The sequence below is a fragment of the Anomaloglossus baeobatrachus genome, chromosome 2 (genome assembly GCF_048569485.1).
Source record: "Anomaloglossus baeobatrachus isolate aAnoBae1 chromosome 2, aAnoBae1.hap1, whole genome shotgun sequence".
In the NCBI taxonomy this organism is placed as follows: domain Eukaryota; kingdom Metazoa; phylum Chordata; class Amphibia; order Anura; family Aromobatidae; genus Anomaloglossus; species Anomaloglossus baeobatrachus.
Genome location: NC_134354.1, coordinates 183,920,077 through 183,992,165, shown reverse-complemented (window position 1 = coordinate 183,992,165; position 72,089 = coordinate 183,920,077).

Below are 72,089 nucleotides of genomic sequence, written 5' to 3'. Positions count from 1 at the left end.
TTAACAAACCCACGGAACTGACTTCGATCCCCACTGAAACGAAATGGGGGTAACCTAGGCATACCGGCAGCTGATACGGATGTAGTGGGGGCGGCTTCCTGAGCCTTCATTCTGGTTTGCAAATCCTGAATAGCCGGACCCAGTACCTGGTGATCATGGCCCAGGTGTACCTCCACATCTCTAAGCTTAGTTTGCACCGCCTCCATCTCCTGCTGCAAGGAGTTAATCATGGAGAAAAGCTGATCTACTCGTGTCTCAGTCATTGCCCCAGCGAAATCCTCTTATTGGCCTGAGTATAATGTAATACTATTGTATGTACTGAGGATTTCGATTGTGTTAGGGCAATGACAACCAGAGATGAATTCTTGGTGCAAAAGACGTTTTATAATATGTAACCACAATATGTGCACAGAACAGAATATACACAATAATATGTAACCGCAATATGTAAACAGAACAAAATATACACAGTAATATGTAACCGCAATATGTACACAGAACAGAATATACACAGTGGAACATACACACAGTAAATACCTGCCGAGTTCAGAGCAAAGGGGAATTCCCGGGGCCGCGCACTGGACTCCCCCAGGGAGACCGCCAGAAGCGAACCCCTATACAGGGGCTGTCCGGCAATCACCCCAGAAGGCCCAAATGTACAGCAGCCGGGACACAAAAGGGGCAACAGATATAGTCCAAAAAATGTTCGTACGTGATGTGAGTCCTAGGGTGAATATGAACGGAAGGGACCGGGCAGAAGTGCCGACCAGAGACGGCAGACAGAGTCCGAGCACAGTTGGATGAGAGGTGAAGTCCAGAGCTGGTGTCAGGTGTTTAAACCGGATCCAAACAGCAATCAGGAGATGAGAGCAGCAGGGCAGGAGTACACAGGAAGCAGTATACTCAGGCAACTAGACTAAGCTTAGGGGCGGGCTTTTAAACAGATGAACAGGAAGTAGGGCAACAGAACAGAAAACTCCATGTTAACAAAGGGCAAGATCCTTCAAAAGAAAGCTGGAAATCCCGGAACTCTGACAGTACTCCCCCCCCCAGAAATGGCCTCAGGAAGGATCAGGGCCAGGCTTGTCCGGGTACCTCCGATGAAACTGAGCAACCTTCCGGGGCGCTCGGATGTTACCCACAGGTTCCCAGGAATCGTCCTCGGGGGAGTACCCCTGCCAACGTACCAGATACTGAAGCCGATGCCAATGGAGCCGGGAGTCAATAATGTGCTCAACCACGAACTGCTCCTGGCCATCAACCATCACCGGCGGAGGAGGAGGCACGATACGACCATGAAACGTATTAAGGGAAACTGGTTTTAGCAGAGAAACGTGAAAGACCGGGTGTACCTTTAAATTGTGCGGCAACCTCAGCCGACAGGCCAGTGGGGGACCAGAGTACACCCGGCCATGGCGGCCGACCACCAGCACCTTGGTTAACCACTGGACTTGTCTGATTTATTTAACCGTGAGTAAGCTGAGACTCCCTGGTCTGACCAGGCGCGCCGGCCCCTGCCATCACCGTCCCCTGCACCAAGTCACCGGGTCCCGAGTAGAGTTGAGCAATGTTCGAGTCGAACGGTTCGCCAATTTCATGTTCAAGTGATTTTGGGCGGTGATCGAGTCGTTCGACAAACTCAAACGATTTGCTTAAAGTTCGGCAGTTCGAGTTACGTTCGAGAATGGTTCGATCACCAAAAGTGTGGCTTTTCACAGTAAGACTATGTGTGCACGTTGCTTATCTGCATGCGTCCTGCATCCCCAGCACAATTCCTCTCTCTTTCCTACTCATCGATCACGGGCACCTCGCTGCACGGCTGTCACAAATCTCCGACAGCTTTTCCTCTTTTGAAAATGGCTGCCGCTTCATTATTCAATCCGGTATTCCCTGCCTTCCCTGCCCACCAGCGCCCAAGATTAGTTGCAGTCAGACACGCCCCCACGATGAGTGACAGCTGTCTCACTACAAGCAATCACAGCCGCCGGTGGGCGGGTCTATATTGTGCAGTAAAATAAATAAATAAATAAATAATAATAAAAAAAATGCAGTTCCCCCAATTTTGATACCAGCCAGGATAAAGCCACACGGCTGGAGGCTGGTATTGTCAGGATGTGGAGCGCCACGTTATGGGGAGCCCATCACCCTAACAATATCACCTAGCAGCCGCCCAGAATTGCCGCATCCATTAGATGCGACAGTCCCGGGACTCTACCCAGCTCATCCCGAATTGCCCTGGTGTGGTGGCAATCGGGGTAATAATGGGGTTAATCATGACAAGCGTCTCCCCAAGACACCTTCCATGATTAACCTGTAAGTGAAAGTAAAGAAACACACAGCGAAAAATCCTTTATTTGGAATAAAAGACAAAAAAACACCTCATTTATTTCTTTATTAATCCCCAAACAACAATCCAGTTCCGAAGTAATCCACACGACACTGTCAGCTCTGTTACATGAAGATGACAGGGCTCTGTGTCCTCAGCGCTTTGTGTCCTCTCCACACAGCACCTGAAGTGAGCTGCGCTGTAACTGGAGACTTCACCCTGCAATGCAGAGGTCAAGATAACCAAATCTTCCTATGTTTCTCATTAGAGGCAGTGGCTCAATGGTTAGAGCTACTGCCTAGGGAGCATTATTTCATGAGTTCAAGTCCCGGCTGCCCCGGTAAAGAATTTAAATTATAATTATTATTTATTTATAATTTAATTTAATTTAATTATGCACAGAGGGGAGGAGCCGGACATCAGCTGTGAGCCGCGGACCACACCTCTAAAATCAGAGCAGTTCACGGAATGAGGCTGCATTGCTCTCTCCTCTCTCTCTCCTCTCTCTTCTCGCTCTCTCATCTCTCTCTCTCTTTTCTCTCTTTTTCTCTCTCTCTCTCATCTCTCTCTCTGTCTCTCTTTTTCTCTCTTTCTCTCTCTCTCTTTTTTTCTCTTTCTCCCTCTCTCTCCTCTCTCTTCTCTCTCTCTCCTCTCTCTCTCTTCTCTCTTCTGTCCTCCTCTCTCTCTTCTCTCTCCTCTCTCTTATCTCTCTCTTCTCTCCTCTTCTTTCCTCTTCTCTCTCTCTTCTCTCCTCTTCTCTCTCTCCTCTCTTCTCTCTCTCTCTCTTCTCTCCCTCTCTCTCTTTTCTCTCTCTTTTCTCTCTCTCAGACCTGGCGATGATCAACTGATGCGGTCACCTGACGGAATCAACTGACACTATAAGTCGAGCGGTGAGGCCGGCTTTTTACTGCCGGCCGGCTAAACTATCAGCTGATGCTGTCGGACAAGAGTCTGCACAGAAGTGTGTAGTTTTTTGGGTTTTTTTGCACTGATGCATCAGCTGACTGTATAAAAACCGTTTATACAATCAGCTGCTTTGTCATGTGATTAAGGTCCTTGAACCTGACACATCATCTGATCGCTTTGCCTTCCAGCAAACCGATCAGAGGATATTGGATCCGGATTGGACGGCGCGGGACCCTTGACCCACGATTACTGCGGAGGGGGGTTCTTTATTTCAATAAAGATGGAGTCGCTAATTGTGTTGTGTTTTATTTCTAATAAAAATATTTTTCTGTGTGTTGTTTTTTTTTATCTGTACTAGAAATTCATGGTGGCCATGTCTAATATTGGCGTGACACCATGAATTTCGGGCTTAAGGCCAGTTGATAATATACAGCTAGCCCTAACCCCATTATTACCCAGCGAGCCACCCGTCACCAGGGCAGCTGCAAGAGTTGTATACAGCGCCAGAAGATGGCGCTTCTATGAAAGTGCCATTTTTTGGGGCAGCTGCACACTGCAATTCGCAGCAGGGGTGCCCAGAAAGCTTGGGCACCCTGCGCTGAAGATTCCAATCCCCAGCTGCCTAGTTGTACCTGAAATTCATGAAATAATTTAAAAAAAAGGGCTTCCCTATATTCTTGGTTCCCAGCCGGGTACAAATAGGCAGCTGGGGGTTCGGGGCAGCCTGTAGCTGCCTGCTGTACCTGTCTAGCATACAAAAGCATGGCAAAGCATGGGGGGGGGGAAAAAAACTCCTGCATACAGTCCTGGATGGAGTATGCTGAGCCTTGTAGTTCTGCAGCTGCTGTCTGTCTGTATGCAGGAGAGCAGACATCAGCTGCAGAACTACAAGGCTCAGCATGCTGCATCCAGGACTGTACGCTGGAGGGAGAGACAGGGGGAGCAGAACTACAAGGCTCAGCATGCTCCATTCACTAGTGTATGCAGGAGAGCAGACAGCAGCTGCAGACGACAAGGCTCAGCATGCTCCATCCAGGACTGTGTGCAGGAGTTTTTTGCCCCCAAAAAAATGACATGGGCTTCGGGCTTCACCATATTTTTGTATGCTAGCCAGGTACAGCAGGCAGGTATGGCTGCCCCCAACCACCAGCTGCCTATTTGTACCCGGCTGGGAACCAAAAATATAGGGAAACCCCTTTTTTTTAACTATTTCACAAATTTGATGAAATAATTAAAAAAAAAAATGACGTGGGCTTCGTCAAATTTTTGTGTCCAGCCAGATACAACTAGGCAGCTGGGAATTAGAATCCGCAGCACAGGTTGGCCCGAACTTTCTGGGCCCCTCTGCTGCGAAGTGCAGTCCGCAGCCGCCCCAGAAAATGACGCTTTCATAGAAGCGCCATCATCTGGCGCTGTATCCAACTCTTCCAGCAGCTCTGAAGCCGGGTGCCTTGCTGGGTAATAATGGGTTAATACTAGCTTTGTTTTACTAGCTAGTATTAAGCCAGAGATTCTTAATGTCAGGTAAGTTTGACGCGGCCATTAAGAATCTCCAATAAAGGGATAAAAAAAAAGACACCACACAGAGAAAAAATACTTTAACAGAAATAAATACACAGACACATTAGAGACTCCATGTTTATTACTCCCTCTCACCCCTCCACAATCCTGGTCTTCTGTCTTCTTTCTCCTTCAACCCATGCAGCTCTGCTACATCAGACAGTACTGCATGGGAGGAAGAAGCTGCTGCTCCCGTGCAGTCCAATGAGTGAGTGAGCAGAGGCTGTGGGCTGTAAGCGGTGACGTCACCGCTACCACCATTACTATAGCAACGGCAGTCTCCGATCACGTGATTCCTGGTGCCGCTATTTACCGGCTGTGGCAGCCAGTCCCTGCATGTGGGCTGACTCTGTAAAGAGTGCTCACATGCAGGAACATGGAAGCCGACCATGTGACAGAGCATCTCGCCGGTACATGGAGATGCTGGAACGAGCACCGCATACTGGAGAGATGCACTGACAGGACCTAGCATGACGTCTAGCCATGTGACCAGTCTGTAGCCAATGAGATCATAGACACGTGACTGGTCACATGCTATTTTGACGTCACGGAAGGTCCTATCATCAGTGCTGGTTACCGGGAGGACGCAGCGATTATCGTAAGGAAAAGCGGCGGGAAACCGAGTGCAGGACATGTCGCGGGGACCTGTAAGTGTAATGGCAATGTTTATTAACTGTATGTGTACATGTATAATGTGTTTTTATTAGTGATGAGCGAGTACTAAAAAGCTCGGGTGCTCGAAGCTCGGGCCGAGCCTCCCAAGATACTCGTGTACTCGGCCCGAGCACCGAGCCCAATGTTATCCTATGGGAGACCCGAGTATTTTTGTGAAATGACCCCCCGGCAGCATGTAGAAACCCTAAAAATGTCACAAAAGTCTCAGAAGAGTGCTCAAATGACATGGCATCAGCATGGGGAAGACCCCTTGAAGCATTTATCACTCAAAAGTCACAGCTGTGAACAATTTTGTCCAAGTTTTACGCCATTTTTACGGACTCACCAGAAAACCTTCCAAAATGACACCAAAATGAATTTTCATGGCGGAAATGTTAAGGGCACATACCCAATAGTGAGATAGAGCTGGTGTATGTTACTTTTTGAGATTAATACATGAAAGATTTTACGTGAAAACCTTGTGTGGCACTCCGATGTCCAAAACGCACGTTTTGTGCTTTTTACTAACGATGTCGGTCATTTTTTTTTTCATTCTATCTCCCGTCGGTCTGTCTCTCTCTGTCTTGTCTGTCCCCCTCTCACAGTCTGTCGGTCAGTTCCCCCCCCTCTCTCTTACTTACCGTTCCCCGATCACTGCCGCGGCGCTGCACGGCTGTTCAAACTCCGGTGGCTTTTCCTCTTTTGAAAAAGCCGGCCGCTCATTAATCAATCTCGTATTCTCTGCTTTCCTGCTTTTCGGCGCCTATGATTGGTTGCAGTGAGACACGCTCCCACACTGTGAGTGACAGCTGTCTCACTGCACCCAATCACAGCAGCCGGTGTGTGTGTATACTGTGCAGTGAAATAAATAATTAAATAATTAAAAAAAACGGCGTGCGGTCCCCCCCAATTTTAATACCAGCCAGATAAAGCCATACGGCTGAAGGCTGGTATTCTCAGGATGGGGAGCTCCACGTTATGGGGAGCCCCCCACCCTAACAATATCAGTCAGCAGCCGCCCAGAATTGCCGCATACATTATATGCGACAGTTCTGGGACTGTACCCGGCTCTTCCCGATTTACCCTAGTGCGTTGGCAAATCGGGGTAATAAGGAGTTAATGGCAGCCCATAACTGCCACTAAATCCTAGATTAATCATGTCAGGTGTCTCCCCGAGATTCCTTCCATGATTAATCTGTAAATTACAGTTAAAAAACACACACACCCGAAAAATCCTTTATTAGAAATAAAAAACACTAACAAAGTCCCTCATTACCAATTTATTAACCCCGACAAACCCTCCATGTCCGGCGTACTCCACAGTCCTCCAGCATCGCATCCAGCTGTGCTGCATGGAAGTGACAGGAGCTGCAGAATACACCGCCGCTCCGGTCACCTCCACGCAGCTAATGAGATGAGTATAGCGATCAGCTGAGCTGTCACTGAGGTTACCTGGATCCAGCGGTGGATGCAGCGGTGGATGCAGCGGTGGCCGCGGGTAACCTCAGTGACAGCTCAGCTGATCGCGCTACTCACCGCCGCTCCGGTCAGCTCCATGCACCAACTGAGGTGAGTATAGCGATCAGCTGCTGTCACTGAGGTTAATCGCGGCCACCGCTGGATTCAGCGGTGGCCGGGAGTTACCTGACTGACAGCAGCTGATCGCGCTATTCCCTTCATTAGCTGCATGGAGGTGACCGGAGCGGCGGTGTCTTCTGCAGCTCCTGTCACTTCCATGCAGCAGAGCTGGACGCGACGCCGGAGTCCGTGGAGTACGCCGGACATGGAGGGTTTGTCGGGGTTAATAAATTGGTAATGAGGGACTTTGTTAGTGTTTTTTATTTCTAATAAAGGATTTTTCGGGTGTGTGTGTTTTTTAACTGTAATTTACAGATTAATCATGGAAGGAATCTCGGGGAGACGCCTGACATGATTAATCTAGGACTTATTGGCAGCTATGGGCTGCCATTAACTCCTTATTACCCCGATTTGCCAACACACTAGGGTAAATCGGGAAGAGCCGGGTACAGTCCCAGAACTGTCGCATCTAATGTATGTGGCAATTCTGGGCGGCTGCTGACTGATATTGTTAGGGTGGGGGGCTCCCCATAACGTGGAGCTCCCCATCCTGAGAATACCAGCCTTCAGCTGTATGGCTTTATCTGGCTGGTATTAAAATTGGGGGGACCGCACGCCGTTTTTTTTAATTATTTATTTATTTATTTTACTGCACAGTATAGACCCGCCCACCGGCTGCTGTGATTGGGTGCAGTGTGACACCTGTCACTCAGCGTGGGGGCGTGTCTCACTGCAACCAATCATAGGCGCCTGTGGGCGTGGAAAGCAGGGAATATGAGATGGCTGTGTACAGAGCACAGCGCGCCCGCCGGTATAAAGGCTCGGTCACGCTGTGCGGGCCGGCCAATCACTGCAATTCCACAACTAACAGGGCTGTGGCATTGCAGTGGTCTGCCAGCCAATCCCTGCATGAGGGCTGGCTCTCAAAAGAGCGCCAACATGCAGGGATGAAGACCACGAGTAAAGCACGAGTATTGCAAAATTACTCGGTACCCGCCGAGTAGCCCGAGTACAGTGATACTCGTGCGAGTACCGAGTAGTGACAAGCATACTCGCTCATCACTAGTTTTTATGTGTTTGTGTTTGCCTGCCATTGTTTTCAATGGGGTTCGAAGGAGTTCGTCGAAAGTTCGTTGAACGTTCGTCGAACGGAGCCTCCGTTCGACGAATCGAACCGAACTCAAACGCTAGGGGGGTGGCTCATCTCTAGTCCCGGGGCAACCATTCCTACCCATGGAGGGTTTAACAACCAGCTGCCATCCCATCGCCCCTGGGTGCCCCACAGCAGCAGCTGTGGTGCCACACTTCACCACACACTGTAGGTGGCATCACAGACTGATTACGGAAAATCCCGTACAAATATGTCCCCCTTTTATTTGGAGTGTCCGCGTGACCCCCGGGTCCGGAGAATCACTCGAGCCACACTGCGGATCCGGATCCGAGCAGCTCGGCTGCTATTGACGTGGGGGCGGCACATCTCCTTCCCTCAGGAAGTGTCACAGCAGAAAATAAAGGCTATACCAGCCATAAAGAACAACACAAAGGAAGGGGGAAGAAATTCCTTATTGCTAGAGAAAAGGGGCAGTGGTAACCCCTGAAAACAAGCTGCAGCTCATCCTCACTGGTTCTATACAGGTTCTGCACCTGTAGCCGAGCTAGATACCTGGGTCCCTGTCTTCCCCTGGTAAAAGGGCCTTAAGTATGGATGGAGGGTGTGAGTGCTAGTCAACACCACTAACACTAAAGGGAGACAAAAGAAAACAATACAGGGGAAACAAAAATGTTATTAACTGAGCCCAGGTAGATAGCAAAAGTCAAACACTTATCTGAAGAGCAGCAACCACAGAAGTCTCTGTAGCAGCCCGGCTGCTACTGACGTGGGGGCAGCACACCCCAAAAACTGGCGTCACGAACAGGATTGTAGCCCATCCACCTACTTGGTGGACGTGCGCCTTGTTCTGGACTGTCAGCGGTGCTCCGCTGCAAAATTTTGGAAAGCCGCCATTTTTAGGCACGAAAAACGACAGCCCAGCGTCTTCTTCCTTGAGAAATTGCGCGAAGCTGAAACCCCACCCCCTGGGAACACGGCCAGAAAAAAGTAACACCCTGAGGCCGAAAACGAAACTAAGGAGCCGTGCAAAGAGAGTGCTCACAAAAGACCAAGGGGGAGAAGCGGGAAGATGCCTGCGCCCAATGTTGATGGCGGGGCCACGCCTGCCGCTGGAGTGGCGGCGCTCAGAAGTGGCAGAGGAGGAGTGCTGCTTCCTGTTGAGGAGCAAGAATCGGACCACTTACCACAGGAGACCGCTGCCTGGCTGGAGCGAGAACTAGCGAGGTTCTGTGTCCAGGTGCGAGCTCAGTCGTTGCAACAAGTGCTGGATTGAAAAGCGGAGGTCCGGAGAATGGTGGCTGTGGTGTGGGCCCGCGAGAGTCGAGCTGCCCATACAGCGCCACGTCGGGAGAGAGAAACACAGACCCTCCCGGCCTCGCTGACCTGCCCGGAGCCAGAGCTCGTTCCCCATATGGCCGGGCAACGCCGGTCAACACAGCTACCAAAGGTGACAGCGCCGCCAGCTATACCACCTCCATTCCCGATAGAAGTCCAGAGTTCAGGGATGTATTGCGGCTGGACCAGGGATGCAGTTCCCAGAGTGCCGAGTGAGCCATACGGCCCTATGCAGCAGTGGTAGCAGATTCCCGGCTACCCCAGTTACAGTTAGGTCCAGAAATATTTGGACAGTGACACAATTTTCGCGAGTTGGGCTCTGCATGCCACCACATTGGATTTGAAATGAAACCTCTACAACAGAATTCAAGTGCAGATTGTAACGTTTAATTTGAAGGTTTGAACAAAAATATCTGATAGAAATTGTAGGAATTGTACACATTTCTTTACAAACACTCCACATTTTAGGAGGTAAAAAGTAATTGGACAAATAAACCAAACCCCAAAAAAAATTTTTTATTTTCAATATTTTGTTGCGAATCCTTTGGAGGCAATCACTGCCTTAAGTCTGGAACCCATGGACATCACCAAACGCTGGGTTTCCTCTTTCTTAATGCTTTGCCAGGCCTTTACAGCCGCAGCCTTCAGGTCTTGCTTGTTTGTGGGTCTTTCCGTCTTAAGTCTGGATTTGAGCAAGTGAAATGCATGCTCAATTGGGTTAAGATCTGGTGATTGACTTGGCCATTGCAGAATGTTCCACTTTTTTGCACTCATGAACTCCTGGGTATCTTTGGCTTTATGCTTGGGGTCATTGTCCATCTGTACTATGAAGCGCCGTCCGATCAACTTTGCGGCATTTGGCTGAATCTGGGCTGAAAGTATATCCCGGTACACTTCAGAATTCATCCGGGTTCTCTTGTCTGCTGTTATGTCATCAATAAACACAAGTGACCCAGTGCCATTGAAAGCCATGCATGCCCATGCCATCACGTTGCCTCCACCATGTTTTACAGAGGATGTGGTGTGCCTTGGATCATGTGCCGTTCCCTTTCTTCTCCAAACTTTTTTCTTCCCATCATTCTGGTACAGGTTGATCTTTGTCTCATCTGTCCATAGAATACTTTTCCAGAACTGAGCTGGCTTCATGAGGTGTTTTTCAGCAAATTTAACTCTGGCCTGTCTATTTTTGGAATTGATGAATGCTTTGCATCTAGATGTGAACCCTTTGTATTTACTTTCATGGAGTCTTCTCTTTACTGTTGACTTAGAGACAGATACACCTACTTCACTGAGAGTGTTCTGGACTTCAGTTGATGTTGTGAACGGGTTCTTCTTCACCAAAGAAAGTATGCGGCGATCATCCACCACTGTTGTCATCCGTGGACGCCCAGGCCTTTTTGAGTTCCCAAGCTCACCAGTCAATTCCTTTTTTCTCAGAATGTACCCGACTGTTGATTTTGCTACTCCAAGCATGTCTGCTATCTCTCTGATGGATTTTTTCTTTTTTTTCAGCCTCAGGATGTTCTGCTTCACCTCAATTGAGAGTTCCTTAGACCGCATGTTGTCTGGTCACAGCAACAGCTTCCAAATGCAAAACCACACACCTGTAATCAACCCCAGACCTTTTAACTACTTCATTGATTACAGGTTAACGAGGGAGACGCCTTCAGAGTTAATTGCAGCCCTTAGAGTCCCTTGTCCAATTACTTTTGGTCCCTTGAAAAAGAGGAGGCTATGCATTACAGAGCTATGATTCCTAAACCCTTTCTCCGATTTGGATGTGAAAACTCTCATATTGCAGCTGGGAGTGTGCACTTTCAGCCCATATTATATATATAATTGTATTTCTGAACATGTTTTTGTAAACAGCTAAAATAACAAAACTTGTGTCACTGTACAAATATTTCTGGACCTAACTGTATGTGTCCTTGTTGGATCAGTTCCACTGTTCCACAGTTCTGCAGTTTTAAAAATGGACCACGGCCGAGAACTGGCAGGCCAACCAAGAACTTTTGGGTATTTTAAATAATTCCTGACTACCTTCTTGTGACACTAACCCGGTCTCCGGAGAGGCAGATTGGAGGAAGGGCCTGCGGTAAAGTCGGCCGAGGCCCGTCACCATTGGCCCCTGGACGAAGGCGTTGCCGAAACGCGCGTAGGGCGTTCTGGATTGTGGTTGATCATTACCTAGCGCAGGTAAAGTGTATATTGCATATTGGCTCAATCTTTGGGAAATCGGGTAGTGTGTTATACTGACACCTGGTGGTTTAATCTGTCACATATACACCGCTACTACTGGGATAGGATGGCCGATATTTATTATGGTTTTGGATCATACAATAATATATGCGCTTTGCTGAGTCTTCCAGCATTATAATGTTATATGCAATCTCCTTGTAGCCACACTATTTTGTAGCTTGTGATGAATTTATATCAATTTGCCTGGTGATCACAGTATAATTATACGAGTGGATACCATATTGTGTGGCTGATGTCTATGCTGGCTTTGGATTATACATTAACATATGTGCTTGGTTGGGATTTGTATACTATACTATATAGAGTGATAGTCGGATGGTTTTTCCTCCCAGCAATATAAGGTTATATGTAATCCCCGTGCAGCCACATCAACTATAACTATTTGTAGCATGTGATGAATTTACATTAATTGCCAGGCGATCACAGTATAATTCGATTAGTGGATACCATATTGTGTGGCCTTACTTGTGAGTGCTGGATGGATTTTTGGTGCGGACACCTTGAGTTTATTATTTAATGTGGATTATGACTATTTATCTACATATGAGCATTGCCAGGTGTTCGCATTATATGATCTGCCTTGATTACGTGTAGGTCCAACACAACTAGATTGGTTGATACCCAGTCTCAATATGACCCGATGATGTATAATGAGGTTATAACTATTGCCTGCCAATGACGTGAATTTGTCTATATAGTTATTATATGTATGGTCAATCACAGTCCTTTTCATTTGTTTTTAATCGAACACTGTGGTGTCTATCTTCTGTCTCTTGTCAATAAATAAAATTGTGTTTGCAATAAATAGGACTTTGGTCGTTCTTCTCTCCCTCTCCTTTTGTACGTATTTATTACGACTGTCCTAAGACTGTCCATTGATATCCACATATACATTATTATAGGTATTAACCTAGGATAACATGAATTAAATAGCAATCATGTGGGTAAATCAATTGCCAATTATATATATACGGTGACTACCCTCCAGACCGTGGGACCCGTAACAAGGACTGCTGGGTAAGGAACTTTTTACCCGGCCCCTGTGGGCGTCACCCAGACCCGTTCCTGGACTTGGGCAAAGGGGTGCGCACCAGTGCTTAGCGGTGGCACCAGGGAACAGGTTGTTTGGGTGGTGGGGATGAACAGAAGGTGGTCCGGTCCGTTTAGTTATGTAACGTTTAAGATCTGTGCCTCGCGTCAAGGGAAGAAATGTTCTAAAACATTTGAAATGTTTTTCATGTTGAAAATATATCTTTTTCATCCAAACAGATGCAGTTCAATAAATGTTGGTGGTCGGACAGCCCGCAGACGGTCTGTATTAAACCAACGGGGAATGTGACGCCCTGGCGCCGCCAGGTGGTCACACAGTATAGGCCCCGCACAACACCATCCCTCACAGGGTTACATACAGCTGACCTGAAACCCTAGTCCCCCCCTCAGGGCAAGACAGGCACACCAGTGGGCGGGACCAGGCGGATGGAGAACGCCCACCTAGGGTCTGGAGAGCCCGGGGCGGGAAAACAGTCAGTGAAGTTTGGGAGTTCAAGTGGAGTAGTAGTGGAGGAGGAGTGTGAAGGTGAAGCTCAAGTACAGAGAGCAGAGGCGCCGGGGTTGGAGCCTTGGTGTATTGGCTAGGTGGCAGACAGTGGTCCGTGTCTAAGAGGAGATAGGAAGACGGCAGCCAGAATTCCGAGATGGACCGGGGCAGGGTTGTAGCCCGCTGGTACCGACACCGGAGAACCGACCCGGAAACCGTGCACAGAGGGGGTACTTGGACCCTGAAGCCAGGACTGGAACCAACGGCTTAGCTAATTAACCAATTGAGGGCAGGATTATAGGTCCTGTCCCAACCAAAGTCCCAAAAGCAAATAACCACCCACAGAAAGGGATAGGGCATCCGCCAGGGCCCGGTAGATCCCTCGGGTCAGCGTCAGCGGGCACGGCTCCCAACAGAAGTACCGGAAGCGGACTCCCGTGTTCCACCACATCACAACACAGTGCAGAGGAAAGTGACACAGACCACCAGCCCGGGTGGGGGATCAGAGTACACCCGGCCACGGCGGCCGGCCAACAGCACCTTGGTTAACCACTGGACTTGTCTGATTTATTTAACCGTGAGTAAGCTGAGACTCCCTGCTCTGACCAGGCGCGCTGGCCTCTGCCATCACCGTCCCCTGCACTGAGTCACCGGGTCCTGGGGCAACCATCCCTACCCATGGAGGGTTTAACAACCAGCTGCCATCCTATTGCCCCCGGGTACCCCACAGCAGCAGTGGTGGTGCCACACTTCACCACACACCGTGGGTGGCGTCACAGACTGATTACGGCAAATCCCGTACAAATATGTCTCCCTTTTATTTGGAGTGTCCGCGTGACCCCCGGGTCCGGAGAATCCCTCGAGCAACACTGCGGATTCGGATCCGAGCAGCTCGGCTGCTATTGACGTGGGGGCGGCACATCTCCTTCCCTCAGGAAGTGTCACAGCAGAAAATAAAGGCTATACCAGCCATAAAGAACAACACAAAGGAAGGGGGAAGAAATTCCTTATTGCTAGAGAAAAGGGGCAGTGGTAACCCCTGAAAACAAGCTGCAGCTCATCCTCACTGGCTCTATACAGGTTCTGCACCTGTAGCCGAGCTAGATACCTGGGGCCCTGGCTTCCCCTGGTAAAAGGGCCTTAAGTATGGATGGAGGGTGTGAGCGCTAGTCAACACCACTAACACTAAAGGGAGACAAAAGAAAACAATACAGGGGAAACAAAAATGTTATTAATTGAGCCCAGGTAGATAGCAAAAGTCAAACACTTATCTGAAGAGCAACAACAACAGAAGTCTCTGTAGCAATAGGAAAAAAACACTGCAGACCACACTAAGGAGCAAACTATAAACCACACCCAAACCACCCCAGGTTGGGAAAGTAAGAGAAAGCAACTGAAAAGAAAAACTGACAGTTTCCCAGGGTCATAGAGTCTGCTGGTTGCAGAAATAGGGAACTGTTGGATAACAACACGTGCCGCCTATCTCTGTGATCTTCTAGCACTCAATGCCACTGGATTGTCAGGTGACCATGATACTTCCGTGACAGGCTGTGACACTATGATACTCCGTGACAGTAAAAGCATTGCAGATAGGTCATGGCTGGGTCTTTCAGTATGACAATTACCCGAATCACACAGCCAGGGCAAGTAATGGGTGAGTCTGTAAGAAGCATTTCAAGGTCCTTGAGTGGTCCAGCCAGCCTTAAGACCTGAACCCAATAGAAAATCTTTGGAGGGAGCTGAAACTCAATGTTGCCCATTGACAGCCCTCAAACCTGAAAGATTTGGAGAATATCTGTATGGAGGAGTGCACCAAAATCCATGCTGCAGTGTGTGCAAGCTTGCTCATGAACTCCAGGAAACGTGTGACCTCTAATTCTGTACCAAATACTAATTTTTGTTTTTCTATTGCATCAAATACTTATTTTATGCAATAAAATTAAAATGTATTATTTAAAAATCATACAATGTGATTTTGTGGGGTTTTCTTGGGGATTCTGTCTGTCATAGGTGAATTATGCCTATGATAAAAATTACATACGTCTCCATTCTTTGTAGGTGAGAAAACTTCCAGAAATGGTAGTGTGTCAAATACTTATTTTCCCCACTATATACAAATCAATATGAAATGCATATACTAAATTATACCCAATTAGAATACATTAAAACACCAAAAATACTAGCTTCACTAATACACTATTAATCCCACAATTACCAAATAATGTACCGCCCACATTAGCTAAAACACACACACACACACACACACACACACACAGACAATTACAACCCAACACTAACACTATCCCTATATGGAGTTAACATAAAGTAAAATGGTGGGGGTTGATAGTCATGTGCTGACCATGCCTCATGCTGATCCATGAGAGAGAGAGTAAAGAGCCAAGAGGCTAGAGACCTTACAAGAAGTGTGGTTGGATTATACAGGGGGTCTGTGCTAAGATTCATTCCCCCTATCATAGATTAAAACTGTGATGTAACGGGGGCGTGTGCATTGCCAGGTGTTGGAGAAAACTTCTCCCATTCTGGTTGAAGCCTACGAGTAAATACTGGATTTCCAGCACATGGCTTCTCTTTGTCTACCTCCACTCCACCACTTATGTGCCTACACTTCCTGTTTTACAATCCCTCTGTTGTGGAAAACACGACAATGAATTTTGAGGGAAGTGTTATGTCTGGCCATACCTAGCATAACTGCTAATAGTTCAAGATGGAATGAAGTATAATTCTGTACTTAAATATGTAAACATCACTGATTGTGGTACCTCCTCCCTGCTGTACCGTAACCCAAGGTCTCCATCCACAGAATATACTGTCTTCATCTGTCTGACGTCCTGATGTGATGGGACTGCCTGGTGTCACAACCTCTAACTGGGCCTAGCTCAGTGGTTCCTTTGAGACTCTCCTTCGTTTTCGTGTACCATCAATTATGGCCTGTCTACACCCATCACCCTGCCAGTCTTTCTGTCCTAATTTAATGGGGTACCAATAACATTGTTGCCAATCTTATGGTATCTGCCTACCCAAAGTCTGTTTTTACTGGGTAGACCTGCACTGACACCTAAATTGTCTATATGCACACTTATAAAATTTCAGTAGGGGTGGTATACCCAAAAATTTACAACAAATACAACATTTTTATATATTTATATACAATATATACAGTTGAAACCAGAAGTTTACATGCACTATCTAAAAATTCTGGGTTTTGTACTATCTAAAAAGTGTATGCATGTTTTTCTCACTAATTGACATGAAATCAGAAAAAATATTTCCCATTTCAGGTTAATTATGATTACTAAAATTATTTATATTTACCAAATGCCAAAATATTAAAGGAGAGAGAATGTTTTGGTTTTTTTTTAAATTCTTTTATTTATAAATGTAATCCTTGAACAGTACACGTAACAGTTCTTAAGATCAAATGGACCTTGGTAAGATACATTCAACACACCAAAAAATAGGACATAAGGCACACTTTACATTTTTACATTGTGACAGAAAATGTTCCCGCAAATGCCCCCCTTCAGGTGTATAGACATTCAAGGTTCCATCTAGCTTTTTCAAAGAATAAATTCACATTTAACAGGTAACATACGTAACTCACCAAGAATAGTCAGAAGCGAAAGAGGAAAAGACCAGAAAGAAAGCAAGAGAAATAAAACAAAGAATAGAAAAGAGTGAGAAACTGGGGAAAAGGAGGAGGGGGGGGGCTGGGAGGTGGAGGGACCAGGTGAAGGTAAGAAGGGGTGGGGGGGGCTGGGAGGTGGAGGGGCCAGGTGAGGGTAACAAGGGGTAGGGGGGGTCTGGGGATCCGCTTATGTATTACCTTCTGTGGTTCCCTCAGCCGCCTCAACACTGCCCACCAGAGCACCATAGTCCTCCGTAATCCACTCCCTTCACGTGGCCCAAAATTTCTCATATGAGTTGTGTAATGATGAAGTTAGATCCTCCATATACATGAGGTCATTGACCTTATTGATCCATTGAACCAGCGAGGGGGGTGCCGTGCTCCTCCATCTCTCTGGGATGCACACTCTCGCCGCCATGATGAGGAATTTCCTCAAAGATTTTTTGTATATTTTTTCAGAAGTCCCGCAGTGATGTAACAGGGCGGCAGCAGGTCCCAATTCCTCCTCTCCACCCGTCAACTGTGAAATGATATCAGACACTCCCCTCCAGAAGGGCTGGATCGCCTCACATTCCCAGAACACGTGTAGAATGTTGCCCTCTGCTGTGCCCCACCGCCAGCACATGGGATCAACCGTTGGGAACATCGCTTGTAACCTCGAAGGTACTCTGTACCATCTGGTTAGCAGCTTGTAGCTAGCCTCTTGAAACCTGGAGCTGATGGAGGATGTGTGCGCCAATCTGAAGACCCTTTCCCACTGTGTTGGTGTCAGCTGGATTCCCAGATCCCGTTCCCACTGTGAAGCAAAAGGGGGCATTTGTTGGTCCGGGGGCGAAGATAGGAGCGAATATACTGCCGAAAGAGAATGCAGTATCGTGCCTGGTCCCATACATATTTGTTCAAACTGTGTCTTGGGTCGCTGAAAGAGGGATCTGGCTGGAAGGCTACTGAAAAAGTGTGCCAGTTGCAAGCATCTCCAATGACCAAGTGAGCTGGGATCCTGTTTAGCTGCCAATCCCTCTACCGACGGCCAGGTGTCCCGGTTTCCAAAGTCCTCTACCCGATCCACCCCGCCCCGAACCCAAGACTGAAAAACTGGATCCGCTCTGCCTGGCTCAAAGGCAGGATGGCTCAGGATTGGCGTCAAGCTCGATTGCCTGGGTAACATTTTTGATTGCACCTTCCCCGTATTACAGTATATCACAGTTGACCCGATAGTTGGATGTGTTTTCAAGCTTGCAGGGACCTCCGAGAGCACCCATGGCAATTTGTTGAGGGGAATTGGGGAAAAGGACTGCTCAATTTGTATCCAAGCCTTTTGAGACCCGTTCCTGCACCAATCAATCATTCTAGTTAGATGACCTGCTAAATGATACCTTCTCATGTCTGGCAGCCCAATCCCCCCACTACACTTGATCCTGTGCAAAATAGCTCTTTTTATTCGTACCGATTTACCTGCCCAAATAAAGGATGACTGAATGGACTCCAGAAATTTGAAAAAACCTGAGGGTATTTTGATTGGGAGCGCCTGCAGTAGATATAGAATTCTAGGTAAGATATTCATTTTGTAAATCTGGCTTCTGCCAAACCAAGAGAATAATGATTTCCCCCATCTGTCACAGTCCAGCCTAATGGAAGACAGCAGAGACGGGAAATTCTGAGAGTAGAGCAGACCGAGATCCCCAGTCAGCCGTATCCCCAGGTAATTTAGAGATTGGGATGCCCATCGGAAATTAAACGATCCCTTCAACTCTTCCACCTCTTTGGATGAGAGATTTATGTTAAGGGCCTCAGATTTCATGAAATTTATCTTCAAATTTGATAAACTGGAGTATCTCCGGAATTCCCTCATTAAGTTGGGCAGGGAGATCCTGGGGGCTGACACGAAAAACAGGAGATCGTCCGCATATGCAGCTACTTTGTGCAAAACATGGCCCACCCCAATACCCGCAATATCTGAGTTGGCTCGTACGTGTCTGAGGAAGGGTTCTAGCGTCAAGATGAAGATTAAGGGAGACAGCGGACATCCCTGACGGGTGCCATTAGATATTTTAAATGGGTCCGACAGAATACCATTCACTCGGACTCTCGCCGAGGGTAACGAGTATAAAGACATGATCCAACCCATCATTCCACTTCCCAACCCCAGACACCCGAGCGTGGCTTCCATAAAGTTCCAATCCACTCTATCAAAAGCCTTTTCGGCATCAGTTGACAGCAGGATAGAGGGTAGACCCCCAATTTTAGCTTTATATATCAAATTAATGGCCTTAACTGTGTTATCATGTGCCTCACGACCTGCCATAAACCCCGCCTGATCTGGGTGGATTATTTGAGAGATCAGAGGTGCCAGCCTGCTTGCAAGGATTTTAGCAAATAATTTTGCATCCACATTCAACAGGGATATCGGGCGATAGCTAGCACATTGTGTTGGGTCTTTCCCCATCTTAGGTATTACCGTGATGTGTGCTCTCAATGAATCTGCATTGGGAGTTGAGCCCTCTGAAGCCCTAGAATTAAAGGCTGACAGGAGGTGTGGGGATATAATCTCCTTAAGTTTTTTGTAATATACGAGGGGGAGTCCATCAGGCCCAGGTGCCTTTCCTGATTTGGATGACCCTATTGCGTCCACCAGCTCTTGATTTGAAATTGGAGTTTCCAATGCGGCTATCTCGGAGTCTGTCAACCGCAGAATTTTTGCTTCTCTGATGTACTCTGAAATTTTACTTTTAATAGATGATTTTGACAAAGTGGGGTCATGTGTCTCGAAGAATGTAATATTGAGCCCTGAGGGTGTGTAGGGGAAATTTTTGATATAAAGGTTGTCGCCTGTTGTTGTCTGAGTGCTCTCGCTAATGTCTTGCTACACTTGTTCCCGTATTCATAAAAATGTCTACGGCATCTATTAAGGACCCCTTTTGCCTTGCTGTTAAGTAATTTCCGTATCTCGTCCCGGACTTTGAATAAGGCTCCTCCCACCTCTGCCGAGGGCATCTGCTTATGTTGTGTCTCCAGATCTCTCAGCTGTGTTAGCAGTCTGTTGACCTCTAGTTCCCTTTCCCTCTTTCTTCTTGCCCCTTGCTGTATGAGAACCCCTCGAATAACACATTTGTGGGCCTCCCAGACCGTCGTTGGTGATGTATCCCCACCCGCGTTCAACATAAAGTATTCAGGCAGAGAGTTCTGTACTGACTGAAGGCTTTCAGGGTCCTCCAGTAGGGAAGTGTTCAGTCTCCATTGCCACTGCTGTGGAAACGGAGACTGTAGCACCCTAGACACAGTGCAAAGTGCATGGTCAGAGAATGTTATGCTATTTATCTGGGCTTTGGAGATCCTTTCGAGGTCTTTATGTTTTACAAAAAAGTAGTCCAATCTTGAGTATACACCATGTGCATTTGAATAGAAAGAGTAGTCCCTGTCAGTCGGGTGCAACAATCTCCATGTGTCCACAAGCTGCTGCTCATGTAATAAGCATCGCAGCCTGCGGAGGGCTGATGTAGGATGTGCAGAGGCCCCCGAGGAGGTGTCCTGAGCTGGGTTTAGAGCGATATTGAAATCCCCCCATAATGAGTGTCCCCTCCACGAAATCCTCCATAGTTTCAACAAATCCGGCCAGGGTATCAATTTGCCCCACATTGGGGACGTATATAGAAGCTAATGTGTAAATATGCGTAGAAATCCTGCCCTTCACCAACAATAGCCGTCCCCTGTCATCACTGCGAGAGTCCATGAATTCCCAAGGGATGGAGCGCGAGACAAGAATACTAGTACCTCGGGACTTCGGGTCTGGCGAGAAGCTATGATACGCCTCAGGGAACCAGCGTGATGTCAATTTAAACGGTTTATGTTTGCACAGATGCGTTTCTTGCAGGAAAGCAATTTGGACCCCCGTTTTTTTTAACGTATTTGCCAGGATAGACCTCTTACCCGGGCTATGTAAACCTTTCACATTCAATGTCCCACATTTCACCTCTGAGTTCCCTGGTTTATGCATGTTGGGTCAGAAACAGTGTTGAACCCCCTACAAAACACTGACCGGATACGGGAAAGTGGGGTAAGGATCGGGTGGGAGGGGGGGGAATCAAGAATCAGGTAGAAAAAAGAACTAGCAGCAGAGAAGAAAGAGCAGAGAGAGAGAGAAAAAAAAAAGTGATAAGTATTAGCAGACAGAAAATATGTACAGTAACAGCTGGCCTAAAGGAATGGCCAGTAAGTTTCACACAATAAAACTATGCAGTCTCTGAAGAACTTAGAGACCTGGTGCTCTCCAGATGGGAGAACCACCCTTGGGGTGCGTGGAAGACCAAGGGCAAAAGCTAAACAAGCTCGAAGCAGAAATAACAATATTATAGTGAACTGAAAACTCACGTCTCACCTCCCCGTTACACGACAGGGCAGTGAGAGGCACATTTCTTAGAAGAACAACACGTTTATCAGACTATCCATCAACATTATCAATTGAAGGGTCCATGTGAGACCCCCTCATGGGGAGAGGGAGGGGGAGAGGGAGAGGGGGAGAGAGAGACAAAGAGAGGGGGTGTGAAAGGGAGAGCGAAAGAGATAGAAAAGGGGAAGAAAGGGGAGAAAAAGATAAAGAAGAGAGAGAGTGGAGGAAGAGAGAAAAAGGGGCGAAAGAGAAACGACGGAGCACAGAGAGAGAGAAGAAAGAGAGAAAGGGATGAGAGAGAAAAGGAGGAGCAAGAAGAGAGAGGAGAGAGAGAGGGAAGAGAGAGAGAAGAGAGAGAAAAAGAGAGAAAAGGGAGGAACACAAACGGATAAAAGAGAGCATAGAGGGGGAATAATAATCTCTCCACCTCTCTCCCTCCCACCCAAGAAAAGAGAGACAAATACATTTCAAGTAGCAATTAACCCAATATTTATGATCGCGTCCGGCCTATAAGGGGCCATCCTCCCACGTCTCCCGCTCCCCCCACCACAAGATAGAAAACCGCAATCAGATCCAAGTCTTCAATCTGGCTCCTCCTGGGAAGATTCTCCGGCCGGCTTGGGATCCCTGGAGCTCTTCTGAGGTCTTGCACGGCAGCGTCCACCTTCTCTTCTTCTTTGGGGTAACCCGGCGGGTCTGTCCATATGTAGCCAGTTAGGGATCTCTACTGCCGGTGTATCAAGAAATTGGAAGAGACCCTCCACCTCCTCCGGCCGCTTCAGCAGATATTGGTCTCCATTGTGGCGTACTATTAGGTGAAATGGATGTCCCCATCTGTAAGATGCTCCTTTCTCTTTAATTTTTTGTAGAATAGGGAGGAGATGACGCCTCATATACAGGGTTCTGGCTGATATGTCAGGAAAAAGCTTGATTTCAGACCCTTCGTAAGAGACGGTTCCATGGACCCATGCCTTCCTCAGTATGGCTTCTTTATCCATGTAGTAATGCAGTCTGCACAGAACATCTCTCGGCTGTGCTGTGTCACCCGGCCCCTGGCGGAACACTCTGTGGACTCTGTCGATCACATAAGTGGAGTCCTCTGCAGCTCCCATCACTTTGTTGAAAATAAAGTTACAGACTTAGGGAGGGCAGCTGCTGCTATCTCTTCTGGGATGCCTTTCAAACAAATATTTTTTCGCCTCCCCGTTTTCTTGATCATCTAACAAGATGGCGACATTTTGCAGGTGTGTACTGGATTTGGATAGAGTTTGCTCCAGTGTGTTAACTCTTTCAAATAGTGTAAACACATCATTCTCCACTGCAGTGGTGCGTGTATCCAGAGCATCAATGTCCCCTTTCACAATGGACAGAGCCCTCTCATGTGCCGCCTCCATTTTAGTAACTAGATTGTCCAGGTCATGTTTGGTGGGGAGAGCAGCCAGCAGCTGCAGGATGCGCTCTGTATCCACAGTGGAGCTTCCTGGGTTAACTCCTTGTGTGATCTGACCTCCATTTTGGTTCCCCTGACTGTGTGGGGATTGACTGCTTTGGGAGCCTGACAACTCCTGACATGCCTGGGAGGCCCTGCTTTCATTACCCCCATGAATATCTCCATCAGTGCCCAAACTCCTGCTCTCTTCACCAGCCTGGCTCATCAAGCTCTGCTGTGGGGCCTGAACTCCACTGCCCCCCTCCTTCTGAGTATTCTGTGCAATAGCCTCACCTCCTGTATACCCCTGCACCACTGGTCTCTGTGACGAAAGCGGAGATCTCGGTCCCAGCTGATCTCTGACGGTACCACCCTGTACCTGCACTCTATGCATCGCCACCGCCACTTCTGTCCCACTGCCACCACTGATGGCTGCTGTTGCTGCAGGCACCTGCCTCATGGATGCAGGTGCCATTACTGGACCAGGCCTGGAGACCGGAGAGAGCTTTCCCCCTTTGAACAGACGATCCACTGCTGCGCTGCTGCTTCTCAGGGCCGGTGGTCCGGTCTGTGGTGCTGTGCCTCTCTTCCCCAGCATGTTAGAGAGTGCCAGGTGGGTTTTGCTATGTTATTTGCCACCTCAGCCTGTAAGAGCTCCTACAGAGCACGTCTGCCTGCCTTCAAGCTCAAGCCACGCCCCCGAGAGAGAATGTTTTAATGCATTTTTATTACTTTCTGATAAGTCAAAAGTTTGCATAGTATTTCTTACCATTGCACTTAAACTGTATGACTTGGTTGAACATTATGGATATCCTTCCACAAGCTTCTCACGATGAATTTGAGCCCATTCTTCCTGACAGAATTGGTGTAACTGAGCCATGTTTGTTGGTCGCCTTGCTCGCACCTGCCTTTTCAGCTTTGCTCATACATTTTCAATAGGATTGAGATCAGGGTTAGGTGATGGCCACTCCAAAACATTGACTTTGCTATCCTTAAGCCACTTTGTAACCAGTTTGACAGTATGCTTCGGGTCATTGTCTATTTGGAAGACCCATTTCTGCCCAAACTTTAAGTTCCTTGATGATGTCTTGAGATGTTGCTTCAGTATTTCTGTCGCGGGCGGGGAGGAGGGTGTCAGCACACCACGCTCACCCCTTCTGCTCGGGTCCGGCAGCTGCTCAGTGGTGGCTCGAGCTGTGGGCCGGATCCCGGGGTTTCTCGAGCGGCACTCCTCGCCCGTGAGTGAAAGGGGGGTTGTTGGGTGTGGGGATAATTATTGTCCGTGACGCCACCCACGGTTGTGGTGATTTCACCACCGCTGCTCTATACGGGGCTCCCGGGGATGGTGATGCGGAGCAGCCAGGTGTTGTGTTGCCCCTCCGTGGGTAGGGGTTGGTGATCCCGGGGCCCGGTGATGGAGATGGAGGTGCAGGGCCTGGTGGGCGCAGGGACACGGGGGCAGCGCTGTGCCTTGCGGCACTGTGGTACTCACTCAGCCTGAGACGTGACACAGTTTTTACGGTAAACCAAACGGCTGGATAGACGGTCCCACGGACGGCTGCACTTGCTCTCCCGGTAGTTGACGGTGATGTCCCTTTTCCTTGCACCTTGATGTACTGGTTGGTTACGATGGGTCCCCACCGGTAACCCGCTCCCCGGCTTCAAGCTGAACCGGGGGAGCTCTACTCTTTGCCCGCAGGCGCTGGCCCTAAGAGATGGGTGCCTTGGCGGTAGCGGTGTCCCTTCTATACTGGCTGGGCTGTTGCCTTCAATCGGGTCTTTGGTGTTGGGGGATCTACGTCCCCTTCACTGGCGGATTCGGCAAATTTGGCGACTCCTAGCCTTGCCGGGGTCCGAGAGGCCCCTGCCCTGGTGCTGACTGTCCTTCGGAACACTGCTCCAGACCGCCGGGCACACAGCCAACGGGGTCCTTCCAGGAACTTCCAAACGGTCCCCCCTCCAGACAGTCACCGCCGTCGCTGACCTTGCTGATCTGGCCCTACACAAAGCTGGACCCTTCAGGCTTTCTTCTCTCCTGTCACCTCACTTGCTTTACTCCTTTAACACTCTTTCTACTTCCACTACTTGTTTACTCCTTCACTCCCCTAACTGTTCTGCCTGGTTTTCCCGCCTCCAGAGCTGTGAGCTCCTCGGTGGGTGGAGCCAACCGTCTGGCCCACCCCCTGGTGTGCATCAACAGACTCCTGGAGGAAGGCAACAAGGATTTCTGGTTAGCCTTGTTGTTCCTACCTGGGATGTGGGGTGTGGTGGTGTGTGACCTGTGTCCCCTGGCTTGCCCAGGGCGACACATTCCCCCTTAGCAAAATGCAGACCGTCCGCGGGCTGCCGTCCATCACCGGTTTTATTTTTCTGTAAAAAGGGGGTAACAAGGTTAAGAAAACATAAATAACATTTTTAATAACTCTTCCCAAGACGGGAGGCACATTTTCTTAAACGTTGCAACGGTTTACGGTTACGGTTTCCGCTCTCTCCCACCCAAGCAACCTGGCCCTGATGCTGCCCCTAAAACCCAGGCAGCACCCCTTGACCCACAGTCCAGCACACGGTACCCGAGCGGGATCTGTCCTTCCCTCCAGAGGGTGGCCACCGGTTCCTTTGGTGGCTGGGCCCCAGCCTGCTCTGCTCAGGGCCCTCCCTCCAACCTGCCTCTCCGGAGGCGGCACAGCGGAAACGGTAACGGTAACCAACATATTTACAAGCCACTTAACGTTTGTGGTTGCCCTGCAAGTTCATGGGCTTGTCCATGGATAGTTCCCATGCAAAAACAACTTTTAAACGGTCCCCTCGGGGACAACGGTGCCGGCTCCAGCCGGTTGCAATCACAAAGCAAATCTGGTTACTGTTCGGTAATCATTTTTCATCATTTTTCAAAACTTTTTCAAACTTTTCAAACAACAACCACTCCTTCACATTTGCGGACCCCTTTTACTCATAGAACGGTCTCCCTGTACCTAAGTGGGGGTCTACCTAGGTTGGAACGGGTGGACCTTCGGGGCCCGGTGTCAGTGTGGCTAGACAGTGGGATAGAGGGAACAATCGGTTCCTCCTCCCTACTATAGTGTGGGGCAGGCGGAGGTGTAGGGGGGCTGGGTACAGGTTCATCCCTGGGCACTGGCACTGGTTCTGGCTCACGGTTAACCGCTTCCACTACTTCTTCATCCACGGGTTGTGGGAACAGTATCACTGGAAGTATCACCGCGCCGTTCTGTGTAGGCCAGTTTGCTGGGAAGTCACCCATTACAGTGTGGATTACCTCTGCTGCCTTCTCCACGGGTGGAGGAACCGGTACTTCAGCCTCTGCCTTCAACGCTGGGGGGCATTTTTTTAGATGGTCCCGGGAAACTGTGGCCAGGGTGCCCCCTTGGTCACGACTGATCTGGTAGGTCTTCCCATCTTCCCATTCTGTGGGTTGTATGACGTAAGGGACTTGCTCCCACTGATCATCCAGCTTGTTGGCTTTTCTCTTCCGTTTCAGCACCACATCTCCTGGCTGGAAAGGACCTGCGGGCGCCTTCTGATTGAACCGGTGCTCTTGCTGTTCCCGACTTCGACTGAGGTTTTTCTCCACATACTCCTGGATTTGCCGGTACTGTGCCCTCCTCTGGCTTTCCCATTCTGCCGTTGAAGGGAGCGCTTCCGGGGCCTCCAACCCCATCTCCAGATCCACCGGCAGGCGGCCAGGCCGAGCCCTCATTGGATACGCTGGGGTGCACCTCGTCGAGCTGGACGGGATATTATTGTACATGTCGACCAAGTCGGGCAACTTTTCCGGCCACATGTTCCGTTCTTCCAGCGGTAGCGTCTTGAGGAGCCCCAGGACCAAGTGGTTCATTTTCTCGCACATGCCGTTGGTTTGGGCGTGGTACGGGGTGGTCCGGATCTTCTTGCAGCCGTACAACTGGCAGAATTCGTGAAATACTTCTGCTTCAAAAGCCGGGCCTTGGTCAGTCAGCACCTTCTCTGGGTACCCATGGGGTCGGCAAAAATAAGCCTGGAACGCTCGAGCAGCGGTTCGACCAGTCAGGTCCTTAACGGGGACTACCACCATAAATCTTGAATAGTGGTCTACCATGGTCAATGCGTAGGTGTATCCACTTCGGCTAGGGGTGAGCTTGACATGGTCTAGGGCGACCAGCTCCAGCGGCTGATGGGTGACTATGGGATGTAACGGCGCCCTCTGGCTAGTCTCGTCCTTTCTCCTCAGCGTACAAGGACCACACTCTCGGCACCAGGCTTCCACCGATTCACGCATCCCACTCCAATAGAACCGCTCCCTCAACAGCATCTCCAGCTTCTTCCACCCGAAGTGGCCAGCACCATCATGGTATGCCCGTAGGACAGTAGCGACGTCAGCTTGAGGAACGATTAACTGGCATATTTTCTCATGGGTCTTCGGGTTGATCAGCTCACGGTACAGCCTCCCTTGGTGTAGGTAAAGCCGTTTCCGTTCCTTCCACAAGCGTTGGGCCTCGGCTGGAGTGGCAGGGTCTATTCCCATAGCACCTTGTTCCACCAGAGTCTTGACGAGGCGGACAGCTGGCGCTTGGTCCTGGGCGTCCTGCCACTCTTGACTGGGCCGCGGGTCCAGATCCACCCTTTGCTGACATACTTGTACCCTCTCAGTAGGCGGCTGGTGAAACGCAGGCAACTCGATCTCCTCGAGGTCGTCATCCTCGCACCCCTCTTCTGACAAATGGGGCATCCGGGAGAGTGCATCGGCATTTATGTTGACATGACCAGCTCGGTACTTTATGGTGAAGTCATAGTTGGCTAGCCGGGCTACCCACCGCTGCTCCAGCGCGCCCAACTTGGCCGTGTTCAGGTGAGTCAGCGGATTGTTATCCGTAAACGCGGTGAATTTTGCTGCCGCCAGGTAGTGACGGAACCGCTCCGTGATAGCCCACACCAACGCCAGTAGCTCGAGCTTGAAGGAGCTATAGTTCTCAGGGTTCCTTTCGGTCGGCCGGAGTTTTCGGCTGGCGTAGGCAATCACCTTCTCCTTTCCATCCTGGACCTGGGATAGGACCGCTCCTAGCCCCACGTTACTGGCGTCCGTGTGGAGGATGAATGGGCGCCCATAGTCAGGGTACGCCAGGACCTCTTCTCCGGTCAGGGCCGCCTTCAACTGGCAAAAGGACTCCTCATGCTTGTCCTCCCACGACAGTGGGGCTCCAATGGGTCTACCACCTTTGGTCTATCCCACGAGGAGATCTTGCATAGGGGCGGCCATCTTCGTGTACCCCTTTATAAAGCGCCGATAGTACCCCACCAGACCCAAAAACTGCCTTACTTCCCTCACTGTAGTGGGTCTCGGCCAGCTCTGGATGGCAGTGATCTTCTCAGGGTCGGGGGCGACACCATCCGCACTCACCACATGCCCTAGGTACTGCACCCTGGGTTTCAGCAGATGGCATTTTGAGGGCTTCAACTTCATCCCATACCCGGCAAGGGACGCGAACACCTCGGCCAGGTGCTCCAGATGGGCTTCATACGTCTGGGAATAAACAATCACATCATCCAAATACAGCAGGACGGTCTCGAAGTTTAAATGTCCCAGACAGCACTCCATCAACAGTTGGAAGGTCCCGGGGGCATTGCACAGCCCAAACGGCATGCTATTGAATTCGCAAAGCCCCATCGGGGTGGTGAAGGCGGTCTTCTCCCGGTCCTCTGGGGCCACGGCCACTTGCCAGTATCCGCTGGTGAGGTCAAGGGTCGAGAAGTAGTTTGCAGTTCTCAGTGCAGCCAAAGACTCTTCAATACGAGGTAATGGATAGGCATCTTTATGGGTTATCTGGTTGATCTTCCGGTAGTCCACACACATCCGCATGGTACCATCCTTCTTCTTAACCAGTACCAACGGAGCGGCCCAGGGACTACAGCTGTCCCGAATAACCCCTGCCTCCTTCATATTCCTCAACATATCTTTGGCACACTGGTAATGTGCAGGGGGAATAGGTCTATACCTCTCTTTGATAGGGGGATGTTCACCTGTGGGGATGTGGTGTTGGACCCCCTTGATCTGCCCAAAGTCTAGGGGATGCTTACTGAAAACCTGTTCGTACTCCTGCACCACCCTGTATACCCCTGCCCTGTGATGTGTAGGGGTATCATCAGTGCCTACATGTAGCTGTTGGTGCCACTCCTTTGTGTCCCCCTGGGGTGGGGGAGTGCGGGTGGTAGGTGGGAGTGTGGATGGACTGGCTTCATGGATAGTGTGAGGGTCCAGGGTGAGCAGCTTGGCAATGGTGGCATACCGGGGGAGCCTGACTTCTTCCTCCCCACAGTTCAACACTCTCACAGGCACTCTCCCTTTCTTCACATCCACCACCCCCTGGGCGGCCATTACAGTAGGCCAGTGCTCGGAGGGCATGGGCTCCTTCATTGCAGGGTAGTCATGCCCCTGAGGCCCTACTGCTGCCCTACACCAGATCATCATCTCACTCCTAGGGGGCACAGTCAACGGAGCAACATCCATCACTCTCACTCCACCAATCTCTCCTCCTGTTGAGCTTACATGCTGGCGGTACATCAGGGCTCGGATTTCACGCTGCACAGCCCTCTGCCAGCTCCCTGCCGCTGTGGCGGCTAGCTGTTGCAATAGGGTCAACACATCAGCCATGCAGTGCTCCATCACATTGGTTCCCAGCACTATTTTCGGGTTATGATCACTGGGTTCGTTCATGATCACAATCATGCCCTGGTGTTGCAGCTCAGCTTGCCCCACTGTCATAGCCACTTGTTTATACCCCACCTGGGTCAATGGGAGTCCATTAGCGGCAATCAACGTTATACTATTGTCTGGGGGCGCCAGCTCGTCTATGGCCTAATACTGCTGGTACAACGTGTACGGTATGGTAGTTACCTGTGATCCAGTGTCCAAGAGAGCCATCACTGGTATACCGTCCACAGCCACGGGGATGATGGGGCGGGCCCCGATATATCGGTCTCGCCAGTCCGGGGGGCCACGATGTTCTACTCCTGAGGATTGGCCCGGGGCCCCAGGGGTTGCTCGTTTAACGGGCACTGTCGGAAGTAATGGCCCGGCTTACGGCACTTGTAGCAGATTGGAGGTCTGCTCCGTGGGTTGTTAGCACTTTTCCGCTGCATCCAGGGAACATCCTCGGGACTGTCAGCAAGCTGTATCTGTGCTGGAGACTGGGATCTGGTCAGAGGTTGCAGTGCAGCAAGGATTTTGGCAAGGTCTCCGTCCATGCGACGGACCTGGGCTGCCAGTTCTTCTACTGTGCTGCTCGGGGCTGCAGGTATTAGGGAGGTTGGTTTGGCCGAGGCCGCCACAACGGGAGCTGTCTCGACGGGCCACGGGACGGGCTCCAGGACTTCGGCAGCTGGGGGCTGTAGTGCTTTGATAGCCCGCTCCTTTAACACAGCGAAGTCCACATCAGGGTGTTCCAGGGCCCACAGCCGGAGTTGTTTACGATCCTCAGGGGACCTCATCCCCTGCGCAAATTGCTCCACTAACATCTTGTTGCTATCCGCCTCATTAATAGAGTTCGCCCGCTTCAGCGTGCGGAGGGCGGTCTGCAAACGTAGAGCATAGTCCCGAATGCTATCCCCAGCTCGTTGCCGACACTGGTAAAACTGCATCCTCAGCTCAGCTTCAGTCCGGGTCTCGAAGGCAGTCTGTAGCTTCTCAAAGATGGTGGCTACAGAGAGCCAGTCCCCCTCGGCCCAGGTCTCCGCTTCCTGCTCCGCCGCACCGGTTAGCTGGCCTAGCACTATCGCTGCCCGTTGCTTATCAGTCAGGGGGTACAGCTCTAGCAACGGGTTAAGCTTTTTCCGGAAGGCCTGTAGGGCATCCGGTTTCCCATCATACTGCGGTAGCCAGGCAGCTCCGGGCGCATAGGGCAAGGAGAACGGCATGACCTGAGCGAGCGCGGGGGCCGCGGCACCTCCCGCCGGTACAGCCGGGACTTGGGCAGGCCCATTGCCATCCGCGGGTGCCTCTGCGGCTGCGACCACCGCTCCTCCAGCGGCTCCGTCGGGCGCAGACATCTTGTTTTCGTCCCCCTTAGCTCTTTCCGGCCCCTCCTCTTTCGGGGCGGGGTTTCGGCCTTCGCGCCTCTACTGCTCGAGAAGACGCTCGAGCGGGAACTTTTCGCGCCAAAGATGGCGGCTTCTGAAATTTTTCTGCCGGATACCTCCGGCGGTAACAAGGCGCACCTCTACCAGACGGCAGAGCGGTAAGATCCTGTTCGTGACGCCAAGTTGTCGCGGGCGGGGAGGAGGGTGTCAGCACACCACGCTCACCCCTTCTGCTCGGGTCCGGCAGCTGCTCAGTGGTGGCTCGAGCTGTGGGCCGGATCCCGGGGTTTCTCGAGCGGCATTCCTCGCCCGTGAGTGAAAGGGGGGTTGTTGGGTGTGGGGATAATTATTGTCCGTGACGCCACCCACGGTTGTGGTGATTTCACCACCGCTGCTCTATACGGGGCTCCCGGGGATGGTGATGCGGAGCAGCCAGGTGTTGTGTTGCCCCTCCGTGGGTAGGGGTTGGTGATCCCGGGGCCCGGTGATGGAGATGGAGGTGCAGGGCCTGGTGGGCGCAGGGACGCGGGGGCAGCGCTGTGCCTTGCGGCACTGTGGTACTCACTCAGCCTGAGACGTGACACAGTTTTTACGGTAAACCAAACGGCTGGATAGACGGTCCCACGGACGGCTGCACTTGCTCTCCCGGTAGTTGACGGTGATGTCCCTTTTCCTTGCACCTTGATGTACTGGTTGGTTACGATGGGTCCCCACCGGTAACCCGCTCCCCGGCTTCAAGCTGAACCGGGGGAGCTCTACTCTTTGCCCACAGGCGCTGGCCCTAAGAGACGGGTGCCTTGGCGGTAGCGGTGTCCCTTCTATACTGGCTGGGCTGTTGCCTTCAATCGGGTCTTTGGTGTTGGGGGATCTACGTCCCGTTCACTGGCGGATTCGGCAAATTTGGCGACTCCTAGCCTTGCCGGGGTCCGAGAGGCCCCTGCCCTGGTGCTGACTGTCCTTCGGAACACTGCTCCAGACCGCCGGGCACACAGCCAACGGGGTCCTTCCAGGAACTTCCAAACGGTCCCCCCTCCAGACAGTCACCGCCGTCGCTGACCTTGCTGATCTGGCCCTACACAAAGCTGGACCCTTCAGGCTTTCTTCTCTCCTGTCACCTCACTTGCTTTCCTCCTTTACCACTCTTTCTACTTCCACTACTTGTTTACTCCTTCACTCCCCTAACTGTTCTGCCTGGTTTTCCCGCCTCCAGAGCTGTGAGCTCCTCGGTGGGCGGAGCCAACCGCCTGGCCCACCCCCTGGTGTGCATCAACAGACTCCTGAGGAAGGCAACAAGGATTTCTGGTTAGCCTTGTTGTTCCTACCTGGGATGTGGGGTGTGGTGGTGTGTGACCTGTGTCCCCTGGCTTGCCCAGGGCGACACATTTCCACATAATAATTTTCCTAATAATGCCATTTATTTTGTGAAGTGCACCAGTCCCTCCTGCAGTAAAACAACCCCACAACATGATGCTGCCACCCCCATGTTTCACAGTTGGCATGGTGTTCTTAGGCTTCAAAGCTTCTCCCTTTTTCCTCCAAACGTAACGATGGTCATTATGGCCAAACAGTTCAATTTTAGTTTCATTAGATCACAGGACATGTCTCCAAAAATTAAGGTATTTGTTCCTGTGTGCATTTGAAAGCATTAATCTGGCTTTTTTGTTTCTTTTGAAGTAATTGCTTCTTCCTGGCAGAGTGGCCTTTCAGACCATGTTGATACAGTACTCGCTTCACTATTGATAATGAAAGATGAAAAATCTTACCAGCTTCCGCCAGCATCTTCACAAGGTCTTTTGCTTTTGTTTCAGGGTTGATAGGCACATGTCTGACCAAAGCGTGTTCACAGGACCTGTCTCCTTCCTGAGTGGTATGATGGCTTATAAACGTAGATTCACTGTTTTTGTCTCCTGCATCAAACTTTAAATAAAAATATATGCTAGCCATCCAAACTTCAAGGTCTAAGCATATAGTATAACATGTCACTTCACAGTGTACATCTGTTATCTTTACTTGCCTCTCTTCATGTCTTAGCTCATGCAATAACACACTTTATCCAACCCAAAATGCACTGAAAAACAATGAAAACTAGTTTCTTAATATACACCCCTTCAGTCCTTTGCAATACAAATGTTAACATACAACCCTCACATCTACTTCTCAAATGCCACTTACAAACAGAAAAAAAAATGTTAAGTTGCCACCCTCACCCTTCATTGTGTAGTTATGTCCTGCTTCCTGGGCCACTTCCTGGTAAACATGTCCCCCATCCTGATATATATTTCCTACATTCTGTTATATTTGTCCCCATCATGGCCCCATCCTGGTAAATGTTCCCCCATCCTGGCATGTACTCCCTTCCTGGTAAATGTTCCCCCATCTTGGTAAATGTTCCCACATCTTGGTAAATGTTCCCCCATCCTGGTAAATGTTCCTCATCCTGGTAAATGTATCCCCATCCTGGTAAGTGTACCCCCATTGTGATAAATCCTGATATCTTCACCATCCTGATATCTTACTCCATCCTGACAGGTACCTCCTCCTGGCAGGTACCTCCTCCTGGCATGTACCTCATTCTGGCATGTACCTCATCCTGGCAGTTTCCCCATCCTGGCATGCATCTAATCCTGGCATGCATCTCATCCTAGCATGCATCTCAACCTGGCATGCACTTCATCCTGGCACGCACGACATTCTGTCATGTTTTCCACAATGCTGGCATGTACCACCATTCTGGCATGTTTTCCCCTATGCTGGCACTTTCCCCTCCGGCATGTTTTCCCCCATGCGGGCACTCCCCCCCCGACATGTTTTCCCCCATGCAGGCACTTTCCCCCCTGACTTGTTTTCCCCCATTCGGGCACTTTCCCCCCCCGGCATAAAATAGGGATTTTCCTCACCAGTGAAATAGATGAAAGAACACTCAACTTTTTGGATCTGACAATATCAATAGACCCGGCTGGGAAAATTGTCACTGAGACTTACAGGAAAACCACTGCGACAAACAACTTGCTACACTGCTAAAGCTCGCATCCACCGTCCCTTAAGGCGAAGATACCAGTGGGGCAGTATCAACAAGCAAGACGCAACTGCTCAGATGATGTCACCTTTGGTAAGCAAAGTAGAAAATTGTTCAGATTTTTTGTAGCAAGAGGTTATCCTAAAAGAGTGTTGTTCAAGGCCTTTAACAGGGCTAAAAATACAAATAGAGATGTACTACTCACAAAGACAGATGAAAGAACAGAAACAACTTTAATAAGGCTAATTGGTACATATGATGAGCGGACTACAGGTGTACACAGAATATTGCAAAAATATTGGCCGATATTAAAAGACGACCCAGATATTGGAGCGTCCATTAGTAAATACCCTAGTATTATGTATCAAAAGAGGGATAAATCTAAAAGAACAAATAACATGGGCATAGAAAATGACTGCCCACTGTGAGCTTCAGGCAGAGAATGAACCGCAGCGATGAGCGGTGACATCACTCAGGTTATTTGCGGTCATAGCTGGAGGTTCTCACGATCTTCTACCTATGATCGCAAACAACCTGACCTCAGGTGAGTTCACTCAGTTCAATGAGGTTTTTTATTTATTTTTACATCAATCTAGACACACACAGCACTTCTGATTGGTTTCAGTCAGACACGCTGTCACACATTATAATAAGCAGCCCCAGAAGTAGTGTGAGCTGCTTGGAATGAAAGTTAAAGAAGCGCAGAGACCGGTAAGTATGAAGGGCTTGCTTTATTCTTATTTTGTTTTCTTTTTTCTTTGATTTCTTTTTTTCTTTCCTGGGTTGCTGTACCCAGATTGTTACCCAGAGTACTCAGAGAACTCCGGGCTCGTGGTCGGTGCTTGGGTTCTTTTGAACCAGCGTGGATCTGGACTTTTACTGTCTGGGTCCTCCCATCACTAGACATAAGGTCTGTGCGGCAGAAGCTCCTGACGACCCCTCACAGAGAACACATCACCAAACTCTGACAAAGAATCCAGAATACTGGTGGTTATCACCGAGATACAGGTCCCTAGACAGTGTTCGTTACAGTTTGAGCTCCATTTAATTATGTCTTGGGTCTTACAGTCAACAAAAGGGTTATGTAATGTAAACCAAGGGAAGCCTCACACAATTTGTGCTTGAAGGTCTGAGCACATAGGGGTACTCCATTTGGAATGCATTTCATGCTATGTGCAGTTCCAACCTCTGTACAGACTAAATAAAGATCCCTTTGGACAGAGGTGATGAGTCAATGTAAAAAATCTGGACCGGACTAGAAAACTTGTTCAACCTTAACCTGGAGGAGCAAGCTAACTGTTCGTAGATTATGTTTGCCATGGAATAACTATCTAGAAATACCTTAATAGGGACGTCCCGGCCTCTTATTTAACCCTGGCAGGTATAAGACACTGAGACTCCATGGTAGAGGAAATATGTAGATCCAGATTGGAATTCCCCAACCCACCAGGGTCTAAAGGTTTTTCTGCTGATTTTTCTTAGACACCGAGGGACATAGGCTAATAAAGTGTCCATTTTACCACAATAAAAACAGGCTCCTCCCCTTTCAGGAGTAAGGGAACTTTTCCCCTCCTGGGACGTTCCTCCAAGCTACATGGGCTTAGGTGAGTCCTTGGGAGGTAAAGTAGATACAGTAACCAACTATCAGAGTGTTTATTATTATGAATCCTCTGTCAGAAACGGCAATCAATATGGATTACAAGTGACATGGCACACTCAACAGAAGGTAGAATTTCATACATCACTAACGTCTCTTTTACCGTCTCAGACACAACCTGAAAAAATATGTTTTTTGATTGCAGGGTCATTCCACCGAGTGTCCACGGACCAGCACCGGAATTCAGCGCAATAATCCTCTGCTAGCCAATTCCCATGGTGCAGTGAACGGATTTTATACTCAGCCTAAGATACCTTATCCGGGTCATCATAGATAAGACAAAGTGCAAAGAAATATCCATCCACCGACACAAACACAGGTGACTCATGGGGCAAGGAAAAAAACTCATGCTTGTGGGTTCCCACTCAGGAGCGAGACCACAATTTCCACCTGCTGTGCCTCACTACCAGAGGAGTGGGGATGAAGAAAGAAATACCACCCTGTAGGAAACAAACAGACTGCGCCCCCCCAGAAAATCTATCTGGAAGTGGCAGTTTGGGTTGGATAACCAATGCGGATTGCGCCGGAATAGAGGACTGTGCTTGTTGCTGAACTGCCCCCTTTAATTCCACCACCTGGAGGTACAAGGGCCGCAATTGTCTAGCAATGCCGCAGCTGAGTCCATGTCAGTTTGAGTATGGGCTGGCTATACTGTCACAGGGGTTGTGAACAGCGGGGACCGGGGCTCCTAGACTGGCCCTCAGATAGGGGGGGTCCTGGCTATCCCTTATCACAGAGTTAACTCTGATGGTGAGGATGTCTGAGCCGCCAGCCTGACCCTACTCCTGACCAGCTCTGATCTAATACCGCCTCCTTCCCTACCCCATTATTTATATATATATTTAAATATGAATTTTTGATCACTTTTCATTCCACTTTGTTTTGTCAGGTGTTTGATTAAAAGACAGTTTTTGCTACTTTTTTTACGGTGTTCACTCAAGGTGTTAACTAGAGCAACAATTTTATAGATCGGGTTGTTCCAGATGCGGCGATACAAAACTTTTATTTTTTTATACAAATATAACTATATAGTGGAATATTTTTTTATTTTCTGATTTTTAAAAAAAAAAAAAAATTAACATTTTATTTTTAATTCCTATATTCGACATTACTTTAAAGTGCTCTGATCGCAGCTGCACTGTAATGCAATGATCCATCATTGCATACAGTGCAGCTGTCAGAGCTCAACTGTGAGAAGCTTCAAAGATCATGCTGCAGGAGGGAAGCGGGGGCATCCCTCTCCCAATGTCCTATATCGACAGCGGCATTTAGGGGGTTGAACAACCAGGGACCAGCCCTGGCTATCGGGAAAGCCTAGTCCAGGCGGCGACCGCACCAGGCACAGTGCCGATGCCCACTTGATTGCCAGGATATACATATGTCTTTTGTCAGGAACTACTTCCTTTTCAGGACGAATAGGTACGTTCATGGTCCTGAAGGGGTTAAGAACGAGCTGGCAGGTTGTGCTATCCCAACAACCCTGGACGACAATCTCCCTGGCTATTCGGATCGACCTGAGGTTAAAAGAACGATCCAGAGAAGTGACATCAGACAAACAATGCCTGCGCTTAGCTCCATCATTCCAGAGACCACTCATTCCTCAGCCTTCATGGTCTGCCATTTTTCCCTGAACCTATGAAGGTCGAGCATGATAAGATGGCTGAGCAAAGGCAGGAACAGCGCCATGCTAAAGGATTGTGTTACTACTGTGGTGGAGCGACTCACCTCAACCACTCCTGTCCACAAAAATCAGGAATCCTCAAACTCTAGGGTCTGTTGGAGAGGCAACCCTGGGCAAAATGAATTCCTCTTCACCTCTGACTCTGTCTGTAGCTGTATCATCTGGAGACATCTGGTTCATAGAGGCAGCCTATTTGGATTCCAATTCTACAGGAAACTTCATGCAACAGGCCATTGTGGATCGGTATCAGATTACTTTTCTACACCTACAGAGTTGTTTGTTAATATCATTGGTCGATGAAAGCTTTATCTGAAGCCATTCATTTCATTACAGAGGAGGAGCTTCGGGTAGGAGCCATGCATATGGAGAAGATCGCCTTTTATGTGCTGCTTAACCTGTCTCATCACCTCTCCTAGGTCTACCTTGGCTTTTCATTCACAAGCATATCTTGCACTGGCGGTCCAGTGAGGTGCTTTGTTAGGGACTCTCCAGTCAAGCGAAGTCTCGCCTTTGCACGTCCTCATAGTTTGCATGTGTCACTGCCCAGTTTGCCAGGTCTGCCACCTGCTTATTGGTTGTACGCAAATGTTCTCAACAAGAAAGAAGCGGAGGCGTTATCTCCTCATAGGCTGTGCTGTATGACTGTCCTATAGACCTGCTTTCAGGATCCTCTCTTCAGGAAGGTCGTATGTATCCTCTATCTCTGGTGGAAACTCAGGCCATGTCAAATTACATCAAGGAGACCCTGGCTATAGGGTTTATCCAGAAGTCCTCTTCGCCGGCAAGAGCTGGATTTTTGTTTGTCAAGAAAAATGATGGCACTGTTCCTCCATTTATTAACTATAGAGGCCTCAATCAGATTACAATCAAGAACAAATCTCCATTGCCTCTCATGCTGGAATTATTTGATCATCTACGAGATGCCAGGATCTTTACCAAGCTTGATCTGAGAGGGGCATACAATATGATCTGCTTATACAAGGGGGATGAATGGATAACCACCTTCAACATCCGAGACGGCCACGACGATTATTGTTATGCCATTCGGCTTTAGCAATGCTCCAGCTGTCTTCCAAGTTTGTTAATGAGTTTGTTAATGATGTCTTATGAGATCTCCTCAATTTGTATGTACTTGTCTACCTGGAGCATATCCTGGTTTTCTCTCCACACCTGCCTACCCATAGGAGGAATGTTCTCAAGGTGCTGCAGATTGAGAGAGAATCACCTGTACGCCAAATTTGAAAAGTGTCTCTTTGAACAGTCCTCTCTTTCCTTCTTAGGCTGTATCATCTTTGATATGAGTTTGAAGATGGATCCTGAGAAAGTTTCTTTGATTCACAAATGGCCATGTTCTGCAGGTATTAAGGCAATCCAGTGTTTCCTAGAATTTGACAACAACTACCAGCAGTTTATTCCTCACTTTTTGTCACGAACAGCTCCAATTTCTGCCATAATCCGTAAAGGCATCAATCCAAAGGTCTGGACCCCCATGGCAGAGGAAGCGTTTCTCTCCCCGAAACAGGTGTTTTCTTCTGCTTCTGTGCTCCAAAGGCCTGAGTTAAATAAGCAATTTTTCCTGGAGGTGGATGATTCATCCTTGAAGGCTGGAGCAGTTTTCACACAGAAGCATATCGCCGGATGAATGGTGACTTCATTTAGCACCCCTGTTTCAGTTGTGATTATTACTTCCCATCATTTGCTGTGCAACTCCACATTTTTATATCCGCTGTAGTGGCATTCGGCTAAGTTGGTTATTCATGCCAGTCAGAAGGAGACCTTTCTTCCTAGCTCGTTACACTATTGGTAGCCGAACACACGGAAGGATATGATACAAGTTATTTCTGCTTGCCCTTCATGTGCAAGAAACAAGACTCCTAAACAACTTCCGTCCACATGCCGTCTACAAATTTTGTCAGCTCCCTGGCAACACATTGCTATGTACTTTATTACGGATATTCTGAGGTCTTCTGGGTGTTCCATCATTTGGGTGGTAGTTGAGCATTTCTCTAAGATGGCCCACTTTACTCCCTTGTCCTGTTTACAATCTGCTCCTGTGCTTACTGAAAAGTTTGTCCAGGACATCTTCTGTCTCCATGGTCTGCCACTTCACATTGTATCCAATAGAGGAGATAAATTTACATGCAAGTTCTGGAGAGCTGCCTTCTTAAAACTTTTGAACATTTCTCTGGATTTCTCGTCTGCTTACTATCTGCAGTTCAATGGCAAGGTGGAGTGGGTCAATCAGATCTTGTCCAATTTTGAGTAACACTTTACTAATGTGTACTATGTGATGACTGGGTTAAGTTATTGCCATTGGCGGAGTTTTCGTACGATAACCATGTAAGCGAAGCTTCTGCAAATTTGCTGTTCTTTATTGTTTATGGACAACAGCCCGATGTTCCTCTTCCGGTGTCAGTCTCTTTGGGCATCCCTGCGGCCAATGCCTTTGCTACGAAACTGGGAGGACACCAAGTCCACCATAGAAATGTTTTCTAAAAGGATGAAGAGATGATTGGATCCACCATGTTTTCAGCCTGGAGATAAGGTGTGGCCCTCCTCAAGGTACATCTGTCTCAAGTTGCCTTCTTGTAAGCTAGGTCCCCACTTCATCGGTCCCTTTGAGGTCATCAAACCTATCAACGCCTTCTCCTACAAGCTAAAGCTCCCTGCCTTGCTTCATATGCCCAATTCCTTCCCTGTGTCCCTCCTTAAACTTGTTTTCCTGAGCTGCTTCTTCAAGGACCCTTGTGCTACAACTTTGCTAGTTAGCTCAGAGAATGTCTATGAAGTAAAGAACATATTGGCCATGATGGTAAGAAGAAGCACTCTATTCCTAGTGGATTAGAAAGGTTTTGATTCCGAGGACAGATTGTGGGAGCCCAAGGAGAACATCTACGCTTCTCTTTTCCTGAAGAGATTCATGTCTGGCCTGGTGAGGTTAGGGCATAAGGAGAGGTACTGTAATGCCAGAGGTAGCGCCTCTGCACCGCCCCTCATCTTGCGTTGCTGCTCTCATTTTCCCGGCCGCTGTGCAGTGGTGTCAGATCTCACCACTGCCATTCAGGTCTACTGGGAGCGCGATTAGGTCTCTTGCATGAGAATCTCCTGTCTCTTAAAGGGGCAGTATGCTCATTTAGGAATTGCCTACAGCCTGTGGTGGAAAGGCATCAGGTATTTAAGGCATGCTCCCCCTTTGGGAGATGCCTTTACAACAAGGTTTCTGGTGTGTTTGTGTTCCTCTCAGGGCTGTGGAGTCAGAGTCGGAGTCGTGGAGTCGGAGTCGAAGCTCATTTTGGTGGAGTCGGAGTCGGTATAAAATGCACTGACTCCGACTCCTAAAATATATAATAAATTGGGGACAGTAGTGCAATCCAGAATGTGCTGAATATTTTACTAAATAATAACATTTAGTATAATTCTTATATTTAAGTGAAAAATCTATTGTAGTACAATGTGAACATCAGACATTTAATTATTTTTATGATACAATAATCAAGATATTTAGATAGAACATAAAATATACTTATTAGAATACAACTTTAGAACACAAAAAACTAATAAATTGTAAATATGTAATACAATATACAGTATATATATATATATATATATATATATATATATATATATATATATACACGAGATAAATACACACACAACACATATATGTAATCTACTGTATATTACATAGTGTATTACATATTTACAATTTATTACAGTTTTTTGTGTTCTAAAGTTGTATCCAATAGATATATTTTATGTTCTATCCAAATATATTGATTATTGTATCATAAAAATTATTAAATGTCTGATGTTCTCATACACATGTTCATGTACTACAATAATTTTTTTACCTAACTATAAGCAATATATGTAGGAGTCGGAGTCGGAGTTGGAGTCGGAGACGGTGCAAGAGAAATTGAGGAGTCGGAGTCGAAGGTTTGGCTTACCGACTCCACAGCCCTGGTTCCTCTGTACGTCAGCCTATATCCAATGCACTCATCCCATTCCAGAAACCTCACCAATAATCTGTGCCCTTTCCTGTCCAGTATATCCTCATTGTGAAACCGAACCCATCCAGTGTCCAGCCTTTGTTCCGCACCCGCCCTGGTACCTGCAAGTGTTCCTGTCACCACACCCATCCTGCCTGTCTATCCTGTCCTGTTCTTGTACCTATTGGTTCCCTCACTCCTGACCCCTGAGGACAGCTGCTAATACCAAGGATTTACCCTGGAGTGGTTCCTGGTGTCTACCGGAAGACAAGCCCAACCTCACCATCAGAGGCTCTGGTAAATACCTGGTAGGCACTTAGCTATGCTCCTCCGAGGTAAGCTTGGCCCATGGTGAAATGGGTCCACACTGTGTGTGTAAAAATAGATACTCAAAGAAAGCGGAGTCATAATCCAAAATTATGTTTAAAAAGGTATAATTTTATTCAATACAAAGTTCATAAAAATAACACACAGTAAAAAAAGGGGAGATGAGGTGCAAGGAGCAGCAAAAATACCACAATAAGAGTAGTTGGTGAGCATAAAGGAGTTCCAAATGGCATATAGTGCAAAAAGGTACATCCCACATCAAATGCAATTAATATTTGCGTAATAGTGCTGATATCTGGGTTAGCCAAGTCATTAAACACACTGCAGTAACACCAGTAAGCCTGGGAATCCTCCTCCCACCATATAACATAAGCCGGCGTCAATGACACAACAGCACCTGTGACATTAAAGTATGTGTTTGTAATACGGTGGTAGAGACAGGAATCCCAGTTGCTGCATGGAAAAGTGCTGCCAGTGTGTAGTGAATTGCAGGCACCCAAGATTCCACACATATAATGGGATTAGTTAAATCGGCTATGCATCAAAGCTGCACTACAGCCACCAAGTTACAAGGTTACATAAGGTTATAAATGCTCACCCATAGTATAAGAATTGCGGTAAAGCTGTCCAGGGGGCCCCGACGCTGCATTTCACGTAGGGCTTCCACGGGGGGCCATGCCTTGATTGTGTGTGCCGGGCTACTTAAAGCCCCGAATGAACGTGAGATGACCGCCATCTGCGGCGCATGCGCAGCGCGAGCAGGCGCCACGGGAGCATCACGTCCGGCCTCAGAGTGACGTCGCGGGTCAGGGAAATCCCTGGTGACGTCACAAAGTCCCGCCCACATCACTCATAGAGACCTTCCAGGATGCGTCCAAGCTGCCAGCTCCCGGCGCGCATGCGCACCAGCCATCTCACGGACAAACAGTGATCAAAAAGTCATGAAACACGTAAGTATAGGAATAGAGATCATGCATGTAATCTTAACAAGAATATAACAAAATTGAATGCATGTAATACAAGCAAAAGAGCAAGGATTATTTATAGCAATATATATCATAAATAGTTTATTATTGCTCAAGGCGATGATGTCAACAGTTGAGAATCATATGGATCCCATCAGCCTATACAAAAAATAGATAAAGAACAAGAAGAAGAATATTAAAAAACACACATTAAAAACAAAGGACCCAAAAAGGATCTCAGCACAAATTACAAAAAAGGAGCAAAGCTCTGTTGCTCATTAAGACCACCTGGTCTAAGTGTACCCAAAATGTGAATCCAAAGACATTCACGTTGTGCCAGAAGGCGCTTCATATCGCCCCCTCTAGCACCTATCCTAACCTGCTCAATGCCGCGGACCCTGAATCCAACAGGATCACAGTTATGATAGGCATAAAAATGCCTCGGTATGGGTTTGAGGAGGGACGGCTCCTCAGCGTTGCGTGCTGCCAAGATGTCTCTTACGTGTTCGCGTGTATGAACACGCAGTTCCCTGGAGGTGAGGCCCACATAAATTAAATTGCAGGTACATGTGACGTAATACACCACGTATGTACTACTGCACAATATAAAATCTAGTATTTTGAATTCTCTCGACCCATCCGCCGAAGAGAATGCGGTAGATCTCACCATATTGGAGAACGCACGGCAATCACCGCAAGGATAAAAACCGACCCTCCTCCCACCCACAGCCCAGGGACTCTTCACCTTCGCCACATAGTGGCTTTTAACCAGATGGTCCTTCAGGTTCATACTCCTCCTTGCTGTCATCAGGGGAGATGTAGGCAAAACACCAGCCAACGTTGGCTCAGTGAGCAAAATGGACCAATGCTTCTGTAGAATTTGACGCATCAGCTCCCATCGGTAATTATAAGTGGAGATAAACCGAATGGCCCCAGGAGACGACTGCCTGGAAATAGGTGTTAAAAGATCATTCCTGTTGCTGGATTTGGCCCTAAGATAACCTCTCCTAATGCACCTCCTGCTGTAGCCACTTCTGAGTAAATCTATCTCTCAAATTATTGGCCTGTTCCTCGAAAAGTATGCCAGTGGAACAAATCCTTCTAGCTCTGAGTAACTGGCCCGTAGGAATTGCCCTGATGGTAGATGGTGTGTGGGCGGAGGAGGCGTGCAGGAGGGCATTAACATAGGTCTCCTTTCTATATAGGTCAGTGTGTACAACACCATCAGCCTGTATCAGGATTTTTATATCCAGGAAGTCAATCTCCTGTTTGTCAGCCTTATAGGTGAGTCTGATGTTGGAGTCGTTGCAGTTCAATCCTGTCATAAACGTATTTAAATCATACAGTGAACCCTGCCAGATGAACTGTACATCATCAATGTACCATCCTTGTACCTGGGGAGCAACATCTGCCCCGCCGAAAATGCCCCTCTCCCAGAGTCCCAGGAAGAGGTTGGCATACGACGAGGCACATGCCGCTCCCATGGCTGTACCCTGTTGCTGTAAAAAATACCTGTCCTTGAAAATAAAAAAATTATGTGTGAGTATGAACCGCAACAACTCCAACACCAGACTGACCAAATCCCCATCAAGGTTACTCATGGTAAGAAAGAATTGTGATGCCTCCAAACCATCAGCATGTTTTATACTTGTGTAGAGGCTTTCAACATCAGCGACCACCAGAAGCATGTCTGGCTCCAAGGTCATGCCATCAAGACCTTGGAGGACGTCCATAGTGTCCCTGACACAGGAGGGCAGCGTTTCCACTAAAGGGTGCAAATAGTGTTCTATGAATTTACAAATTGGATCGCATAGCCCTCCTATGCCAGAAACAATGGGACGTCCAGGTGGATTCTGAGGATTTTTGTGAATTTTTGGCAGCAGGTAAAATGTAGGAATGATGGGATTTTTTACCATAAGACCATCGAAAACTATTTTGGTGATGGTACCTGCATTTAGAGAGCCTGCTCCAAAATTTTGAGTAGGATGGAAGAAAAACTTCCCACGGGGTTATGGGTCAGGATAGTGTAAACCTCCTTGTTACGGAGCTGCCTAAACACCTCACGCTCATATTTCTCCACAGGCCAAATAACCACATTCCCCCCCTTGTCCGCAGGTTTAAAAAGTACGCCATCCCAGGATTTCAACTCACACAGGGCCAATCTTTGATCTGAAGTGAGATTATCTTTTTTCTTTTTATTATTGATCTGTTTCAGATCATTAGCCACCAACTGTGTGAAGATCTCAACCTGGGGACAGATGGACAGTGAGGGGAATGTGGTAGATTTGGGGAGAATAGAGCGGGGAAACTTGTCAGGTATATCAGGGGTGGACTCACTTGCCAATTCCTCCAGTGCATGAACCGCCTCCCGTTCAGCACGACTGTTGAGGCCCAATTCAGAAAGATTGTTCTTGGAGTGTAATTTTTTTTAAAATAATTTTCCTTGAAAAAAGGTGCAAATCCTTTAGGGCTGTAAAATAATCAAAATGATTAGATGGTACAAACGTGAGACCCAGGGACAGAACCTCCTGTTGTTGAGGGGTAATGGAATGAGAGGATAAATTAATTACCTCCAAGGTTCTGTTCCTGGATCTCTTATCAGTCTGTGCAGGTGGTGTTGTCTTACATTTGGTCGGTTGTGTAGTAGACCACAAATTTCTGATAAAGCCCATCCGATCATTCCCAGCCTCAGCGTCCTCCCTTTGAACTGAATTGTCCTCAACAGACGAAACTGACAAAACTGAGGCAGAGCGGTCACGTTGCAAATGTCTAGAATTTTTGTATTGTTTCCGCCACCTGTATACCTTATTGCTCTGAAAATCCAAGAGGTCCCTTTGATATTTTTTGGTCTTAGTTCCTATGATCTCTTTTTCCCACTTTTGGATTTCAACATCGAGATCAGCATAAAATTTTGAGGATCTCTCAGGAGAGAGTGATTTCCTAATGTCATCCTGGGTGATACCCAGATCAACATCAAGTTCAGTTAGGGATTTTTCATTGGATTTTACCAGCAATGTAATAAACCCCCTCGACCAAGTGGTTGCTAGTTCCTCCCATTGATTTTTAAATTCATCATCCTCCGTGAGGAAGGCAGGAAAAACCTGAACCCGTAAGCCTCTAGGGACAAGGCCACAGGTCACATACCTCTCCAGGAAGGCTTTATTCCACCATAAATGTAGTCTTTTATGCATGAGCTCTTTATACTTGTTAGTAAGGTCAGTAGAGTCCTTAAAGTTAAAATCATAACAACACTTTCTCCCCCAAAAACTTGGTCACGTTGTGCACGCCATGTCTGTTCACGTGCCTTAAAGTCCATTTTACTAGAGATGAGCGAACCGGTCGCGGTTCGGTTCGAGGTCGGTTCGCCGAACGGAGGTCCCGTTCGAGTTCGGTTCGTCGAACGTTCGACGAACCGAACTCGAACCGCATAGGAAACAATGGCAGGCAATCACAAACACATAAAAACACCTAGAAAACACCCTCAAAGGTGTCCAAAAGGTGATAAACAACTCACAACACAACACAAACACATGGGAAAGTGACAAGAACAAATTCTCATGCGAAAACAAAAGAGCGTAACGAGGAAAAAGAGGACGAGACACAGATATAGGCATGGCACGCCCTTCTAAAATCATGTAAAACACCGCAAGGTGACTCCAAGTGGAGTCTCCCTTTTTTCCAAAAATTGGGCCACACAGACACCCACCCCTTCAGTGGCAGCACTTGTGCCCCAGTTGTACACTTCACAGCTATATTTGCATCAAGCACATTCAAAAATACGCCATCCTTAACCGTCCCCAGTATGACACCGGGGTAGGCAGCAAAGTCTTTGCTAAACCATGATTTGTTCATCTTGGCTCCTTTTAAAAAAACACAGCAATCAAGGGTTACTCCAAGCGGAGTCTCCCTTTTTTTCCAAAAATTGTGGCCCACACACACCCACCCATTCAGTGGCAGCACTTGTGCCCTAGTTGTACACTTCACAGCTAGATTTGCATCAATCACATTCAAAAATACGCCATCCTTAACCGTCCCCAGGATGACTCCGGGGTAGGTAGCAAAGTCTTTCCTGATCCCAGCTCTGTTCACCTTGGATCATTTTTAAAAACAATGTAAGTAAGGGTTACTCCAAGCGGAGTCTCCCTTTTTTTCCAAAAATTGTGCCCCACACACACCCACCCATTCAGTGGCAGCACTTGTGCCCCAGTTGTACACTTCACAGCTAGATTTGCATTAAGCACATTCAAAAATACGCCATTCTTAACCGTCCCCAGGATGACACCGGGGTAGGTAGCAAAGTCTTTCCTGATCCCAGCTCTGTTCATCTTGGATCATTTTTAAAAAACACAGCAAGCAAGGGTTACTCCAAGCGGAGTCTCCCTTTTTTCAAAAAATTGGGCCACACAGACACCCCATCAGTGGCAGCACTTGTGCCCTAGTTGCAAACAGGATGTTTTGATTTGCATCAAGCACATTCAAAAATACGCCATTCTTAACGGTCCCCAGGATGACTCCGGGGTAGGTAGCAAAGTCTTTCCTGATCCCAGCTCTGTTCATCTTGGATCATTTTTAAAAACAATGTAAGTAAGGGTTACTCCAAGCGGAGTCTCCCTATTTTTCCAAAAATTGTGCCCCACACACACCCACCCACCCATTCAGTGGCAGCACTTGTGCCCTAGTTGTGCACTTCACAGCTAGATTTGCATCAAGCACATTCAAAAATACGCCATTCTTAACCGTCCCCAAAATGACAACGGGGTGGGTAGCAAAGTCTTTGCTGAACCATGACTTGTTCATCTTGGCTCCTTTTAAAAACAATGTAAGCAAGGGTTACTCCAAGCGGAGTCTCCCTTTTTTCAAAAAATTGGGCCACACAGACACCCCATCAGTGGCAGCACTTGTGCCCTAGTTGCAAACAGGATGTTTTGATTTGCATCAAGCACATTCCAAATCCACAAGCATTTACTCTCCCCAGGATGACACAGGGGTAGTAAATTCCTTGTGGATCCATGACTTGTTCATTTTGAACACATTGTCACTAGACAGACGCGTGCGCTTATCTGTCAGCACACACCCAGCAGCACTGAAGACACGTTCAGAGACAACGCTGGCAGCTGGACACGACAAAATCTCCAAGGCGTAAGTGGAGAGCTCTGGCCATTTTTCAAGATTTGAAGCCCAAAATGAGTAAGGCTCCATTTGCAAAGTCATGGCATCGATGTTCATTTGGAGATACTCCTGTATTATCCTCTCCAGCCGTTGACTATGTGTTAGACTTGTTGTCTCTGTTGGCCTTGCAAAGGAGGGTCTTAAAAAATTATGAAAAGATTCCATAAAATTGCTGTTACCAGCACCAGATACAGTCCTACTGGTACGGGTAGACTGTTGAAGATGACGAGACCGTCCCATGTTTGTCAAGTTACAACTGGGAGATTCACTCCCTGCACCTGCACGGTTGTTTGGTGGAAAAGCCGAGCTAAGATCGAGTAACAGCTTCTGCTGATACTCCTGCATACGTGCGTCCCTTTCTATGGCTGGAATTATGTCACAAAATTTGGACTTGTACCGGGGATCTAATAGTGTGGCAATACGAGGGTCATGTTGGAGGTAGTGCAGCAAGAAAGCACTCATGTGTCTTGCGCAGCCATGCGGACCAAGTCCACGCTGTGTTTGTGGCATAGAGGTGCTACCCGTTCTTTCTTCCTCTGACATCTTCCCCCAACCTCTTTCAACTGAAATTTGACCAAAGTCTCCCTCATCCGCTGAGTCTTCCATGTCCATGGACAGTTTGTCCTCCATTTCTTCATGTTCTCCTGCACCTTCCTCAACATTTCGCCTGCTACCATGCGCCCTTGTTGATCCCTGTCCCCCATGGTCCCATGCCTGCCGCGTTGGTGATGATGAACGTCTGGACCTTGGAGATGTTGTTATGTCTTGCGCATATGAATCCTCCTGTAGTTCCTCCCCATCCTGTTGTCCCACCCCCTGACTCCGAATAGTGTTTAGCGTGTGCTCCAGCATGTAAATGACTGGAATTGTCATGCTGATAATGGCATTGTCAGCGCTAAACATATTCATCGCCATGTCGAAACTGTGCAGAAGGGTGCATAGGTCCTTGATCTGAGACCACTCCATCAGGGTGATCTGCCCCACCTCTGCATCTCGTTGGCCCAGGCTATACGTCATGACGTATTGCACCAGGGCTCGGCGGTGCTGCCACAGTCGCTGTAACATGTGGAGAGTCGAATTCCAGCGTGTCGGCACATCGCATTACAGGCGATGAACCGGCAGGCTGAAAGACTTCTGGAGCGATGCAAGTCGCTCAGCTGTGGCGCTTGAACGGCGGAAGTGAGCAGACAGTTTTCGTGCCCTGGTCAGAAGGCCATCTAGGCCGGGATAGTGTGTTAAAAATTGCTGGACAATTGCGGCCCAGGCGAAGGGCCGCACCCAGGTTTGCAGCATTGTCGCACACGGCCTTACCAGGCTGCAGGTTGAGTGGAGACAACCATTTATTAAACTCGGACCGCAGAGCTGACCACAACTCCTCAGCTGTGTGACTCTTATTCCCAAGACATGTCAAGCTAAAGACCGCCTGATGACGTTGCGCTCTGCTGCCAGCATAGTAATGAGGGGTGCGTGATTCCTTCTGCGCAGTGAGAACGCTGGTGGCCTGACCAGGCAGGCTTGGGGCGGAGGTGGAGGACACAGATGAGGTGGAAGAGGCAGAAGCAGTGGCGGAACTTGGACAGACAGAGGATTGACACACAAGTCGTGGGGAAGGCAAGACTTGTGCAGCAGACCCTTCACCATCTATCACCATAGTTACCCAGTGCCCAGTCAGCGACATGTAACGTCCTTGTCCATGCTTACTGGTCCAAGTATCGGTGGTAAAATGCACCCGTTCACACACAGAGTTTCTCACGGAAGCGGTGATGTTGTGTGCGACATGCTGGTGTAGCGCGGGCACACCTTTCTTAGAGAAGTAGTGGCGACTGGGCATCTGGTACTGGGGCACAGCGACAGACATAAGGTCTCTAAAATCCTGTGTGTCCACCAGGCGGAAAGGCAGCATTTCGGTAGCCAAGAGCTTACAGAGGGATAAAGTAAACCTCTTAGCTTTGTCATGGGTCACAGGAAATGGCCTTTTATTTGTCCACATCTGAGGAACAGAGATCTGGCTGCTGTGTGTAGACGGTGTTGAGTAGGGTGTCCCTGGAAAAATGCAGGTTTGTGAGGAAAGTGCAGTCGGAGACATGATGTTGCCTTCATCCAATGTTGGTGCTATCGATGTCTGAGAGAGCTGTACACACGCACTTGTTTCCCCTTCCAAACCAACTGACGACCTACCAAGCAAACTGCCTGTTGCGGTTACAGTGGTCGAAGTTGTGCGTGGAAAACGAGGTGTGACAGCTGTCCCCACAGTCCTAGAAGATGAAGAGCGCGCGGATGCACTGGAAGGGGTAGGCCCTGGATGGTTCGCTCCGCTAGGCCGCATTGCAGCACGGTGAGCTTCCCACTGGGACCTATGATATTTATTCATGTGACGATTCATGGAAGAAGTTGTCAAACTGCTGAGGTTTTGACCTCTACTAACAGAATCACGACAAATTTTACACATCACATAATTTGGGCGATCTTTTTCTATGTCAAAAAAGGACCAGGCTAGGCAAGGCTTAGAGGGCATGCGACCTGCTGAGCCCCCCCGACTAGTGCTCAGAGGCAGAGTGGTGGCTGATGATGCAGTTGTAGACGTGCTACGAGTGCTCCGACTCTGTCCAGGAAGGCGCAAGGTAACTTCGTCGTCGGTTGCATCCTCCTCCACCGCCTCTGTTGACCTCCTCGAGTGCCTGACTGTGGGTTGACAGTAGGTGGGAGCTAGAACTTCCTCATCAATTGTTGTGTTTGCACTCCCCTCACCCTCAGACGGAGACTCTTCTTGCCCTGACCGAATATTTAAGTTGTCATCCCAATCTGGTATCTGCGTCTCATCGTCATCAGTATGTTCCTCATTGTCTATAACCACAAGTGTTACAGTTTGTGACAAAGGGTCAACATTATGCTCAGAAACTTGGTCCTCACGGCCTGAATCAGAGTCACAAAGGTTCTGGGCATCACTGCAGACCATTTCCTGGTCTGTACTCACTGTAGCTTGGGAGCAGACCTCTGATTCCCAGGCTATAGTGTGACTGAACAGCTCTGCAGACTGAGCCATCTCACTTCCACCATACTGTGCAGGGCTGATGGAGACTTCAGAGCTGGGAGAAAGCAAGTTTGATTGGGATGACAACTCAGAGGACTGGTGTTTTTTGGATGCGGTAGTTGAGGTGGCTGAGAGGGCACTTGTTGGACCACTTGAGATCCATTCAAGCATTTTCCTTTTTTGGCCATCATCTACCTTTGTTCCTGTTGTTCGTGTCCGTAAAAAAGGGAGCACATCGGATTGTCCACGGTAAGTAGTAGACATCTTACTTTTGCTGGTAGATGGTCTATCTTCAGCAGATGTTAATGAAGCTTTGCCACCTTCCCCACGGACAAACCCTTTTTTTCCTTTTCCAACACGGCTCTTCCCCTTTCCACCAGCATCTGTCATTTTGCCACTCATGTTGATTGCGACAAGATTGTGCACTTAAAATGTGGTAGTAAAAATTGAGAGGTGGTGTAGATTGCAGCGGTGGTCTAGCTTTATTAACAGCAGAAAAATAAAGAATAATTATCCCTGACAATGCAACTACGGCCCTTAAACTGGCAGCATAAATTGCTAGTATAATGGCTTAGTAATAATGAGTTTGAGTGTGCAATGCAGGCAGAGGTGCTGCAAATATCTTTGCACTAGTGGGACTATACAGAAGTCCAATAGCCACGTTTAGGATGCCACTAAGTTCACTCAGTGTTTGCTAGTATAATGGCTTAGTAACAATGAGTTTGAGTGTGCAATGCAGGCAGAGGTGCTGCAAATATCTTTGCACTTGTGGGACGATACAGAAGTCCAACAGCCACGTTTAGGATGCCACTAAGTTCACTCAGTGTTTGCTAGTATAATGGCTTAGTAACAATGAGTTGGAGTGTGCAATGCAGGCAGACGTGCTGCAAATATCTTTGCACTAGTGGGACTATACAGAAGTCCAATAGCCACGTTTAGGATGCCACTAAGTTCACTCAGTGTTTGCTAGTATAATGGCTTAGTAACAATGAGTTTGAGTGTGCAATGCAGGCAGAGGTGCTGCAAATATCTTTGCACTTGTGGGACGATACAGAAGTCCAACAGCCACGTTTAGGATGCCACTAAGTTCACTCAGTGTTTGCTAGTATAATGGCTTAGTAACAATGAGTTGGAGTGTGCAATGCAGGCAGACGTGCTGCAAATATCTTTGCACTAGTGGGACTATACAGAAGTCCAATATCCACGTTTAGGATGCCACTAAGTTCACTCAGTGTTTGCTAGTATAATGGCTTAGTAACAATGAGTTTGAGTGTGCAATGCAGGCAGAGGTGCTGCAAATATCTTTGCACTAGTGGGACGATACAGAAGTTTAACAGCCACTTTTATGATGCCACTAAGTTCACTCAGTGTTTGCTAGTATAATGGCTTAGTAACAATGAGTTTGAGTGTGCAATGCAGGCAGAGGTGCTGCAAATATCTTTGCACTTGTGGGACGATACATAAGTCCAAAAGCCACGTTTAGGATGCCACTAAGTTCACTCAGTGTTTGCTAGTATAATGGCTTAGTAACAATGAGTTGGAGTGTGCAATGCAGGCAGACGTGCTGCAAATATCTTTGCACTAGTGGGACTATACAGAAGTCCAATATCCACGTTTAGGATGCCACTAAGTTCACTCAGTGTTTGCTAGTATAATGGCTTAGTAACAATGAGTTTGAGTGTGCAATGCAGGCAGACGTGCTGCAAATATCTTTGCACTACTGGGGCAATACAGCAGTCCAACAGCCACGTTTAGGATGCCACTAAGTTCACTCAGTGTTTGCTAGTATAATGGCTTAGTAACAATGAGTTTGAGTGTGCAAAGGGCAGGAGGGTACAGTGGCAGGGTTGTGGGTCTCTGGGTAGAGGAAAGGAAGCCTGCTTTTCTATCACTCCTAACGGGGAAATGCAGCGAGGAAATCCCTGACCTTAGCTACACAGACGCTGTCATCTTGTGTAGCTGTTAAACTCTGTTTTAAACTCTGTCACCTATGGCTCTGACCCTGCCGGTATGAGCCCTTAAAAGGACTGATAGAAAGTGCTATCCCTAAGCTGTCCAGCGCTGTGTATGGAGCGTATACAGCAGTATCGGCGATAGGAGCTGCGCCAGTGATGTCTGACACCAAGGACGCAGAAGGCAGATAATGGCGTGCTGGAGGAAAATGTCCGGTTTTATAATGCAGGGACATGTGACATGGACATCCTATCACACATGCCGTTGCTTCTCTGGCTAAAAGTCCACTTAGCTGTGTGTGTGTGTCTGGGATTGGCTGACATGCTGGCCCGCCCCATTATCCATACAGCAGTGATCTGAATGCGCTGTTCCCGCACACTATACACTGAAATGTCATAATAGTGTGAGTCACAGAGTTACACTATTACACTATTACAGCGGAAAGCCAGCTAGGAATTAGCTGTTTTTTTGCTGCTAGAACCGTTCTTGAACGTATCTAGAACTATCGAGCTTTAGCAAAAAAGCTCGAGTTCTAGTTCGATCTAGAACAGCCCCAAAATCACTCGAGCCGCGAACTGGAGAACCTCGAACCGCGAACCGCGCTCAACTCTACATTTTACCAGATGGTATAGCTGTGAAAACACAGAGCATATATACAATCAAATACATCTGGTACATCATAGGCATATTTTTTACATGTGGAAACTCCCAACAATATAGAAACTCAAAGAAAGCGGAGTCATAATCCAAAATTATGTTTAAAAAGGTATAATTTTATTCAATACAAAGTTCATAAAAATAACACAGTAAAAAAGGGGAGATGAGGTGCAAGGAGCAGCAAAAATACCACAATAAGAGTAGTTGGTGAGCATAAAGGAGTTCCAAATGGCATATAGTGCAAAAAGGTACATCCCACATCAAATGCAATTAATATTTGCGTAATAGTGCTGATATCTGGGTTAGCAAAGTCATTAAACACACTGCAGTAACACCAGTAAGCCTGGGAATCCTCCTCCCACCATATAACATAAGCCGGCGTCAATGACACAACAGCACATGTGACATTAAAGTATGTGTTTGTAATACGGTGGTAGAGACAGGAATCCCAGTTGCTGCATGGAAAAGTGCTGCCAGTGTGTAGTGAATTGCAGGCACCCAAGACTCCACACATATAATGGGATTAGTTAAATCGGCTATGCATCAAAGCTGCACTACAGCCACCAAGTTACAAGGTTACATAAGGTTATAAATGCTCACCCATAGTATAAGAATTGCGGTAAAGCTGTCCAGGGGGCCCCGACGCTGCGTTTCGCGTAGGGCTTCCTCGGGGGGCCATGCCTTGATTGTGTGTGCCGGGCTACTTAAAGCCCCGAATGAACGCGAGATGAAGGCCATCTGCGGTGCATGAGCAGCGCGAGCGGGCGCCACGGGCGCATCACGTCCGGCCTCAGAGTGACGTTGCGGGTCAGGGAAATCCCTGGTGACGTCACAAAGTCCCGCCCACATCACTCATAGAGAAGCAGCTTGGACGCATCCTGGAAGGTCTCTATGAGTGATGTGGGCGGGACTTTGTGACGTCACCAGGGATTTCCCTGACCCGCGACGTCACTCTGAGGCCGGACGTGATGCGCCCGTGGTGCCCGCTCGCGCTGCGCCGCAGATGGCGGTCATCTCGCGTTCATTCGGGGCTTTATGTAGCCCGGCACACACAATCAAGGCATGGCCCCCCGAGGAAGCCCTACGCGAAACGCGGCGTCGGGGTCCCCTGGACAGCTTTACCGCAATTCTTATACTATGGGTGAGCATTTATAACCTTATGTAACCTTGTAACTTGGTGGCTGTAGTGCAGCTTTGATGCATAACCGATTTAACTAATCCCATTATATGTGTGGAGTCTTGGGTGCCTGCAATTCACTACACACTGGCAGCACTTTTCCATGCAGCAACTGGGATTCCTGTCTCTACCACCGAATTACAAACACATACTTTAATGTCACATGTGCTGTTGTGTCATTGACGCCGGCTTATGTTATATGGTGGGAGGAGGATTCCCAGGCTTACTGGTGTTACTGCAGTGTGTTTAATGACTTGGCTAACCCAGATATCAGCACTATTACGCAAATATTAATTGCATTTGATGTGGGATGTACCTTTTTGCACTATATGCCATTTGGAACTCCTTTATGCTCACCAACTACTCTTATTGTGGTATTTTTGCTGCTCCTTGCACGTCATCTCCCCTTTTTTACTGTGTTATTTTTATGAACTTTGTATTGAATAAAATTATACTATATTATTTTTAAACATAATTTTGGATTATGACTCCGCTTTCTTTGAGTATCTATATTGTTGGGAGTTTCCACATGTAAAAAATATGCTTATGATGTACCGGATGTATTTGATTGTGTGTGTAAAAAGCTGGTAAAGTAACAGTGCAGCCTCATGGAGAATGAATGGAGCAATCTATACGTTATCACTTGTCTCATTGATAGGAAAGACCACAGCTTCATAGTAGAACCTCTTTACGATATATACCATATACTTATTATACACAATGTGCTTGGGGAAACTGTTAAGGATGGGATACAAGTGATCCCTTTTAATCTGACCGCTGTTTCTAATCATAATATCATAATATCGTGGGTGCACAGCGAAAAAGAATAATAATTAATTGGAATCAATTAGACTCTTCCTCTCATGACAAAAGCTGAGGCAAGACTGAAATCTTTATTCTTGTACAGCTAGACCACGAAGTAAAAGGGGTGTAAACAAAAGTTTTAGTCCAATCAAGTATCGTAGGTCGGGGCTTCATGACGTATAGGATCTGCATATCCTCTCTTTGATTGGACAGTCCAGACTCCAGGAATTTCTTTTGTCCATCTGTCTCGGGTGGAAACAGGATATGGCAGCCATCTTGAGAATACATGTGCTGATTATATATATATATATATATATATATATATAAAAAAATGTTTTAAGGGAGAATACACTAAATATGCAATGTATACCTATATACATGTTAGTAAGGAACAAAAGCATACATGAACATGTGTGTTAGTTTACATTTACTAAACTATATACTTGAGTCTATGAAATGGCTGAATTAAGTATGTCTGGGTACTCAATTCTCATCCCCAACAAAAGTGTAACAGTTCAATACAGCAATGAAATGTGACTGCTACTGGAAGACTGAATTTCATGCATCTAAAAAAAAATAAATCGGACTTTCCAAAATAAAAATCAGTTGTTTTACAGTGTAAATATTTTAAGATATCTCATGCACATGCTGTAATGAATATCTGTAATGTAAATTGATCAACGCTGCAAATTTGAGATCTGCAGCATGACAATTTATTCTAATAATAAGACTACCTGCGTAATTTTTGCAAAGATATCCACAATGGTAAATACTTCTATGGCACCTCCAGATCCTCTGCCATGCCATTAAACTGCTGTATAGATACTTGATTACTCTTTCAAACAGAATTGTATTTGACTGAAAAAGTCAACACGTCAAAACTGAGACCAATGATTAACTGCAGCAGTCAAACAAGTGCACCTTGGAAGCGTAAAGGATGGATATCCGAGTAGCGAACAGAGCAGCATCAGTAGGTAATATATCTATTCTTTAGACCAGGGGTCTCAAACACGCGGCCTGCGGGCCGCATGCGGCACCTCAGGCTGCTTCGTGCGGCCCCTAGGCCCCTGCCACTGTTCACTATCGCGGCCAGTGCAGGGGCCGCAGCCACTGTCAGTGATTTATGTCAGATGAATGTTTTGCTGGCGCTGCGCTCTCGCGCCGGCAATACAATCATCTGACATAAATCACTGACAGGAGCTGCGGCCCCTGCACCCAGTGGCGTAGCAAAGGAGAGGCGGAGGGGGCGATCCACCCCAGGCGGCACGTGTCAGGGGGGCGGAATTTTGGCCACTCGCCTTCAGTTCTGCTGCCCCCGGGTCGAGTTCCGGGGACCGCAGTCCTCGGCAGGAAACTGTTGTTGCCGTCTCTTAATGGCGCGCTGACCACAGCGTCCTCCTGGTTTGAGCTTCATCTTTGGGCGGAGCTACTGCGCGGCCTGCTCAGTTCCACAGATGAAGGAGGCGTAGTGCCAGCCAGCGACCTCTGGCGCTGTGTGGGCCCCCTCTCCTCCGTGACCGAGCGGTAAGTGCTACCCCCCTCCCCCTGTATACTCCCTCCCAGTCACCCGGTTTATGGGCCCCAGTGAGCTGCATGGGCTTCTCCCCCCCCCCGGAGCCGCGTGTGCGGGCCCCTAAGAGCCGCGTGTGTGTCTATATGTGCATCAGAGTTGTGTGTGTCTGTATGTATGTATGCAGTAGAGCTGTGTGTGTCTGTATGTATGCATTAGAGTTGTGTGTGTATGTATGCAGTAGAGCTGTATATGTCTGTATGTACAGTGCCTACAAGTAGTATTCAACCCCGTGCAGATTTAGCAGGTTTGATAAGATGCAAATAAGTTAGAGCCTACAAACTTCAAACAAGAGCAGGATTTATTAACAGATGCATAAATCTTACAAACCAACAAGTTATGTTGCTCAGTTAAATTTTAATAAATTTTCAACATAAAAGTGTGGGTCAATTATTATTCAACCCCTAGGTTTAATATTTTGTGGAATAACCCTTGTTTGCAATTACAGCTAATAATCATGTTTTATAAGACCTGATCAGGCCGGCACAGGTCTCTGGAGTTATCTTGGCCCACACCTCCATGCAGATCTTCTCCAAGTTATCTAGGTTCTTTGGGTGTCTCATGTGGACTTTAATCTTGAGCTCCTTCCACAAGTTTTCAATTGGGTTAAGGTCAGGAGACTGACTAGGCCACTGCAACACCTTGATTTTTTCCCTCTTGAACCAGGCCTTGGTTTTCTTGGCTGTGTGCTTTGGGTCGTTGTCTTGTTGGCAGATGAAATGACGACCCATCTTAAGATCCTTGATGGAGGAGCGGAGGTTCTTGGCCAAAATCTCCAGGTAGGCCGTGCTATCCATCTTCCCATGGATGCGGACCAGATGGCCAGCCCCCTTGGTCTCGATCTTGGTCTCATCAGACCAGAGAACCTTGAACCAGTCTGTCTCAGAGTCCTCCAAGTAATCATGAGCAAACTGTAGACGAGCCTTGACATGACGCTTTGAAAGTAAAGGTACCTTACGGGCTCGTCTGGAACGGAGACCATAATACGTTACTTATGGTATTGACTGAAACCAATGTCCCCACTACCATGAGATCTTCCCGGAGCTCCTTCCTTGTTGTCCTTGGGTTAGCCTTGACTCTTCGGACAAGCCTGGCCTCGGCACGGATGGAAACTTTCAAAGGCTGTCCAGGCCGTGGAAGGCTAACAGTAGTTCCATAAGCCTTCCACTTCCGGATGGTGCTCCCAACAGTGAAGACAGGTAGGCCCAACTCCTTGGAAAGGGTTTTGTACCCCTTGCCAGCCTTGTGACCCTCCACGATCTTGTCTCTGATGGCCTTGGAATGCTCCTTTGTCTTTCCCATGTTGACCAAGTATGAGTGCTGTTCACAAGTTTGGGGAGGGTCTTAATTAGTCAGAAAAGGCTGGAAAAAGAGATAATTAATCCAAACATGTGAAGCTCATTGTTCTTTGTGCCTGAAATACTTCTTAATACTTTAGGGGAACCAAACAGAATTCTTGTGGTTTGAGGGGTTGAATAATAAATGACCCTCTGAATAAACTTTTCACAATTTAAAAAAATAAAAATAAAAAAAGAAATAACATTATTTTTTGCTGCAGTGCATTTCACACTTCCAGGCTGATCTACAGTCCAAATGTCACAATGCCAAGTTAATTCCGAATGTGTAAACCTGCTAAATCTGCAGGGGGTTGAATACTACTTGTAGGCACTGTATGTATGCAGCAGAGTTGTGTGTGTCTTATGTATGCAGCAGCTGCAGAGTTGTGTGTGTCTGTATCTATGCAGCAGCTGCAGAGTTGTGTGTGTCTGTATGTATGCAGCAGCTGCAGAGTTGTGTCTGTCTGTATGTATGCAGCAGATGCAGAGTTGTGTCTGTCTGTGTGTATGCAGCAGCTGCAGAGTTGTGTCTGTCTGTATGTAGCAGAGCTCTGTGTGTCTATGTATGCAGCAGAGTTGTGTGTGTCTGTATGTATGTATGCAGCAGAGTTGTGTGTGTCTGTATGCAGCAGCTGCAGAGTTGTGTGTCTTTATGTATGTATGAATCAGCTGCAGTTGTGTCTGTCTGTATGTATGCTGCAGAGTTGTGTGTGTTTGTATGTATGCAGCAGAGTTGTGTGTGTGTCTGTATGTATGCAGCAGAGCTGTGTGTAGGTCTGTATGTATGCAGCAGAGCTGTGTGTAGGTCTGTATGTATGCAGCAGAGCTGTGTGTAGGTCTGTATGTATGCAGCAGAGCTGTGTGTAGGTCTGTATGTATGCAGCAGAGCTGTGTGTGTCTGTATGTATGCAGCAGAGATGTGTGTGTCTGTATGTATGCAGCAGAGATGTGTGTGTCTGTATGTATGCAGCAGAGATGTGTGTGTCTATGTATGCAGCAGAGCTGTGTGTGTCTGTATGTATTCAGCAGAGCTGTGTTTGTCTGTCTTTATGTATGCAGTAAAGCTGTGTGTGTGTCTGTATGTATGCAGCAGAGCTGTGTGTGTTTGTATGTACGCAGCAAAGCTGTGTGTGTGTATGTATGCAGCAGAGCTGTGTGTGTCTGTATGTATTCAGCAGAGCTGTGTTTGTCTGTCTTTATGTATGCAGTAAAGCTGTGTGTGTCTGTATGTATGCAGCAGAGCTGTGTGTATGTATGTATGCAGCAAAGCTGTGTGTGTGTATGTATGTATGCAGCAGAGCTGTGTGTGTGTATGTATGTATGCAGCAAAGCTGTGTGTGTGTCTGTATGTATGCAGCAAAGCTGTGTGTGTGTCTGTATGTATGCAGCAGAGCTGTGTGTCTATGTATGCAGCAGAGCTGTGTGTGTCTGTATGTATGTATGCAGTAGAGCTGTGTGTGTCTGTATGTATGTATGTATGCATCAGAGTTTTGTGTGTATGTATGCAGTAGAGCTGTGTATGTATGTATGTATGCAGCAGAGTTGTGTGTGTCTTATGTATGCAGCAGCTGCAGAGTTGTGTGTGTCTGTATGTATGCAGCAGCTGCAGAGTTGTGCCTGTATGTATGCAGCAGCTGCAGAGTTGTGTCTGTCTGTATGTATGCAGCAGAGCTGTGTGTGTCTGTATGTATGCAGCAGAGTTGTGTGTGTCTGTATGTATGTATGCAGCAGAGTTGTGTGTGTCTGTATGTATGCAGCAGCTGCAGAGTTGTGTGTCTTTATGTATGTATGAAGCAGCTGCAGTTGTGTCTGTCTGTATGTATGCTGCAGAGTTGTGTCTGTCTGTATGTATGCAGCAGAGCTGTGTGTGTGTCTGTATGTATGCAGCAGGGCTGTGTGTGTCTGTATGTATGCAGAAGAGCTGTGTGTGTCTGTATGTATGCAGCAGAGCTGTGTGTGTGTCTGTATGTATGCAGCAAAGCTGTGTGTGTCTGTATGTATGCAGTAGAGCTGTGTGTGTCTGTATGTATGCAGCAAAGCTGTGTGTGTCTGTATGTATGCAGCAGAGCTGTGTGTGTCTGTATGTATGTAGCAGAGCTGTGTTTCTGTCTGTATGTATGTATGCAGTAGAGCTGTGTGTGTCTATGTATGTAGCAGAGCTCTGTGTGTGTCTGTATGTATGCAGCAGAGCTGTGCGTGTCTGTATGTATGTATGTAGCAGAGCTGTGTGTTTCTGTCTTTATGTATGTATGCAGTGGAGCTGTGTGTGTGTCTGTATGTATGTATGTAGCAGAGCTGTGTCTGTCTGTATGTATATAGCAGAGCTGTGTGTGTGTCTGTATGTATGCAGTAGTGCTGTGTGTGTCTGTATGTATGCAGCAGAGCTGTGTGTCTGTATGTATGCAGTAGAGCTGTGTGTGTGTCTGTATGTATGCAGTAGAGCTGTGTGTGTCTGCATGAATGCAGTAGAGATGTGTGTGTGTCTGTATGTATGCAGTAGAGTTGTGTGTGTGTCTGTATCTATGCAGTAGAGCTGTGTGTGTATGTATGTATGCATGCAGCAGAGTTGTGTGTGTCTGTATGTATGTAGCAGCTGCAGAGTTGTGGGTGTCATTATGTATGTATGCAGCAGCTGCAGAGTTGTGTATCTGTATGTATGCAGCAGCTGCAGAGTTGTGTCTGTATGTATGTATGTATGCTGCAGAGTTGTGTGTCTGTATGTATGCAGCAGAGCTGTGTCTGTCTGTATGTATGCAGCAGAGCTGTGTGTGTCTGTATTGTGAGGTAATGTGGTCGGCTGCGCAGCAAAGGACACTGGATGCAGGCGCCAATGGTCACAGCACACAGTTTATTGCACAAAACCAAATCCAAAACAGCACACAACACGTATTCCGGAATATCCTCCTCCAGAACCAACAAGCCAGATTCCAGAAATAGCTCACATGTGCTTCTTCGGTAGAAGCTTAGGGAGTTGTGTTCACTCCCTCACACTAGAGCCCCACACCCCGGTTCCTGTTTCCTTTTAACCCTCCTTTCAGCCTGCAGGGAAAACAGCAATAAACCCTGGAGTGGAGTTGCTTTCTATACATGGAGGGAGCACAATCGGGGCGAGACGTACCGGCCGTCATAGACAACCCCGGTCACAGTCTCACAGTATGTATGCAGCAGAGCTGTGTGTGTATGTATGTATGCAGCAGAGCTGTGTGTGTATAATAGGCCTACATGTGTGTAAAAAGGTGAAAGTCTAGAACTAATAGCAGCAGTCTACAATTAGATCTTTGATTGTAGTTCCATGAAAAATAAATATTTTAATGGCTTTCCGGATTTTTGAAGGATTCTGGATTATCGACGGCCAATGTCGGGGGCGGCAAATTTGCCGACCGCCCCAGGCGGCAAAAGCAGTAGCTACGCCACTGCCTGCACCGGCCGCGATAGTGAACAGTGGCACGGGCCTGGGGGCCGCACGAAGCAGAGATGAGGCAGCCGAGGGAACGCGGGATAGGTGAGATGAATGGTGGGGTTTTTTTTGTTTTTGTGTGTGTATGTGAAGGACAGCACATTAACCCCTTAGCGACCTATGACGTACTGGGTACGTCATAGCTCCCTGGTACTTAAGGACCAATGACATACCCAGTACGTCATGGTGAAATCGCGGCCCCGGTGGCTGCGATTGCTTTGCAAATACCTTAGATTCGGGGAGGAGGGGACCTCTGCCTGACCTCAGGAGGGGTGGTGTCTCCTCCCTGGACCTACGGAGGCTGTGATTGGCTGATGAACGCCGCTAAGCCAATCACAGCCACTGCAATGTTTTAGCCATTGAAAATGGCTGAAACATTGAAATCCAGCCATGATCAGTGCAGCTATACCACTGATCATTGGCTGGAGCTGGGTGACCTCTGCTTCACCCGCCCCAAGCTCTGATTGGTCGCAAGGCCGTTCTCTCCATTCTCTCCAATCACTGTGGATCTGGGGCCGGAGACCGCTCCCCTCAGCTTCACTCCGGAGTCTGTGGTAGGTGAGGGGAGCGATCGGTAAGTTATAGCCACTGCTCCCCTCCCATTACTACAGGATGGGGACAAAGTGCGCACATTACTATGGGATGGGGATAAGGCTGGGCACATTACTATAGGATGGGGACAAGGTGAGCACATTACTACAGGATAGGGACATTACTACAAGGGGACAAGGATGGGAAACATTACTATAGAATAGGGATAATGCTGGGGACATTACTATAGGATGGGGACAAGGTTGGCACATTACTAAAGGATGGGAACATTACTATAGATTGGGGGCATTACTATAGGATGGGGACAAGGATGAACACATTAGTACAGGATGGGCACATTACGATAAGATGGGGACAAGGCTGGGGACATTACTATAGGATAGGGATAAGGATGGACACATTACTATAACATGGGGACAAGGATGAGCACATTACTGTAGGATGGGGACTAGGATGGGGCACAATACTACAAGGAGACAAGGATAGGCACGTTACAACAAGATGGGGAACATTACTAAAAGATGTTGGTCAAATTTTCTATATAGTGCTAATTGTAAGACTATTAGTTACAAGAAAGGAATAAAATGAAAAAAAAAATATTTTATTTTTATATTTAAACAAAGAATGTGCACATCTGCTATAATAAACAAATGAAAATGTTCAAAATCAGTGATCCCAAGGTGTGTAAAAAATAATAAATTATATTATATATAGTACCAATAAAAATGTCACTTTGTCCTGCAAAGAATGCGGCCCCCCAAATTATTTTTTTCCTCTGTGCGGCCCATACACCCAACCGAGTTTGAGACCCCTGCTTTAGACCAAGCTTGGTCCGTTTGTAAAGGGATCGACTTGGCCTCCAAATTCCCTAGATCTCAAGCTAATCAGGTATCTTTGGAATGTCCTGGAATGCTTCAAAGTGGCCAACCTCAAACTTTTAAGATGTGAAGGATCTGCTGCTAACGTCATGGTGCCAGATATCTTCAGAAATCTGGTAAATCATGGCTTGACAAGTCACAACTATTTTGGCGGCACTAGGGAATTTTATACACTGGCTTAGAAGGGATTATCCGGCAGAAAAATAATAACTGCAGTACATGTTTATACATGATTCAGCAATGGCACACATATACATATTATGAAAAAGTTGAGCACTTAATTTCTTAAAGATCCGTGATCTGACGGCTGCTGATAGATTACAAATCCCAATACAAATACCAGCTTTTTTCTATGCCTCTCTTAACTACATGACCACATTAAGCTTGCCCCAGTAGTCTCTTACTACAAAGATGGCCCCATGACTCTCTCACATGACTGCAAGAAGCTGACAACGTTGCTCGATTAAAGACCCTTTGCAGTTATGTGATCAGTTATGAGTAAAAAGAAGCGAGCACTAAAATGCTAGGGTGCTATATAGTCAACTTAAGCAGGTCAGACACTATGAAAGTGCTCAACTTAAGTAACGAGTATAATGGAAGTCAATGATTGGGTATTTCGTCTCTTTGCCCACATACAGCCAGCCATAAAAAGAGTATCTTCGGAGGGAGGGTGTTTTTTTTTTTTTTTTTTTACACGACATCCGAAGATGTTGTTTGAACCCCAGGAGAGACATTCAGAGACTGCAAATCGCACTTCCCAGGGTGCCTGCGTATCACGCAGTCAAGCAAGCCTGTGTGTTGTGATCGTCGTTTTATGGACAAAACATTCAAACACCCGCGATACTCAGCAGAGCACCGCGCGTACCCAAGCACCCCGATGCTCAATCGAGCAATGAGCAGTGCCAAGCACACTTGTTAATCGCTATTCAGAAGCCAACAACCTGGAGGGAAATGCTACACTCAGTTACATGATGCTGTGCCTATGCGTCATGCCATAAGAAGAAGCAATGGAACTTTCTGTGCCACATAGGGTCCAAATGGGTGATTTACGCCTCTTTGAAAGCAAAACTAAATTAGTGAGGGCCATTGTTACTTGTAATAGGTTCAGTGTTCATAATTTTTGCTACATTTGTATGGCTGATCACTCTAAGGAATTATGAAGGGTTGGATCAGTCTATGAAAATGTTTAATTGGCAAGAAAATACTCAAAGGGATATTTCAGTTAATTCTGGCAACTGAATAAATAAGAGAACTTTATTAATATACTTTGATTTTCAATAGTGCAAAGATTTCTAGATTCATCCTGACAGCTAGCCCTTGAAGTGGAGCTTCCTCTATGTAGTTGTTTTCCAAAATATGTCTGTGAGATGAAGGAGGCTTTCTGTTCATCGCTGGTCAGTGACTAAACCAAGCCTCTTCTCTGTTATGGCTGATGCAAAGACTGAGAAAGGCGACTGGCTTAGCTATGAATGGCAGTCATGTGACCGCAATTGTGCAATATACATGTTTCTGGCCAGAACCCAACTAGTGGCCGTGGCCTCACGCTATATTTTGGTGCTCACTTCCACAGCGGGAGGTCAGCAGCTCTGATCGCCTCCAGAATCAGAAGCTGTGCTGAGTCACCCTTTATTGCCCATGGAGAAGGGTTTATATTCTAGGATGTACCTAGTTGTGTATGACTTTTTCCTGTCACAAAATTCTTAAATAAAAAAATGGAGCCTATGCAGGGTTGCCAATATGATTTTATATTTTTCTAGACAGCTTATCAAAATATATGGACCGATAAGGACACGTGCATTCTCTGTAAAATGATGACAATTAGTCAAAATAATCTCTAACCTTCTGGTCACATGGGTATGACCTCACACAGGTCCTCCTAGTGAAAAGTTAAATCGATTGTATAATACTTACGCTAATTCTAACAGGGTGAGGGGATAACTATGAATACCCCCCCCCCGATATGATCTGATCCTCAGCTGCTGTCACTCAAGCAGCTGCCGATTTTATAAACTTTACTTTCTTGGATCTCAAAACCTATACATTCGAGCTGACCGCTAAAGGTATGTATAGAATCAGCCTGATAGTTCCAGTATAGCACTGGCTTTAGGTTTTATACGAAAATCCTGGTGAATGGTTCCCTTTAACCCCTTTACGACCGCCGATACGCCTTTTAACGGCGGTAAATAAGGGTACTTTTTCCGATCCGCCACTTTTTAACGGCGGTCGGAAAAAAGGGTCTAGCGCCCCCCAGAGTCAGAAAATTTCCGGGGTCTCAGCTGCCGGGGGTAGCTGAGACCCTGGAGATCATGATTCGGGCCGGTTTTTCCGGTCCCCAGTCACGTGATGACCGGTATACACCGTATACCGATCATCAAGTTATAGTAAATGACCGCGCCGGTAAAAAATGATTTATCTCCCATCTGGCATGATCAAACATGCCAGATGGCAGATAAATCTTTTTCCCGGTTCCCTCCGGTCCCCCGGTGTCCCCAAAGTGCCCCCCCCGACCCCCAACCCCCTCCCGAAAATCCAAGATGGCCGCGCGCACCGGCGATCACAGCAGCGCGCCGGCCGCATTTCCACTGTTCCTATGGTTTCTGTCGTATGTGCCATAACACATACGACAGAAACCTGCTCCCTAGGCCCTGCCGGGTCCCCCCCTACCCCCCCCCCGGTGTCCCCCGGTGTCATACATACCTGTCGCAGCTCTGATCCCCCGCGGCCCCCTCCTCCGGCTCCTTCTCTGCAGACGCCGGTCACATGTGCCGAGCAGATGACAGCTTCCTGTGTTCAGGACGCTGGCTGCTGCTCGCACTCTGCAGCTGTGACCCGGGGAGAGTGGGTGCAGATTCTTTGCACCCACTCTCCTCAAATGGAGGGTCTGCCCTCCTAGAAAATGGGGGATACGTTCCCTGAACGTGTCCCCCATATTCTAGAAGGTCCAGAGTCGACGTGGGACGTCCAAATGGATTATTGTGGATTTTTTTTTTCTTTTCAATAAATTGGTCAATCAGGGAATGTTTTGGGGAGTGTTTTTTCAAATAAATTTTTTTTTGTTGTCAATTTTTTTTTTATTACTGTCAATTAGTTATGTCGGGTATCTGATAGACGCCGTGACATAACTAATTGCTGGGCTTGATGCCAGGTGACATTACACACCTGGTATCAACCCCATTCATTACCCCGTTAGCCAACGCACCAGGGCGCGGGATGAGCTGGGGCGAAGCGCCAGAATTGGCGCATCTAATGGATGCGCCACTTCTGGGGCGGCTGCGGCCTGCTATTTTTAGGCTGGGAAGAGTCCAATAACCGTGGCTCTTCCCATCCTGAGAATACCAGACCCCAGCTGTCAGCTTCACCTTGGCTGGTGATCTAATTTGGGGGGACCCCACGTTTGTTTTTTTTTTTTTTAATTATTTATTTATAAATAATTAAAAAAAAAAAACAGCTTGGGGAGCCCTCCAAATTGATCACCAGACAAGATGAAGCTGTCAGCTGTGGTTTGCAGGCTACAGCTGTCTGCTTTACCCTAGCTGGCTATCAAAAATAGGGGGGACCCCACGCCATTTATTTTAATTCTTTTTTTTTTTTGGGCTAAATACAAGGCTAGGCATCCTTTAGTGTCACATGAAAGGCACTAAAGGGCGCCAGCTTAGAATATGCAGGGGGGTGGGACATTATATATGTTTGACATCTATCCATTCATCCATTGTAGCATTTTACGCTGTGTGCCCACAATCAGGGTTTGCAACGTTTTGGGCGCAGAGTGTTTTCCCTGCGTCCATAACGCTGTGTTGTGCAGTAGAAGCACAGTGGCAGGATTTTTAGAAATCCCGTGCCCACTGTGTTTCTTTTCTCCGCAGCATAAATCGACCTGTGGCGCAGCTTCCCGAGCCTCAGGATGTCAATTTATGCTGCGGAGATGAGTGTTCTTTGCAGGTAGAATAGAACTAAAGTCCACAGCAGCCTGAACCCAAATCGTGGGCATGGGCAGCTGCGTTCTCCCGTGGACAACACTCACATTTCTGCAGGAGGCTGACACTGGGTACTAGACGCCGTGTCGCTGGATCATGGCCACATAGCCTAAAGGCTACTTTACACGCTGCGATATCGGTCCCGATATCGCTAGCGTGGGTACCCGCCCCCATCTGTTGTGCGACACGGGCAATCGCTGCCCGTGCCGCACAACATCGCGCAGATGCGTCACACATACTTACCTGCCCGGCGACGTCGCTGTGACCGGCAAACCGCCTCCTTTCTAAGGGGGCGGTCCGTGTGGCGTCACAGTGACGTCACTGAGCGGCCGCCCAATAGAAGCGGAGGGGCGGAGATGAGTGGCCGGAACATCCCGCCCACCTCCTTCCTTCCTCATAGCGGCCGGGAGGCAGGTAAGGAGAGGTTCCTCGTTCCTGCGGCGTCACACATAGCGATGTGTGCTGCCGCAGGAGCGACGAACTACATCGTTACTGCTACAGTAACGATAATCGAGAATGGACCCCCATGTCACCGATGAGCGATTTTGCACGTTTTTGCAACGATGCAAAATCGCTCATCGGTGTCACACGCAGCAACATTGCTAATGCGGCCGGATGTGCGTCACCAATTCCGTGACCCTAACGACTCCGCATTAGCGATGTCGCAGCGTGTAAAGCCCCCTTAACAGTGAGAAATTTTTTGCTACAGCAACAGTTTTGTGAAGTACCTGTGGATTCAAAATGTTTACTATACTCCTGAATAAAATCCTTGAGGGGTCCAGTTTCCAAAATGAGGTCACTTGTGGGGGGTTTCTGATGTATAGGTGCCCAAGGGGCCCTGCTAATGTGACATGGTGCGCGCAATTTACTTCAACTTTTCCAAAATTCAAATGGTGCTCCTTCCATTCCAAGCCCTCCCATTTATCCAAACAAAGGTTTTTGGCCACATGTGTGGTATCCCTGCGCTCACAAGAAATTAGATAACAACCTGTGGGGTACACGTTTTGTTGTTGCCTCTTGAAAAAGTGAAAAATGTGTCGCTAAATCAACATTTTTGTGAAAAAAATGAAAATTTCAATATGGCAACCTAAGCTTATCAAATTCTGTGAAGTATTCGTGGATTCAAAATGCTCAATATACACCTAGATTAAAGCCTTGAGGGGTCTTATTTCCAGAATGGGGTCACTTGTGGGGGACCTCCACTGCTTAGGCACCTCAGGGGTTCTCCTAATGCAACATGGCGTCCGCTATTGATTCCAGCCAATTTTGCAGTCAAATTGCACTCCTTCTCTTCTGAGCCCTGTAGTGTGCCCAAACAGTTGATTTCCACCACATACAAGATATCAACAAACTCAGGAGAAATTGCGCAATAAATTTCATGGTGATTTATTTCCTGTTACCCTTGTGAAAAAAAAGCTACCTGGTTGAAGTAACAATTTTGTGGTAAAATTTTATTTTTTTATTTTCATGGCTCAACGTTATAAACTTCTGGGAAGCACCTGGAGGTTCAGGGTACTCACCAAACATCAAGATAAATTCCTTGAGGGGCCTAGTTTCCAATATGGGGTCACTTGTGGTGTTTTTTTGCTGTTTACGTACCTTAGGGGTCCTCCAAATGCGACATGGTGCCCGCAATCTTTTTCAGCCAAATTTCCTTTCCAAAATTCAAATATTGCTCCTTCCGTTCCAAGCCCTCCCATTTCTCCAAACAAAGGTTTCAGACCACAAGTGAGGTATCACCACGCTCATAAAAAAGTGGGTAACAAACATTGGGGTCACATTTTTGGAATTACCTCTTGAAAAAGTGAAAAAATTGATGCTAAAGCAACATTTTTGAGAAAAAAATGAAAATTTTCAATGTGACAACGTAACGTTATCAAAATCTGTGAAGTACCTGTGGATCCAAAATGCTCACTATACCCCTAGATAGAAGCCTTGAGGGGTCTAGTTTCCAAAATGGTGTCACTTGTAAGGGGTTTCTGCTGTTTAGGTACCTTAGCGGACCTGTAAATGCAACATGGTGCCCGCAATCTATTTCAGCCAAATTTGCTTTCCAAAATTCAAATATTGCTCCTTCTGTTCCGAGCCCTCCCATTTGTCCAAACAGAGGTTTCTGACCACATGTGGGGTATTGGCGCGTTCATAAGAAAGTGGGTAACAAGTTTTGGGGTTCATTTTGTTATGTTATTTCTTCTAAAAGTGAATAAATTTGGGGTAGAGCAACATTTTAGGTAAAATTTTATTTTTTGCTTTTTTTCATTCCACTTTGCTTTAGTTCCTGTGAAGCACCTGAAGGGTTAATAAACTTCTTGGATGTGGTTTTGAGTACTTTGAGGCATGCTGTTTTGAGAATGGTGTCACTTTTAGGTATTTTCTGTCACTTAGGCCTCTCAAAGTCACTTCAAATGTGATGTGGTCCCTAAAAAAATGGTTTTGTGAATTTTGTTGAAAAAATGGGAAATTGCTGATGAACTTTGACCCCTTCTAACTTCCTAACCCCAAAACATTTTGTTTCAGAAATTGCGCTAATGTAAAGTAGACATGTGGAAAATGTTATTTATTAACTGTTTTGTGTGACATAACTCTCTGGGTTAAGGGCATAAAAATTAAAAGTTTGAAAATTGCAAAATTTTCAAAATTTTCATCAAATTTCCGATTTTTTCACAAATAAAAGCAAAAAATATCGTTCTAAATTTATAACTATCATGAAGTACAATATGTCACGAAAAAACAATGTCAGAATCACCGGGATCCGTTGAAGCGTTCCAGAGTTATGACCTCATAAAGTGACACTGGTCAGAATTGCAAAAAATGGCCTGGTCATTAAGTACAAAACTGGCTTCGTCCTTAAGGGGTTAAGCATAGGCACGGCTCTTATGTGTAAGGTGTAAACAATCTCCACCAATATTGTGCAGGGAACACAACATATTATATGGCAGCCTCACTTGTAGTCACAGCTCTGGGCCACCAGTGAGACGGCCTCCCTCATAGTCACAGCTCTGGGCGGCCAGTGACGCGTGTTATGAGTCAGTGACCGAGGAGGATCAGAAAAAGAACGAAAACTCGGAAACCCAAAAAATAACCAGAGTGGCTGGAACCTTAACGGACTGCAGACCTAATACTGACACACAACTAGAAGTAGCCGTGGGATGTGCCTATGATGACCTGGTCGTCTCGACACAGCCGGAGAACTAAATATTCTTAAAGAGAGAAATATTAGAAAAACTAATCTGCCTCAGAGCAGTCCCCAAAAATATAGATAGCCCCTCACATGCAAAGACTACAGTGATATACGAAAACACAATAGGTAGCTAGAGAATAGATTCAGCAAAGATGAGGCCCAAACTATCTGCATAGGAAAGGATAGTAACGAGCACTGACTGCAGCCGTAAAAACCCTAGTAAATACCAACACGCCTGATATGGAAAAATACTGAGCCTACACAGGCTCTCCCCCACTATATCAGTACTCTGGTGTTACTGGGATCCAAGATAAACACGGATATAGAGGAGGGACTGAATTTAGTACCAAGCTTGACAAAACACAGTACATAGCAGAACATGGAGCAAGGTACACAGATACTCCCAGCAGGGAATTAATCAACTCCACCAAGAACTCCACACAGGCAAAATAACAAGAAAGTGAAAACCATAAGCAGAGATACAAAGACCAACCAGGAGTTCTGGTAGACACAGAGAAAAGAAAACCACAAATAATAGAGTAGTGAGGTAAGAGTATACGAGAAACCACTAGAGACAATACCGCTATAAAAATATCTTTATTATAAAAATTAAAATACGACACCATGTGTCTTGGATAACATAAATGACATGGACAGTGCGCTAGTGAAAGATCAGATGAAAGACAGGATGGCGGGAGGGAAAAATCCTGATAGAAAAATAGCTAGATAGCGTTTAGAGGGGACTGAATTAAATCCTCCACTTACCCTTCCTGTCAACGGAGGGTATCATAATTTTTAGGGTACCCCCCGCTCCGGGTTGCTGACCCTCACTATCCCTGTTATTCACTGGCCTAATCCCTCCACCAAGAAACCAGGTGCAATAAGTGAATCGAACCAAGACAAGGACAATGACATAAATAAATTGAATAAATTGGTTCCTAGACTGGACCAGGTTTTCCAGTCACTGCAGCAAAATGGAATGGTTAGGACTGAGCCGGTGGTTCCACCAAATGTGTTTGAACCTCCCGCTCTCCCGACGCGTTTCCCCACTTATTGCACCTGGTTTCTTAGTGGAGGGATTAGGCCAGTGAATAACAGGGATAGTGAGGGTCAGCCACACGGAGCGGGGGGTACCCTAAAAATTATGATACCCTCCGTTGACAGGAAGGGCAAGTGGAGGATTTAATTCAGTCCCCTCTAAACGCTATCTAGCTATTTTTCTATCAGGATTTTTCCCTCCCACCATCCTGTCTTTCATCTGATCTTTCACTAGCACACTGTCCATGTCATTTATGTTATCCAAGACACATGGTGTTGTATTTTAATTTTTATAATAAAGATATTTTTATAGAGGTATTGTCTCTAGTGGTTTCTCAGACACAGAGAAAAGGGCTGGTTTCTGAATGTCCTTAGCACACAGGAGATACATTGAGCACCGGAAAGGAACAGGAGGAAACTACTCAGTTATATAGGTCCAATCCGAAGGGCCTGATTGTCAATCCTCCTCAGCTGTCTGTTTCCCATTCAGCAAGTCAACTGCACTACCAGCACTGAGCACAAGAGGGAGCCCCAAACTGGAATCTAATTCAAATGTATTCTGTTGTGAATGTTAGTTATGTTTTGGCTGCTGGGAGGCTCCCTCTGGTGGCCAGGAAATGGTTTGGACTTGGATCAGGTGTGTTGTGCAATGGGCGTTTCCTTTGCTAACTCTCTGCTTATTTAAATCCTGGTCTGATAGCTGGCTGTGCCGGATGTCAGTTGTTCTTTGTATCACCAGCCTGCTTCATTCTGCTCCACACCACATCTACCCCAGATAAGTGCTTGCTCTTTATTTATTGTTTGGTTCTTTTGCTCTTATCTGGGTTTGTCATTTGCTGTGGTTGTTTTCTGTTTATTTGCATGCAGGGATTTTCCCCTCA